We start from the raw sequence: 72,089 nt of genomic DNA, 5'->3' as shown, positions 1-72,089 counted from the left end.
ATATGTGACTCTAAATCTCAACCAACTAATAGTATCAACAACTAACACAACTGGTAGTATGATATGAAGAATCCCTTGAGACTGTAAATCCTTGATCTCCATTAGGTCAACCGTGATCAGTGATTGACCCAACACATGCAATGGATGCTACAAACAAATAGGCATGTACTAACCAAAGAGTACTAATACATGTCATAATTAACTATCACGGGCAACAATACATACACTAACAGAAATGTATACTAACAATATGTAACCATACCTCCTATAGCGGAGATGTCCTGCTGCTGCTGGTCCCAAAACCGGAAAAGTCACATCAAGAGAAACCAAAACACGAAATCCAAAACACAATAAAATCAGACCCGATAAATTGGTATCGTAACCTCAAAATCCAAAACACATAGCAAGTATCGTATCGCTCTGATACCACTAAATTGTCACGCCCCAAAGGAGTTCCGTCTGGACAAAATCGTGAACCTCCCCTGTGACAATCAAGCATCACTACAAGCAAAATACATCAGCCACATGGACTGGAATATTTTTATACACAACCACGCAGGTATAATACCCACTCGGTGAATGAAACAATCACAACCACGAATATATAAAACAACTGCAGCTACTAAAAACCAACACAATGAAACGACGGGAAAGCCCAAGACAACACAATCAACACACTTAACTTGGCTTGCTATACAACAAATACAACACCTAAAACCATAAGATAGCCACACTGCTATACACAAATACAATGCCAAAATAAGAAAAGAATATACAAAGAAAACAATCACGATCTTCGGATGTGACGTAGGACCCGGCAGACAGGATACTCCGAGCAACATAAATATATACATGCGGTGGTGAGTATAGGTAACTCAATGGGTAATAGAAAAGATAGTGCATGGTCTATACATAAAACATGGAGATCACAAGTATACAGTCTCGGTAGGGAATAAAGAACATGATCATACTATCATAATCAATGCATCGAACTTACTCACGTAATAACCAGACACATAATCATAACTAACCTACAACTCGCAAACAGCACCGATATAATGGTAAATACATACCCAAGAAATCAACGCAAGGTACAAGATCGGTAAACTCAGTATCCGGTAATATACCGTGACACTCGCAATATAAATGTCTGCATATACATGTAAAATAAATGGCATGTATGCGACATGGCAACCAAATGCAACAACCATATCTCAATCAAGTGCAACAACGACAATCACATGCAACTAGTATCTACTAGGCATGTATGCAAATATACACCGCAATGCAAGAATAATAGCTGCGTATGCATGCTCCATGGTCACCCCGCCACCTCTCTAGACACCACGACCCTGTATGGCCGAGAGGCTCCAGCCCACTATATAGTGGTCGAGGCGGACAGTCCGCTAGTAGCTATCTAACTACATAGCATCGGGGTCCCTACTCTGGCGAGGCTCACTAAACCTGAGCGGGTGGCACGACAGGACTAGCTCCACTCCTAACTACCACTACCCATGAGTGGTCGAGTGGGCGGCTATAAACCAATGACGACTCTCTCACCACAAGGGAGACAATGGTCATCGATGCAATGAATGATGAACATGATATATATATATAAAATCATCATCCATGCAATAACTCCAAACCTCATAAATACCTCCAACATGAGTATAATCGTCATGATACCTCCACGTATCCCACCAAACATATGTACACACTACACATGTATAATCAACCAAAAATCTCCAATAATCCCACCGACACATGTACACAAAGTATAAGCACAATCAACATGTATCCTCCACTAAAACACAACAGACATGTGTATATACCCCAACCATACAATCAACACAACTCCTCCAAAAGTACATGACAAATACGTATGTACACCCCATGTAAATGCACGGTCAACAAGATGACTCCTATAACACATCTCCACCTATGTACAATCAACCTCATATGCCCAATCGGCATGGTAATACCAACAACCCGACAATCCCTACAAGTCATACTCTACACGTGTAATCACAACAGAGTAGATATCAAGAGTGGAGCTGTATATGAATTAAAATAGATCATCACAAGGGTCAAGCATAAGTATCATGCAGGAAAAACGACAATCGATCATGATATAAGATAAAGCAGCCTAATTCATCCAATAAGATCCATGCACTAAGTACAAGAAAATCTACATATAGGTCAAGGAAGAAATACCCGCCTTTATCTGTCGATCGTGTCAAATACTCCAACGTCGAGACGCTCGTCCCGATCCCAAGTCCTGCGATCACATAATATATTTAGCTAATTACACGAGTAGCAAATAGCTAAATAAAACTCCCCAATCTAATTAGGGAAACCCCAAATCGAACAAATTAACCTAACCCCCTTAATCCAATTAGGTTTAACTAAATCCATAATCCTTCAAATAATCCTCAATCTAACTCCTTCTAGATCCAAACATAATCCACAATCTATTAATCAATCCAACACTCACAAATCAACACATCTCGAATCCAACTCACTTAATTCATCATCAATCAAACACTAATCCAAACTTATCATAAATCCTTCTAAATCCACCAAATCAATCCAACACATCTTAATTTATTTCTTTAATCCATTAACCTATCATTCAATCCATTATAGCATCTCTATTAAACATCCAAAATCAATCTCACTTAATTTATCTACCACACCTAATCCAACCCAAAATTAAACAACAACTCACCTAAATTTATGAAAACTAAACCAGATGCATACACCCCAGCAAGAACACCTAATAAATCACTGATCCATAAATTCCAAACCCATAATGCATCTATCCTCCATCCACAATTAACACCTCAAAGTCCAGAATGAAATTCATCCAATGCAGCCAAACAATCACGGAATTTAATTCATCAATACATCATGTACTCAATTATTCCAACACATACCTCAATTAAGCTACTGTTGATGCTGGTTTGAGGGCTGCCGACACCAAGAACACCACAGCAAGAACAGAACAAAACCTCCTGATCGGATCAAGCAATGAATCAAGAAGAAGATCACAGATCCAAACACCAACTGAATTAATAACCTAACCTTACCTCATTCGGTTGTCTTCCAAGAATTCACCCAATCCGTGACCTAAATCAACCTCAAAGAAGAGGATCAAGATCTAATCTCGCGATGTCAGTAGGAAGAATCAAAGGGTAAGGCTTGAAGCTAGGGCACAAATCAGAGAAATAGAAGGAATAAGGTTCGGATTTCTCACCCTTGATGCCCTAATTACCCCCTTCACGCCGGCGTAGCTACAACGTCGGGACCGAGAGGGTGGCTGGAACCTTAGCAGTAAGGTAATCAAAATTCCAATGATGATGAGGGTGCCCGAGTAAGAGATTGTTGCTGGTTGCAAGCTCGTGGTCGGTCGGCATGATCGTGGCGACGCCGAGAAGAAGGGCGATCGATATCCGCGAGATCAAAAGGAAAGAGGGACAACAACCAGATAAGATCGGAGGGAGAACCGGCTGAGGCACGCTGGAGGAGAAGGCCGGTGCCGGCGGTGAGCTCGCGGTGGCCGGCGATCGGGCAAGGAGGAATCGCCGGAGAAGGGTCGGCAGATGAGTTGTCGGGGAAGGAAGGTAATTGGGTTAGGGTTCGGCGTTTGGGAAAAGAAAAAGGAGAGAAATATAAATTAAATCCAACATTTCCTCACTTAAACGAGGTATCCTAAATAAGCTTTATCCGAACCCATAAATTCGTCCCCGTAAAACCCGCCGTACGAGATCCGAAAAATTCTGAGAAAATTTCTAAAAATTCGGAAAAATCCAATAATATTTTTCGTTCAATAATATTTATTATTTAATTATCTTACATTCTCCCCCACTAATAAGAATTTGGTCCCCAAATTTACTGGTCAACTCAGGGACCCTCCTCCGAGGTAACTATCAATCAACATGCTCATATGTCACTCATCCAAGTATCATAAACAAATCTCCAACCCTAGTATCATAAACATATCTCTAAACATGATAATCCTCCTCCAAGTGACTAGCGACAACTCTGTGAGCTATGAACTCACCCTACTCCCGCTACTCCCACTCTGCAATCTAGCTAACTGTGGATAAATCAAACACTTCTAAAATCCAAAATCCACGATCAATAAATCCTCCAACACCTGTATAGAGCGCTCAACCTATCCATCAGTCTGAGATGAAAATCTATACTAAAGTGCAACTCCTAATCCCAAGTCTGCTGTAACCATAATCAAAACCATGACATGAAATCACTGATCTCCATCCAAAACAATACTCAGAGATACATCATCCAGTCTGGAAATCCCTCTAGAGTATAATCCTACCACTCAATCCAAAAGAATCTGTCCTACAAATCGATAGCTAGGGAGCATAGTCCTCAACAAATCAATGATTACCCAAACCATCATATCCTCTCCGAGTCTTGGGTAATCCCACAACAAAATCCATCATAACATACTCCCACTCCACTTCAGTATCCAAATCAACGGAGATAATCTTACTAATCACTACTGTTCAGCCTCCACTTGCTGACATAATAGACATCAAGCTACAAAATCCGCGATGTCTTTCTTCATATCGTTCCACCAATAAGAATACCCCAAGTCTCCATACATCAGGTGTCAACCGAATGTATCACAAATCTCGATCAATGTGTTTCCTGCAGTAACTCCTCCAGGATAAGAAGTGACTCGGAAACACACATAATCTCCGCTAATATCTAGACAGATCAAGGAAACTGCGAGTCTCCTGTATAGACTACGACTACTTCCAACTGATAACAGCCTCTATCTCTTGTGGATCCACCGATATCTCTCTACTAAAGATAATGCGTCCCAGAAACTCGTAAAAGACAATCACAATACATACTACTAACTTCACATATAGATGTTCCCGTCGAAACATCTCTAGAACTATGCGAAGCTAGTGTACATGATCCACCTTGGATCGAAAATAGATCACAACATCGTCAATGGAGACAATGAAAACTGATCTACACACCCTAGGAATACCAAACACATTGAGTCCATATAAACATCTAGGTCATGATATGCCTAATTAGTAACACCAATGACTCATAATACCCATACAACAGGCACACCCAACCGTAAGGTCCCCAACAACAAGTCTGTAATATAATCACTAACTACAAATCAACAAATCCACAAATATTACGGACATACCGCACTCCATGTCACTACCAATATCGAACACCAAATCATAGATCATCAAGTCAAATATCCGCTAATAGTTCATCAAAAGACAGCATATCACTACACATGATCTCACAACGTCCATCCATCACAAATCATACTCAATATCAATCAATCATACCAGATGATCTCCTAAACAAAGATGGAGAAAAAGGAAAGTATCCAACCTTCAACACTCACTACCAACAAACTAAATGTATCCAACAAGGTCTGTCAGATCTCATCATCTCATCCTTTCTGAAAATCGAATATCTACAGTAGAGGAATGTAAATCCAAAGTCAAAGTGTCCCAGAACCTACTGACTAAAAGTCTACCCATCAAGAGAGTATCTCCACCACCCTCATAATCATCCTATATATGTCCCTCGACAAATATCAATAAAAGGTCGAACCCTCCAATCTGAGATATAGCCTACAAGACCTGATAAAATGATCATGCGGTCAAGGTCTTGAGCCACCTAATAAAGACAATGTTAGTTGAGTCGTCTAACCATTGTCTTGTACCCCAACATACTGTGATTGCTCCACCTGAGGTTCAGCAACCTCCAGCATCGAGCAATGAACACAAAGATAGAGGAACGCTACAACTAAATAGCTGATCAAAATATCCGTCAATTGATGCTCTACTCCTCGACGATCATCATCTGAAATTATACCTAGTTACGGTCGGACTTCCTAGGTATTACTCAACTAACACCACTTCCTCCGCACCATTGCGGGGTATATATCACTAAGTACATCATGAATATCTAATCATATCCAATAGTTCCATGAGTCAGGATCTCCCATGGAACAACGTTAAGCGAGTCGACTGATCATCGCCTTATAATCCATCACGCTACCGAAGGAAAAGGAGAACTACTCTCTCTCCAAACACCTCAAGGAAATCACTAAGTGATGACCTGATCTCCAAAAACATTCTCTGCTTCTTCCTTCACGTGGTACCGGGTCACGTAAAGGTTAAGCAGCTAATTTCAACTCTCTCATGTCGGTACAAATCATATATCCAAATGTACTCTCCAACTCATACACCCTAGTAATGGATGTATCTCATAAGTGTTAAGCAGATAGCTTTACACTTTTCCACATTAGTGGAGGTATCATATCCGAATGTACCTTCTAAGTCATCCTATCAGGTACAAACAGTCCATGGTCAAAGTCCCCATGGAATAGGATACAACACCCTCTACAGGCTGACCAAGCCGACAATGGTATACGGCTAACTCAGTCCTCCCCATGATACCACTAAATTGTCACGTACTCAAGTGAGTCTCCCAATTATCTAACCCAACACAAGTAACCCCAAAGATCAGAATCTCTAAAAATAGAGTATACTCTAATGATCGAACTGCTAAATAAATCGATCGTCAACTAACTGATCTAATAAAGGTAAATCAATCCTCGTCAAAAGCAACTAAGGTAAAATCGATCCACCACTACCCAAGTCAACGAGGGTAATCTACTAACCTAACCAACAGGAGTAAATCAATACTCTACTAATCAAAACAACAGGCGTACAAAACCAACTAAGGTAAGTCAAACCACCACAACACAAGTCGATCAAGTAAGTCAAACCTAAACCGATCTAACCAACCGGAGTAATACAAACTGAGTCAACATATGTATACAGATATCATTCACTACCCAGCTAATAATAATAGACACTGATATGTGACTCTAAATCTCAACCAACTAATAGTATCAACAACTAACACAACTGGTAGTATGATATGAAGAATCCCTTGAGACTGTAAATCCTTGATCTCCATTAGGTCAACCGTGATCAGTGATTGACCCAACACATGCAATGGATGCTACAAACAAATAGGCATGTACTAACCAAAGAGTACTAATACATGTCATAATTAACTATCACGGGCAACAATACATACACTAACAGAAATGTATACTAACAATATGTAACCATACCTCCTATAGCCCGGGATGTCTGCTGCCTGGTCCCAAAACCGGAAAAGTCACATCAAGAGAAACCAAAACACGAACCAAAACACGAACAGTGTATGATACGCCGATACCAAAATTGGTATCAAATAAACGAAAAATCCAAAACATAGCAAGTATCAAACTCGCTCGATACACTTAAATTGTCACGCCCAAAGGAGTTCTCGGACAAAATCCTAGGACTCCAGTGACAATCGAAGCATCACTACAAGCAAAATACATCAGCCACATGCATTGAATATTTTATACACAACCACTAGTATAATAAACACACACTACGGAATGAAACAATCACAACCACGCAGTTATATATAAACTAAAAACCAACATAGCGGAAAAACGAAACGGAAAGCCCAAGACAACACAATCAACACATCAGCAGCAGGCTGAGCTTACAACAAATACAACACCCAAAACCATAAGATAGCCACACGGCTATACACAAATACAATGCCAAAAATAAGAAAAGAATATACAAAAGAAAACAATCACGATCTTCGGATGTGACGTAGGACCCGCAGACAGGATACTCCGAGCGACACCAACCATCTACAATATATACATGCGGTGGTGAGCATAGGTAACTCAATGGGTAATAGAAAAGATAGTGCATGGTCTATACATAAAACATGGAGATCACAAGTATACAGTCTCAGTAGGGAATAAAGAACATGATCATACTATCATAATCAATGCATCTAAACATATCTGACATAATCATAACTAACCTACAAACTGCACAAACCGCTGCTGACATAATGGTAAATACATACCCAATCTGAAATCAACGCAAGGTACAAAGATCGGTAAACTCACTGGATCTGCAACAGATATACCCGTGACACCTGTGCAATATAAGTACGACTGCATATACATGTAAAATAAATGACATGTATGCAGTATGGCAACCAAATGCAACAACCATATCTCAATCAAGTGCAACAACGACAATCACATGCAACTAGTATCTACTAGGCATGTATGCAAATGCAGATGCACCGCGCATCAAATGCAAGAATAATAACTGCGTATGCATGCTCCATGGTCACCCCCGCCACCTCTCTAGACACCACGACCCCTGTATGGCCGAGAGGCTTGGGTCTGTGACGACTGTACTACCCTCCAGCCCACTATATAGTGGTCGAGGCGGACAGTCCGCTAGTAGCTATCTAACTACATAGCATCAGGGTCCCTGACTGCTCACAACGCCGGATCTCACTAAACCTCGTGACCGGGTGGCACGACAGGACTAGCAGCAACTGCTCCAACTACCACTACCCATGAGTGGCCGAGTGGGCGGTGCTAAACCAAACCAACTGACGACTCTCTCACCACAAGGGAGACAATGGTCATCAGATGCAATGAATGATGAACATGATATATATATATATAAAATCATCATCCATGCAATAACTCCAAACCTCATAAATACCTCCAACATGAGTATAATCGTCATGATACCTCCACGTATCCCACCAAACATATGTACACACTACACATGTATAATCAACCAAAAATCTCCAATAATCCCACCAGACACATGTACACAAAAGTATAAGCACAATCAACATGTATCCTCCACTAAAAACACAACAGACATGTGTATATACCCCAACCATACAATCAACACAACTCCTCCAAAAGTACATGACAAATACGTATGTACACCCCCATGTAAATGCACGGTCAACAAGATGACTCCTATAACACATCTCCACCTATGTACAGTCAACCTCATATGCCCAATCAGCATGGTAATACCAACAACCCGACAATCCCTACAAGTCATACTCTACACGTGTAATCACAACAGAGTAGATATCAAGAGTGGAGACTGTATATGAATTAAAATAGATCATCACAAGGGTCAAGCATAAGTATCATGCAGGAAAAACAGCAACCGATCATGATATAAGATAAAGCAGCCTAATTCATCCAATAAGATCCATGCACTAAGTACAAGAAAATCTACATATAGGTCAAGGAAGAAATACCCGCCTTTATCTGTCGATCGTGTCAAATACTCCAACGTCGAGACGCTCGTCCCGATCCCAAGTCCTGCGATCACATAATATATTTAGCTAATTACACGAGTAGCAAATAGCTAAATAAAACTCCCCAATCTAATTAGGGAAACCCCAAATCGAACAAATTAACCTAACCCCCTTAATCCAATTAGGTTTAACTAAATCCATAATCCTTCAAATAATCCTCAATCTAACTCCTTCTAGATCCAAACATAATCCACAATCTATTAATCAATCCAACACTCACAAATCAACACATCTCGAATCCAACTCACTTAATTCATCATCAATCAAACACTAATCCAAACTTATCATAAATCCTTCTAAATCCACCAAATCAATCCAACACATCTTAATTTATTTCTTTAATCCATTAACCTATCATTCAATCCATTATAGCATCTCTATTAAACATCCAAAATCAATCTCACTTAATTTATCTACCACACCTAATCCAACCCAAAATTAAACAACAACTCACCTAAATTTATGAAAACTAAACCAGATGCATACACCCCAGCAAGAACACCTAATAAATCACTGATCCATAAATTCCAAACCCATAATGCATCTATCCTCCATCCACAATTAACACCTCAAAGTCCAGAATGAAATTCATCCAATGCAGCCAAACAATCACGGAATTTAATTCATCAATACATCATGTACTCAATTATTCCAACACATACCTCAATTAAGCTACTGTTGATGCTGGTTTGAGGGCTGCCGACACCAAGAACACCACAGCAAGAACAGAACAAAACCTCCTGATCGGATCAAGCAATGAATCAAGAAGAAGATCACAGATCCAAACACCAACTGAATTAATAACCTAACCTTACCTCATTCGGTTGTCTTCCAAGAATTCACCCAATCCGTGACCTAAATCAACCTCAAAGAAGAGGATCAAGATCTAATCTCGCGATGTCAGTAGGAAGAATCAAAGGGTAAGGCTTGAAGCTAGGGCACAAATCAGAGAAATAGAAGGAATAAGGTTCGGATTTCTCACCCTTGATGCCCTAATTACCCCCTTCACGCCGGCGTAGCTACAACGTCGGGACCGAGAGGGTGGCTGGAACCTTAGCAGTAAGGTAATCAAAATTCCAATGATGATGAGGGTGCCCGAGTAAGAGATTGTTGCTGGTTGCAAGCTCGTGGTCGGTCGGCATGATCGTGGCGACGCCGAGAAGAAGGGCGATCGATATCCGCGAGATCAAAAGGAAAGAGGGACAACAACCAGATAAGATCGGAGGGAGAACCGGCTGAGGCACGCTGGAGGAGAAGGCCGGTGCCGGCGGTGAGCTCGCGGTGGCCGGCGATCGGGCAAGGAGGAATCGCCGGAGAAGGGTCGGCAGATGAGTTGTCGGGGAAGGAAGGTAATTGGGTTAGGGTTCGGCGTTTGGGAAAAGAAAAAGGAGAGAAATATAAATTAAATCCAACATTTCCTCACTTAAACGAGGTATCCTAAATAAGCTTTATCCGAACCCATAAATTCGTCCCCGTAAAACCCGCCGTACGAGATCCGAAAAATTCCCAGAAAATTTCTAAAAATTCTGGAAAAATCCAATAATATTTTTCGTCCAATAATATTTATTATTTAATTTTTCGGTATCTTACATTCTCCCCCACTAATAAGAATTTGGTCCCCAAATTTACTGGTCAACTCAGGGACCCTCCTCCGAGGTAACTATCAATCAACATGCTCATATGTCACTCATCCAAGTATCATAAACAAATCTCCAACCCTAGTATCATAAACATATCTCTAAACATGATAATCCTCCTCCAAGTGACTAGCGACAACTCTGTGAGCTATGAACTCACCCTACTCCCGCTACTCCCACTCTGCAATCTAGCTAACTGTGGATAAATCAAACACTTCTAAAATCCAAAATCCACGATCAATAAATCCTCCAACACCTGTATAGAGCGCTCAACCTATCCATCAGTCTGAGATGAAAATCTATACTAAAGTGCAACTCCTAATCCCAAGTCTGCTGTAACCATAATCAAAACCATGACATGAAATCACTGATCTCCATCCAAAACAATACTCAGAGATACATCATCCAGTCTGGAAATCCCTCTAGAGTATAATCCTACCACTCAATCCAAAAGAATCTGTCCTACAAATCGATAGCTAGGGAGCATAGTCCTCAACAAATCAATGATTACCCAAACCATCATATCCTCTCCGAGTCTTGGGTAATCCCACAACAAAATCCATCATAACATACTCCCACTCCACTTCAGTATCCAAATCAACGGAGATAATCTTACTAATCACTACTGTTCAGCCTCCACTTGCTGACATAATAGACATCAAGCTACAAAATCCGCGATGTCTTTCTTCATATCGTTCCACCAATAAGAATACCCCAAGTCTCCATACATCAGGTGTCAACCGAATGTATCACAAATCTCGATCAATGTGTTTCCTGCAGTAACTCCTCCAGGATAAGAAGTGACTCGGAAACACACATAATCTCCGCTAATATCTAGACAGATCAAGGAAACTGCGAGTCTCCTGTATAGACTACGACTACTTCCAACCGATAACAGCCTCTATCTCTTGTGGATCCACCGATATCTCTCTACTAAAGATAATGCGTCCCGAAACTCGTAAAAGACAATTATAATACGTACTACTAAACCTCACATATAGATTTTCCCGTCAAAACATCTCTAGAACTATGCGAAACTAGTGTACATGATCCACCTTGGATCGAAAATAGATCACAACATCGTCAATGGAGACAATGAAAACTGATCTAAACACCCTAATAATACCAAATACATCGAGTCCATATAAACATCTAGGTCATGATATGCCTAATTAGTAACACCAATGACTCATAATACCCATACAACAGGCACACCCAACCGTAAGGTCCCCAACAACAAGTCTGTAATATAATCACTAACTACAAATCAACAAATCCACAAATATTACGGACATACCGCACTCCATGTCACTACCAATATCGAACACCAAATCATAGATCATCAAGTCAAATATCCGCTAATAGTTCATCAAAAGACAGCATATCACTACACATGATCTCACAACGTCCATCCATCACAAATCATACTCAATATCAATCAATCATACCAGATGATCTCCTAAACAAAGATGGAGAAAAAGGAAAGTATCCAACCTTCAACACTCACTACCAACAAACTAAATGTATCCAACAAGGTCTGTCAGATCTCATCATCTCATCCTTTCTGAAAATCGAATATCTACAGTAGAGGAATGTAAATCCAAAGTCAAAGTGTCCCAGAACCTACTGACTAAAAGTCTACCCATCAAGAGAGTATCTCCACCACCCTCATAATCATCCTATATATGTCCCTCGACAAATATCAATAAAAGGTCGAACCCTCCAATCTGAGATATAGCCTACAAGACCTGATAAAATGATCATGCGGTCAAGGTCTTGAGCCACCTAATAAAGACAATGTTAGTTGAGTCGTCTAACCATTGTCTTGTACCCCAACATACTGTGATTGCTCCACCTGAGGTTCAGCAACCTCCAGCATCGAGCAATGAACACAAAGATAGAGGAACGCTACAACTAAATAGCTGATCAAAATATCCGTCAATTGATGCTCTACTCTCGACGATCATCATCTGAAATTATACCTAGTTACGGTCGGACTTCCTAGGTATTACTCAACTAACACCACTTCCTCCGCACCATTGCGGGGTATATATCACTAAGTACATCATGAATATCTAATCATATCCAATAGTTCCATGAGTCAGGATCTCCCATGGAACAACGTTAAGCGAGTCGACTGATCATCGCCTTATAATCCATCACGCTACCGAAGGAAAAGGAGAACTACTCTCTCTCCAAACACCTCAAGGAAATCACTAAGTGATGACCTGATCTCCAAAAACATTCTCTGCTTCTTCCTTCACGTGGTACCGGGTCACGTAAAGGTTAAGCAGCTAATTTCAACTCTCTCATGTCGGTACAAATCATATATCCAAATGTACTCTCCAACTCATACACCCTAGTAATGGATGTATCTCATAAGTGTTAAGCAGATAGCTTTACACTTTTCCACATTAGTGGAGGTATCATATCCGAATGTACCTTCTAAGTCATCCTATCAGGTACAAACAGTCCATGGTCAAAGTCCCCATGGAATAGGATACAACACCCTCTACAGGCTGACCAAGCCGACAATGGTATACGGCTAACTCAGTCCTCCCCATGATACCACTAAATTGTCACGTACTCAAGTGAGTCTCCCAATTATCTAACCCAACACAAGTAACCCCAAAGATCAGAATCTCTAAAAATAGAGTATACTCTAATGATCGAACTGCTAAATAAATCGATCGTCAACTAACTGATCTAATAAAGGTAAATCAATCCTCGTCAAAAGCAACTAAGGTAAAATCGATCCACCACTACCCAAGTCAACGAGGGTAATCTACTAACCTAACCAACAGGAGTAAATCAATACTCTACTAATCAAAACAACAGGCGTACAAAACCAACTAAGGTAAGTCAAACCACCACAACACAAGTCGATCAAGTAAGTCAAACCTAAACCGATCTAACCAACCGGAGTAATACAAACTGAGTCAACATATGTATACAGATATCATTCACTACCCAGCTAATAATAATAGACACTGATATGTGACTCTAAATCTCAACCAACTAATAGTATCAACAACTAACACAACTGGTAGTATGATATGAAGAATCCCTTGAGACTGTAAATCCTTGATCTCCATTAGGTCAACCGTGATCAGTGATTGACCCAACACATGCAATGGATGCTACAAACAAATAGGCATGTACTAACCAAAGAGTACTAATACATGTCATAATTAACTATCACGGGCAACAATACATACACTAACAGAAATGTATACTAACAATATGTAACCATACCTCCTATAGCCCGGGAGATGTCCTGCTGCTGCCTGGTCCCAAAACCAGAAAAGTCACATCAAGAGAAACCAAAACACGAAATCCGAAAACACGAATAACAGGCATCGTACCTGCTTTGATACCAAAAATTGGTATCAAATAAATCCCGAAAAAATCCAAAACACATAGCAAGTATCGTAAACCTCGCTCTGATACCACTAAATTGTCACGCCCCCAAAGGAGTTCCTGTCAGACAAAAATCCCAACCTCCCTATGCACAATCGAAGCATCACTACAAGCAAAATACATCAGCCACATGCAGTGGAATATTTTTATACACAACCACGCAGTATAATATATGGCTGGAATGAAACAATCACAACCACGATGTATATATAAAACACACTACTGTGTACTAAAAACCAACACATGGGAAAAAGCAAAACGAAAGCCCAAGACAACACAATCAACACGCAGGGCTTAGGCTTATACAAATACAACACCCAAAACCATAAGATAGCCACACGGCTATACACAAATACAATGCCAAAAATAAGAAAAGAATATACAAAGAAAACAATCACGATCTTCGGATGTGACGTAGGACCCGGCAGACAGGATACTCCGAGCGACACTCCAACCATCTACCTGAAAACATAAATATATACATGCGGTGGTGAGTATAGGTAACTCAGCGGGTAATAGAAAAGATAGTGCATGGTCTATACATAAAACATGGAGATCACAAGTATACAGTCTCAGTAGGGAATAAAGAACATGATCATACTATCATAATCAATGCATCTGAACTTACCTGACGTAATAACCAGACATAATCATAACTAACCTACAAACTGCACAAACCGCTGCTGACATAATGGTAAATACATACCCAATCTGAAATCAACGCAAGGTACAAAGATCGGTAAACTCACTGGATCTGCAACAGATATACCCGTGACACCTGTGCAATATAAGTACGACTGCATATACATGTAAAATAAATGACATGTATGCAGCATGGCAACCAAATGCAACAACCATATCTCAATCAAGTGCAACAACGACAATCACATGCAACTAGTATCTACTAGGCATGTATGCAAATGCAGATGCACCGCGCATCAAATGCAAGAATAATAACTGCGTATGCATGCTCCATGGTCACCCCTACCCACTCTCTAGACACCACGACCCCTGTCTCGGCTTGGGTCTGTGACGATCTGTACTACCCTCCAGCCCACTATATAGTGGTCGAGGCGGACAGTCCGCTAGTAGCTATCTAACTACATAGCATCGTGGTCTGACCTGCGATCTCACTAAACCTCGTGACCGGGTGGCACGACAGGACTAGCAGCAACTGCTCCAACTACCACTACCCATGAGTGGCCGAGTGGGCGGTGCTAAACCAAACCAACTGACGACTCTCTCACCACAAGGGAGACAATGGTCATCAGATGCAATGAATGATGAACATGATATATATATATATAAAATCATCATCCATGCAATAACTCCAAACCTCATAAATACCTCCAACATGAGTATAATCGTCATGATACCTCCACGTATCCCACCAAACATATGTACACACTACACATGTATAATCAACCAAAAATCTCCAATAATCCCACCAGACACATGTACACAAAAGTATAAGCACAATCAACATGTATCCTCCACTAAAAACACAACAGACATGTGTATATACCCCAACCATACAATCAACACAACTCCTCCAAAAGTACATGACAAATACGTATGTACACCCCATGTAAATGCACGGTCAACAAGATGACTCCTATAACACATCTCCACCTATGTACAGTCAACCTCATATGCCCAATCAGCATGGTAATACCAACAACCCGACAATCCCTACAAGTCATACTCTACACGTGTAATCACAACAGAGTAGATATCAAGAGTGGAGACTGTATATGAATTAAAATAGATCATCACAAGGGTCAAGCATAAGTATCATGCAGGAAAAACAGCAACCGATCATGATATAAGATAAAGCAGCCTAATTCATCCAATAAGATCCATGCACTAAGTACAAGAAAATCTACATATAGGTCAAGGAAGAAATACCCGCCTTTATCTGTCGATCGTGTCAAATACTCCAACGTCGAGACGCTCGTCCCGATCCCAAGTCCTGCGATCACATAATATATTTAGCTAATTACACGAGTAGCAAATAGCTAAATAAAACTCCCCAATCTAATTAGGGAAACCCCAAATCGAACAAATTAACCTAACCCCCTTAATCCAATTAGGTTTAACTAAATCCATAATCCTTCAAATAATCCTCAATCTAACTCCTTCTAGATCCAAACATAATCCACAATCTATTAATCAATCCAACACTCACAAATCAACACATCTCGAATCCAACTCACTTAATTCATCATCAATCAAACACTAATCCAAACTTATCATAAATCCTTCTAAATCCACCAAATCAATCCAACACATCTTAATTTATTTCTTTAATCCATTAACCTATCATTCAATCCATTATAGCATCTCTATTAAACATCCAAAATCAATCTCACTTAATTTATCTACCACACCTAATCCAACCCAAAATTAAACAACAACTCACCTAAATTTATGAAAACTAAACCAGATGCATACACCCCAGCAAGAACACCTAATAAATCACTGATCCATAAATTCCAAACCCATAATGCATCTATCCTCCATCCACAATTAACACCTCAAAGTCCAGAATGAAATTCATCCAATGCAGCCAAACAATCACGGAATTTAATTCATCAATACATCATGTACTCAATTATTCCAACACATACCTCAATTAAGCTACTGTTGATGCTGGTTTGAGGGCTGCCGACACCAAGAACACCACAGCAAGAACAGAACAAAACCTCCTGATCGGATCAAGCAATGAATCAAGAAGAAGATCACAGATCCAAACACCAACTGAATTAATAACCTAACCTTACCTCATTCGGTTGTCTTCCAAGAATTCACCCAATCCGTGACCTAAATCAACCTCAAAGAAGAGGATCAAGATCTAATCTCGCGATGTCAGTAGGAAGAATCAAAGGGTAAGGCTTGAAGCTAGGGCACAAATCAGAGAAATAGAAGGAATAAGGTTCGGATTTCTCACCCTTGATGCCCTAATTACCCCCTTCACGCCGGCGTAGCTACAACGTCGGGACCGAGAGGGTGGCTGGAACCTTAGCAGTAAGGTAATCAAAATTCCAATGATGATGAGGGTGCCCGAGTAAGAGATTGTTGCTGGTTGCAAGCTCGTGGTCGGTCGGCATGATCGTGGCGACGCCGAGAAGAAGGGCGATCGATATCCGCGAGATCAAAAGGAAAGAGGGACAACAACCAGATAAGATCGGAGGGAGAACCGGCTGAGGCACGCTGGAGGAGAAGGCCGGTGCCGGCGGTGAGCTCGCGGTGGCCGGCGATCGGGCAAGGAGGAATCGCCGGAGAAGGGTCGGCAGATGAGTTGTCGGGGAAGGAAGGTAATTGGGTTAGGGTTCGGCGTTTGGGAAAAGAAAAAGGAGAGAAATATAAATTAAATCCAACATTTCCTCACTTAAACGAGGTATCCTAAATAAGCTTTATCCGAACCCATAAATTCGTCCCCGTAAAACCCGCCGTACGAGATCCGAAAAATTCCCAGAAAATTTCTAAAAATTCTGGAAAAATCCAATAATATTTTTCGTCCAATAATATTTATTATTTAATTTTTCGGTATCTTACATTCTCCCCCACTAATAAGAATTTGGTCCCCAAATTTACTGGTCAACTCAGGGACCCTCCTCCGAGGTAACTATCAATCAACATGCTCATATGTCACTCATCCAAGTATCATAAACAAATCTCCAACCCTAGTATCATAAACATATCTCTAAACATGATAATCCTCCTCCAAGTGACTAGCGACAACTCTGTGAGCTATGAACTCACCCTACTCCCGCTACTCCCACTCTGCAATCTAGCTAACTGTGGATAAATCAAACACTTCTAAAATCCAAAATCCACGATCAATAAATCCTCCAACACCTGTATAGAGCGCTCAACCTATCCATCAGTCTGAGATGAAAATCTATACTAAAGTGCAACTCCTAATCCCAAGTCTGCTGTAACCATAATCAAAACCATGACATGAAATCACTGATCTCCATCCAAAACAATACTCAGAGATACATCATCCAGTCTGGAAATCCCTCTAGAGTATAATCCTACCACTCAATCCAAAAGAATCTGTCCTACAAATCGATAGCTAGGGAGCATAGTCCTCAACAAATCAATGATTACCCAAACCATCATATCCTCTCCGAGTCTTGGGTAATCCCACAACAAAATCCATCATAACATACTCCCACTCCACTTCAGTATCCAAATCAACGGAGATAATCTTACTAATCACTACTGTTCAGCCTCCACTTGCTGACATAATAGACATCAAGCTACAAAATCCGCGATGTCTTTCTTCATATCGTTCCACCAATAAGAATACCCCAAGTCTCCATACATCAGGTGTCAACCGAATGTATCACAAATCTCGATCAATGTGTTTCCTGCAGTAACTCCTCCAGGATAAGAAGTGACTCGGAAACACACATAATCTCCGCTAATATCTAGACAGATCAAGGAAACTGCGAGTCTCCTGTATAGACTACGACTACTTCCAACTGATAACAGCCTCTATCTCTTGTGGATCCACCGATATCTCTCTACTAAAGATAATGCGTCCCAGAAACTCGTAAAAGACAATCACAATACGAACTACTAACTTCACATATAGATGTTCCCGTCGAAACATCTCTAGAACTATGCGAAGCTAGTGTACATGATCCACCTTGGATCGAAAATAGATCACAACATCGTCAATGGAGACAATGAAAACTGATCTACACACCCTAGGAATACCAAACACATTGAGTCCATATAAACATCTAGGTCATGATATGCCTAATTAGTAACACCAATGACTCATAATACCCATACAACAGGCACACCCAACCGTAAGGTCCCCAACAACAAGTCTGTAATATAATCACTAACTACAAATCAACAAATCCACAAATATTACGGACATACCGCACTCCATGTCACTACCAATATCGAACACCAAATCATAGATCATCAAGTCAAATATCCGCTAATAGTTCATCAAAAGACAGCATATCACTACACATGATCTCACAACGTCCATCCATCACAAATCATACTCAATATCAATCAATCATACCAGATGATCTCCTAAACAAAGATGGAGAAAAAGGAAAGTATCCAACCTTCAACACTCACTACCAACAAACTAAATGTATCCAACAAGGTCTGTCAGATCTCATCATCTCATCCTTTCTGAAAATCGAATATCTACAGTAGAGGAATGTAAATCCAAAGTCAAAGTGTCCCAGAACCTACTGACTAAAAGTCTACCCATCAAGAGAGTATCTCCACCACCCTCATAATCATCCTATATATGTCCCTCGACAAATATCAATAAAAGGTCGAACCCTCCAATCTGAGATATAGCCTACAAGACCTGATAAAATGATCATGCGGTCAAGGTCTTGAGCCACCTAATAAAGACAATGTTAGTTGAGTCGTCTAACCATTGTCTTGTACCCCAACATACTGTGATTGCTCCACCTGAGGTTCAGCAACCTCCAGCATCGAGCAATGAACACAAAGATAGAGGAACGCTACAACTAAATAGCTGATCAAAATATCCGTCAATTGATGCTCTACTCCTCGACGATCATCATCTGAAATTATACCTAGTTACGGTCGGACTTCCTAGGTATTACTCAACTAACACCACTTCCTCCGCACCATTGCGGGGTATATATCACTAAGTACATCATGAATATCTAATCATATCCAATAGTTCCATGAGTCAGGATCTCCCATGGAACAACGTTAAGCGAGTCGACTGATCATCGCCTTATAATCCATCACGCTACCGAAGGAAAAGGAGAACTACTCTCTCTCTCCAAACACCTCAAGGAAATCACTAAGTGATGACCTGATCTCCAAAAACATTCTCTGCTTCTTCCTTCACGTGGTACCGGGTCACGTAAAGGTTAAGCAGCTAATTTCAACTCTCTCATGTCGGTACAAATCATATATCCAAATGTACTCTCCAACTCATACACCCTAGTAATGGATGTATCTCATAAGTGTTAAGCAGATAGCTTTACACTTTTCCACATTAGTGGAGGTATCATATCCGAATGTACCTTCTAAGTCATCCTATCAGGTACAAACAGTCCATGGTCAAAGTCCCCATGGAATAGGATACAACACCCTCTACAGGCTGACCAAGCCGACAATGGTATACGGCTAACTCAGTCCTCCCCATGATACCACTAAATTGTCACGTACTCAAGTGAGTCTCCCAATTATCTAACCCAACACAAGTAACCCCAAAGATCAGAATCTCTAAAAATAGAGTATACTCTAATGATCGAACTGCTAAATAAATCGATCGTCAACTAACTGATCTAATAAAGGTAAATCAATCCTCGTCAAAAGCAACTAAGGTAAAATCGATCCACCACTACCCAAGTCAACGAGGGTAATCTACTAACCTAACCAACAGGAGTAAATCAATACTCTACTAATCAAAACAACAGGCGTACAAAACCAACTAAGGTAAGTCAAACCACCACAACACAAGTCGATCAAGTAAGTCAAACCTAAACCGATCTAACCAACCGGAGTAATACAAACTGAGTCAACATATGTATACAGATATCATTCACTACCCAGCTAATAATAATAGACACTGATATGTGACTCTAAATCTCAACCAACTAATAGTATCAACAACTAACACAACTGGTAGTATGATATGAAGAATCCCTTGAGACTGTAAATCCTTGATCTCCATTAGGTCAACCGTGATCAGTGATTGACCCAACACATGCAATGGATGCTACAAACAAATAGGCATGTACTAACCAAAGAGTACTAATACATGTCATAATTAACTATCACGGGCAACAATACATACACTAACAGAAATGTATACTAACAATATGTAACCATACCTCCTATAGCCCGGGAGATGTCCTGCTGCTGCCTGGTCCCAAAACCAGAAAAGTCACATCAAGAGAAACCAAAACACGAAATCCGAAAACACGAATAACAGCATCGTACCTGCTTTGATACCAAAAATTGGTATAAAACACAAAAATCCAAAACAAATATCGTAAACCTCGCTCGATACCACTAAATTGTCACGCCCCAAAGGAGTTCCTGTCGGACAAAAATCCGGCAGGTGACAATCGAAGCATCACTACAAGCAAAATACATCAGCCACATGCCGTGGAATATTTTTATACACAACCACAGGTATAATAACAGCCCACTCGGCTGAATGAAACAATCACAACCACGAGTATATATAAAATACATAACACAGCGGAAAAACGAAAACGGAAAGCCCAAGACAACACAATCAACACACTGGGCTAGGCTTATACAACAAATACAACACCCAAAACCATAAGATAGCCACACGGCTATACACAAATACAATGCCAAAATAAGAAAAGAATATACAAAGAAAACAATCACGATCTTCGGATGTGACGTAGGACCCGGCAGACAGGATACTCCGAGCGACACCAACCATCTACGAAAACATAAATATATACATGCGGTGGTGAGTATAGGTAACTCAGTGGGTAATAGAAAAGATAGTGCATGGTCTATACATAAAACATGGAGATCACAAGTATACGGTCTCGGTAGGGAATAAAGAACATGATCATACTATCATAATCAATGCATCCGAACTTACCGACGTAATAACCGACATAATCATAACTAACCTACAAACTGCACAAACCACTGGACATAATGGTAAATACATACCCAATCTGAAATCAACGCAAGGTACAAAGATCGGTAAACTCACTGGATCCGCAACGGATATACCCGTGACACTGTGCGTAATATAAGTATCGCATATACATGTAAAATAAATGACATGTATGCATCACCAAATGCAACAACCATATCTCAATCAAGTGCAACAACGACAATCACATGCAACTAGTATCTACTAGGCATGTATGCAAATGAGATGCACCGCGCATCAAATGCAAGAATAATAATTGCGTATGCATGCTCCATGGTCACCCCGCCACCTCTCTAGACACCACGACCCTATGGCCGAGAGGCTTGGGTCCATGACGACTGTACTCCAGCCCACTATATAGTGGTCGAGGCGGACAGTCCGCTAGTAGCTATCTAACTACATAGCATCGGGGTCCCTGACACACCGGATCTCACTAAACCTCGTGACCGGGTGGCACGACAGGACTAGCGGCAACTACTCCAGCTACCACTACCCATGAGTGGCCGAGTGTGCGGCGCTAAACCAAACCAACTGACGACTCTCTCACCACAAGGGAGACAATGGTCATCAGATGCAATGAATGATGAACATGATATATATATATAAAATCATCATCCATGCAATAACTCCAAACCTCATAAATACCTCCAACATGAGTATAATCGTCATGATACCTCCACGTATCCCACCAAACATATGTACACACTACACATGTATAATCAACCAAAAATCTCCAATAATCCCACCAGACACATGTACACAAAAGTATAAGCACAATCAACATGTATCCTCCACTAAAAACACAACAGACATGTGTATATACCCCAACCATACAATCAACACAACTCCTCCAAAAGTACATGACAAATACGTATGTACACCCCCATGTAAATGCACGGTCAACAAGATGACTCCTATAACACATCTCCACCTATGTACAGTCAACCTCATATGCCCAATCAGCATGGTAATACCAACAACCCGACAATCCCTACAAGTCATACTCTACACGTGTAATCACAACAGAGTAGATATCAAGAGTGGAGACTGTATATGAATTAAAATAGATCATCACAAGGGTCAAGCATAAGTATCATGCAGGAAAAATAGCAACCGATCATGATATAAGATAAAGCAGCCTAATTCATCCAATAAGATCCATGCACTAAGTACAAGAAAATCTACATATAGGTCAAGGAAGAAATACCCGCCTTTATCTGTCGATCGTGTCAAATACTCCAACGTCGAGACGCTCGTCCCGATCCCAAGTCCTGCGATCACATAATATATTTAGCTAATTACACGAGTAGCAAATAGCTAAATAAAACTCCCCAATCTAATTAGGGAAACCCCAAATCGAACAAATTAACCTAACCCCCTTAATCCAATTAGGTTTAACTAAATCCATAATCCTTCAAATAATCCTCAATCTAACTCCTTCTAGATCCAAACATAATCCACAATCTATTAATCAATCCAACACTCACAAATCAACACATCTCGAATCCAACTCACTTAATTCATCATCAATCAAACACTAATCCAAACTTATCATAAATCCTTCTAAATCCACCAAATCAATCCAACACATCTTAATTTATTTCTTTAATCCATTAACCTATCATTCAATCCATTATAGCATCTCTATTAAACATCCAAAATCAATCTCACTTAATTTATCTACCACACCTAATCCAACCCAAAATTAAACAACAACTCACCTAAATTTATGAAAACTAAACCAGATGCATACACCCCAGCAAGAACACCTAATAAATCACTGATCCATAAATTCCAAACCCATAATGCATCTATCCTCCATCCACAATTAACACCTCAAAGTCCAGAATGAAATTCATCCAATGCAGCCAAACAATCACGGAATTTAATTCATCAATACATCATGTACTCAATTATTCCAACACATACCTCAATTAAGCTACTGTTGATGCTGGTTTGAGGGCTGCCGACACCAAGAACACCACAGCAAGAACAGAACAAAACCTCCTGATCGGATCAAGCAATGAATCAAGAAGAAGATCACAGATCCAAACACCAACTGAATTAATAACCTAACCTTACCTCATTCGGTTGTCTTCCAAGAATTCACCCAATCCGTGACCTAAATCAACCTCAAAGAAGAGGATCAAGATCTAATCTCGCGATGTCAGTAGGAAGAATCAAAGGGTAAGGCTTGAAGCTAGGGCACAAATCAGAGAAATAGAAGGAATAAGGTTCGGATTTCTCACCCTTGATGCCCTAATTACCCCCTTCACGCCGGCGTAGCTACAACGTCGGGACCGAGAGGGTGGCTGGAACCTTAGCAGTAAGGTAATCAAAATTCCAATGATGATGAGGGTGCCCGAGTAAGAGATTGTTGCTGGTTGCAAGCTCGTGGTCGGTCGGCATGATCGTGGCGACGCCGAGAAGAAGGGCGATCGATATCCGCGAGATCAAAAGGAAAGAGGGACAACAACCAGATAAGATCGGAGGGAGAACCGGCTGAGGCACGCTGGAGGAGAAGGCCGGTGCCGGCGGTGAGCTCGCGGTGGCCGGCGATCGGGCAAGGAGGAATCGCCGGAGAAGGGTCGGCAGATGAGTTGTCGGGGAAGGAAGGTAATTGGGTTAGGGTTCGGCGTTTGGGAAAAGAAAAAGGAGAGAAATATAAATTAAATCCAACATTTCCTCACTTAAACAAGGTATCCTAAATAAGCTTTATCCGAACCCATAAATTCGTCCCCGTAAAACCCGCCGTACGAGATCCGAAAAATTCCCAGAAAATTTCTAAAAATTCTGGAAAAATCCAATAATATTTTTCGTCCAATAATATTTATTATTTAATTTTTCGGTATCTTACAGTACGGGCCTTCGAGTAGGAGTCGTCACAGGCTCCGAACGAAGTGAATCCACTGTGTTCAATTTTCTTATTCCGCTGCGTTTATACTCGTTGTTTTTCGAATCGATATTCACCCCCCCTCTATCGACGTTTCACGATCCAACACAAACTCCCAATTTGGCATTTCTTTTGCTTTTCTCAAGTGTGTCAATTTAAATTAGATTCAACTTCTCAAATTTTGACACATTTTACTCTTTCAAGGAGTAACACTAATAATCATTTTCATTTTCAAAGGTTAACAATAACCTTGAAAATACTCTCAAGTGTCAACTTTAACAAGGTTGGGTTAACTACCCTTCCAATTTGAGTTGACACTCTCTAAACCCATCTAGGGTGTAGAGAATATGCTCCTAAGAACCCAAAACCTATTGGTGCTCCTTGGATGCTCTAGGTACTCCCTAGGAATGACTTCCCTAGTTACCTTCCTAAGAACCTTTCTAGGCTTCTTAGAAGTCTTGGTCACTTCTACTAAGTCACTTCTAGGGATAACTTCCCTTGTAACATTCTTTGTGACTTTATTTGCCCTTTTTGGGGCCTTAGTCACCTTTACTAAGTCAACTTTAGGGATGACCTCGCTTATGACCTTCTTTGTGACATTATTAGACTTCTTAGAAGTCTTTGTCACATTTGTCTTTGCAAAAGTACTCTTAGGGGCAACCTCCCTTGTACTTTTAGCTTGACCACTAGTCCTAGGTTTGATTTCATAGCTATATGGAACCCTATGAAAGGAAATCACATACTTCTTGGCTTTGGGTTTGTATCCCAAACCTCTATAGTCATTGGATGACTCTTGTCTAGTTCTCCCTAGGTGATGCTCATTTTGAACCCTAAGCATGTTTTCCATTCTTGCTAAGGTCCTTTCTAAACTATCAAGTCTTGTCGTCAAGACTTGGTTTTCACTCCATAAATCCTTAGATTTTGATTTTTCATTGAATCCTTGAGCATTTCTATTTTTAGGCATGTATCTAAAATCCTTAGAGTTATTGCCTAAATTGTTATCTACCTTCCTAACCTTAGGTATGGTAGTTCTAGCATGAGGAGGAATATATTTTCCCTTAACACTATCATGCTTCCTATTTTCATGATAATTAGCATTAAAGTGATAAGAGTTATTTCTAACATGCATTTTATCATGTGTCAAAGGAATAGGTTCATTAAATGATACCTTGGTTTTTACCTTGGAAGCTCTCCCTAGACTTGTGCTTCCTCCTTTGACCTTGACCGACTTCTTTCCCTTTGGACATTGACTTCAATAATGTCCATTTTGATTACACAAGAAACACATGATGTGTTCCTTGCTCTTCTTTGTTGTGGGGATTGTCTCCTTGGACTTCTCCTTGCCCTTGGGTACTACTTGGCTCTTCTTTTTGGCCAACTTGGGACACTTGCTCTTGTAGTGCCCGTGCTCCCTACACTCAAAACATACAATATGATTTTTATTCTTAATTGAACTAATTATACCTTCATGTGTAGGGGTGATGCTTGATTCTCCATTTGATATAGCTTGCATTGTGGAGGTTGCATCATCTTCCTCTTCTTCTCCTCTTGAGGGTGTGGGTGCTTCCACCTCTTCAACTCTTGAGGATGTGGATACTTCCACCTCTTCCTCTCTTGAAGATGTAGAAGATCTCTCATCTTCTTCCTTCTCCTCCTCTTCCTTATTCTCCTCGAATGTTGGCCTCGTGTCAACATCGGATTGATCCTTCTCTTCTTGGACCAATGCGCCCTTCTCCTTGGGCTCCTTCACTCCTTGGAGTTGTGTAGGGTTCTCATGATGAACAATGATCTTTTTCCAAAGATCACATGCACTTGTGTATTCACCTACACTCAAAAGGATATTAGAAGGTAATAGATTTAACAATATTTTTGTTACCTCCTTATCGGTCTCCGATTGCTCTCATTGCTCTTCGGTCCAATGCCGAGGTCGAAGGAGTTTACCCTTCTTGTCTATAGGAGCTTCAAATGGATCACTCAATACAACCCATTTGTTCCAATCCATTTGGAACCATGTCTCTAGCCGATTCCTCCAAAAGGTGAAGTCTTCCTTGTCATATGGCGGAGGAATCCGGATGTCCCATCCAAGTGGACCTCCCATGTCCATCTTCTTCCTCTAGCTTCTTGCTCTCTTGGCGGTTAGTCCTCAGAAGAGCGGTCTCGCTCTGATACCAATTGTTGGGACCTTTGTGCCTGCTAGAGGGGGGTGAATAGCGTCTCGTCGCGCACTTGTGCTTGCTTCGTCTTGATATGCAGTGAAAAATAAAAGAAACAACACACACAATGCTAACACCTAGGGTTTACTTGGTATCCACCTCAAGATGAGGTGACTAATCCAAGGATCCACACACGACACGCTATCTCCACTATGAAAACCTCCTTCTCGGTCATAGCCAAAGGCGGATAAGCCTTGTACAAACTCACACACAACAATACAACTCACACAAGAAGAAAATACAAAGATACAAGTGAAACACACACTTCTTCTTGCTTACTTGTTGCTTGTTGTTGCCTCTTGAACCTTGAGAGAACACTCCCAAGAGCTTTCAAGAACTAGCGGTGAAGATCGGAGAAGCTCGCTGTGAATCGCAGCAAAATCGCAGGAAGAAAGCTCACAAAGAACTAGCGAAGAAAACGCTCCGCCCAGGCTATATACAGTGCTCCCAATCGATTGAGATCAACCCCAATCGATTGTCACGTCACATCCGCACAATCCTAGCTGTCCATCACCAGCATCCTGCCCAACGATCACTTCCCAATCGATCGACCGATCGATTGAGACTTCCTGAATCGATCGGCCGATCGATTCAGGACCATTCTGTGTTCTCGTGATCGCTCGAGAACTCCTGCTGCCCAATCGATCGGCCTATCGTTTGGCAACTCCCAATCGATTGCCTGATTGATTAAGAAAGCCGCTGTGCTCACGATTTCACCTCCCAATCGATCGACCGATCGATTGGGCCTTCCTACCATCGCAACACACTCCAATCAATCCACTGATCGATTGGGCCCGGCTCAATTGATCGCCCGATCGATTGACCAGCCTGAACTTGACTCAAACTCAAGTCCACACTCCCAAACCCAACTCCCGGTCAACCGTGACTTGTTGGGTCTCCATGCCTAGCATATGGCCTCACCCGACCAACCTCGAATTAGCCTTCTAGCCTCCTCCATCAGCCTTGCGTCCCTCGGATATCTCCCATCCTTCACGCCTTGCCTTCAGGAGCTTCCTTCGGCCTTATCCTAGTTATCGAGTTCTCCTTGCCAAGTCACACTAGGACTTACCTTGCCAAGACCACATGTTTGGACTTACAACCTTTACCAAGATCACACTTGGACTTTCCGTTGCCTGGTTCCTCACCAGGACTTTCCAATTGTCTGGCTCCTCACCAGGACTTCCTCCTTTGCTAAGATCACACTTGGACTTCCAGTTGCCTGGCTCCTCACTAGGACTTCCCAATTGCCTGGCTCCTCACCAGGACTTTCTCCTTTGCCAAGATCACACTTAGACTTTCCAATTGCATGATCTCACTTATCAGGACTTTCACCACCAAGTCTGGTTAACACTGACCTACTTGGATTTTCACTCTTGCCAACCTTCTTGTTGGACTTACCTTTTTCAGATGCCTAAACTCCAGTTAGGACTTTTCCATTGCCTAAACTCCAGTTAAGAATTACCCGGTCAAGTCTCTGGTCAACACTGACCCACTTGACTTGTCTTCTCATCGACTTGGTCAATACCTCGACCATCTCCACAATCGGACAATTGCTCCAGCAATCTCCATATATTATCAAACTCCTTATATTGTCAAATATCAAAACTCAAATCCCGACTTAAGCTTGACTCAACTAAAGCTTAGTCAAACTGGTCAAACTTGACCTAGGGAAATTTCCCCAACACCGAGGTATGCAACCGGTCGGCTCCCACGAAGATTCGCTCGGCCTGAGCGAGGAGGCACCCATGGTGGTGGGCGAAGGCGAGGCTAGTCATGCGCCGAGCGGAGGAGCCACCCCTGGCTTACAGCCTTCGGCAGAGCAGCACCCCATTATTCCCGTCGAGGAGCCATCGGGCTCGACCTCGTCTGACGTGCCATTGACTCGGTGCAAGAGGCGAAGGGTCGAGCCGTCTGCTATGTCGACGGTGTAGTCGGCCAAGCAGGTCGGTACTTCGACTCCGGCTCCGCTTCCAGAAACAGCGGAGGCTTCATCATCCGATCGGACGCCCTCCTTGGTCGAGCTACCGCAGGGGACCGTCACTGCATCACTCGTGGCCTTCATGTCGCTGCCACCGAAGCCCCTGAAGGTTAAGCGGTCTAGCATTTTACCGGCTTCCGGTCAGGAGGCCTCAGCTCACTCAGCCCCGAGCGGCCGACGATCTATCACGATGATCCTCCATTTGCCAACGAAAGATTATAGCGAGCCGAGCGCTGAGTCCCAGACCCCTGAGCACCAGATCATCATCCGGGGAGCGCTCGCCGAAGTCTGGGAGGATGCCCAAGCCCGTACGGTGATACTACCTCCAAGCGCCCTCGCCAACAGTCACACTCAAATGGCCACCGACGTAAGTATCTTAATGTAAATCCCTGGCTTACCTCCATTTTGGCGCTAACCTTTTCTCGTTTATCCACAGTACTGGGTGGAGAGCATGGCCATGTGCAACAGGCTCGCATTCTTGGAGGATGAGTTCAAGAAGCTCCAAGTCTTGAGCGGCCCATCCTCCACCACTCAGAAGAAGACAGACGTCGAGGTAGCCAGGCTCGGGGTCGCTCTAGAGAAGAGCGAGAAGCTGCTCGAGGTCGAACGGGCCAAGAGCGTCGGCCAAGCCACCATGCTAGAGCGACTTAACAAACAAGTCGCCACTTTTAACAACAAGATTGAGTCGGCGAACGCGAGGAAGAACCGGACCATCACCGATTTGGACGAGAAGAATAAGGAGGCCTGGGCCCTCGCCCAGAAGCTGAAGTAGGCTAAAGACTTCCTTGTCACCGAGCGGGACAGCCACTCAGCCGAAGAGAAGTCCCTCCACGATCAAATTTCCACTGCCAAGGATGAGCTGGAGGGCTCCCGGGTGGCATTGAAGATTTATCAAGATGCCGAAGGGAGTAGGTTTGAGGCCATGAAGCAAGCCTACATCCGTTTGGACGCATTCTGCGATAAAGTCATCGACCAGGCCTTCAACTATTTGACTTGGTAATCAAAGGGACGATCGATCAGCTTCACGAGGGAGGACACCTGCCGGTCACTTTGACCAGCAGGGTCATCAGCCGGGACAAGCTCACCGCCTCTCTGCTGGACGACGTCCTAGAATATCTTGAGTGAGGCTGAGAGCTTTATCTTTGTAATCTCCCCCTTGTAAATTTTAAAGTATCAATGCATGCTTGACCGTTCGGCGGGGCTATTTCTTATTGTATTTGCTTTTTGGTTTTCCTTTAATCGTATTGTAGCCCCATAACTCCTCTGATCGGGCATGGTTTGCATGCGCATCTGCTCGATTCGCTCTACTTTCGAAGTATTTTGTTCCATTCTCCCGAACGGGCCATTCATCTACAAATTTAGGGGATTTTGGGCAACCCTTATTCGCAGTCAGCCGTTCGATAGCTCGCGTAGACTCAGGTCTATCATCGCCACTTGACTATTTGACGAAGCCCCGGGTTTAGCGTCGCCGCTTGACGATTCGAAGCAGTCCCGCGTTTAACATCGCCACTCAACAATTTGGTGAAGAGTTGAGTTTAAGGTCGTCACTCAACTATTGTTGGAGACAAGGTTTTAACGTCGTCGCTCGATGATTTGTCTAAGACTTGGGTTTAAGGTCGTCGCTCGACCGCTGATGGAGACAAGAGTTTAACGTCGCCGCTCGATGACTGATGGAGACAAGAGTTTAACGTCGTCGCTCAACGGTTTGACGAAGACTTGGGTTTAAGGTTGTCACTCGACTGTTGATGGAGACAAGAGTTTAACGTCGCCGCTCAACGGTTTATCAAAGACTTGGGTTTAAAGTCGCCGCTCGACCGCTGATGGAGACAAGAGTTTAACGTCGCCACTCGACGGTTGATGGAGACAAGAGTTTAACGTCGCCGCTTGACGGTTTGACGAAGACTTGGGTTTAAGGTCATCGCTTGACCATTGATGGAGACAAGAGTTTAATATTGCCGCTCGATGATTTGTTGTAGACCCGTGTTTAACATCATCGCTCGACAATTTGGTATAAATTCGTACACCTGGGTTTAAGGTCGCCGCTCGACCACTAGGGGAGATGCACTTAAAGAGGTCTTTGCGCCTTTTTTTTTATTCAAACTTGGCCCTGCATTCGACAAACATATAACAGCTACGAAGTACAGGATTCACTTGCGCACCTCTCATCCAACCCTATAGGGTTGAAGATGGTTCGCACTTCATGGCCTCTCGAGTTGCCTCCCCTCTTCGTCCTCCAAATAGTAGGCGTCTGAACGGAGCTTCTGCACGACCTTGAACGGTCTCGCCCATGGTGCCTCGAGCTTGGCGACATCGCCGACCGGCTTTACTTTCTTCCAGATGAGGTCGCCGACCTAGAAGGACCTCGGGATCACTCACTGATTGTAATTCTGCTTCATGCGCTGCCTGTAGGCCATTAGCCGAACAATGACTTTTTCCCTTGCTTCATCCACCAAGTCAAGCTCCATCAGCCTTCGTTCGACGTTCCCATCGTCATAGCGCTGCACTCGATCAGACTCTACTCCGACTTCCATGGGGACAACCACTTCGTTGTCGTACACTAACTAGAATGGGGTTACATCGGTCCTCTCTTTCAGAGTTGTGTTAGGGCTCACAACACACTAAGGATCTCGTCGACCCAGCTGCCTCCCATGTGGTCAAGCCGAGTGCGCAAGACTCTGAGGATCTCCTGATTGACGACTTCTTCTTGCATGTTGCTTTGAGGGTAGGCTATTGAAGTGAAGGATTATTGGATGTCGTAACCTTCACACCATTTTCTGAGCTCCTGACTGACGAACTGCCTTCCATTATCGGACACAAGCTGGGGCGAAATTCTGTGCCGGTAGATAATGTTTGCCAAATAAATTTGGTGACCATCTGCTCGATGATTCTTGCAAGCGACTCAGCCTCTACCCATTTTGAGAAGTAGTCCACCGCTACTAGTAGAAACTTTCGCTGACCAATTGCCATAGGGAAAGGCCCGACGATGTCCATGCCCCATTGGTCGAACAGACACGCTACCATGGACACTTTCATTTCCTCGGTCGGTCGGTGTGATACGCTGTGATACTTCTGGTAGGACAAGCAAGTCGCTACCGTCCGAGCGGCATCTTCCTGGAGGGTTGGCCAGAAATATCCGGCCAGAAGTATTTTTCAGGATAATGTGCGGTCGGCCAGATGACCTCCACAAGAGCCTTGGTGCACTTCCTTCAGGATGTACTTGACATCTTCTGGTCCGACACACTTGAGGAGGGGCCGGGAGAAGGCCCTCTTGTAGAGTTGGTCGCCTATCAGTGTGAACTGCCTAACCCTCTTCTTTATCAAACGAGCTTCTTCCGAATCGGCCAGTGTGGTTCCTGAACGTAAGAACTCCGTCAGGGCTGCCCTCCAGTCGTTCGGGAAGGTGATTCCCTCCATACGGTCGATGTGGGCCACCAATGAGACTTGATCGATCAGCTGACCTATGACGATCGGGGTTAACGAACTGGCTAGCTAGCTTCGCTAATTCATCCGCCTCCTGGTTCTCTGATCGGGATATCTTCTGGATAACGACCTCCTGGAAGTTGGCTCTTAGTTTCTCAAAAGCCTCTACATAGAGCCTCAGCCGTGTGTTTCTTATTTTGAAGGACCCGGATAATTGCTGGGCGGTGAGCTGGGAGTCCGAGTAGATGAGGACCTTAACGGCTCCCACATGCCGAGCTGCCTGCAGGCCGGCTATCAGCGCCTCATACTCCGCTTCGTTATTAGTGGCTTTGTAATCCAGCCAGACGGATAGCTGCATCCAGTCTTCCTGAGGTGAGATAAGCAATATGTCGATCCTGCTGCCAAGCCGAGTGGACGAGCCATCCACATATATCCTCCAAGTTCCCGCCGACTCGTCACTCTGCACTTCTGTGACGAAATCTGCAAGGGCCTGGGCCTTGATCGCCGACCGGGGTTGATACTGAATGTCGAACTCACTGAACTCTGTCATCCACTTAATCAGTCGTCCAGACATTTCTAGATTGAGGAGGACTCTTCCCAAAACGTTGTTGGTCATCACTATTATTGAGTGCGCTAGGAAGTATGAGTGAAACCTTCACGCAGTGAGTACTAATGCATAAGCCAATTTTTCGAGACCAGTATACCGGGACTCAACATCTTTTAATATGTGGCTCAAAAAATGGACAGGTTGCTGCTCCGGGCTGTTCTGCCTAACAAGAGCTGACTCGACCACATGCTCATTAGATGATAAGTAGATCCACAGCGGCTCACCTGTGATTGGCTTGGCTAACACAGGTAGTGAGTTCAGATACCCTCCAGCGCTTCGTTGCACTCAGCGTCCCATTGGAATTTTGTAGCTCTGCACAATATCTTGAAGAATGGCAGGCTCTGATCGAATGACTTGGATATGAACCAGGACAACGTTGTGATCCGACCAGTCAGCCTCTGAGCTTCCTTCAAATTCTGAGGCAGAGGCATGTTCTGCAAAGCTTGGACTTTGCTCGAATTGACTTCGATGCCCCACTCAGTGACGATATAACCCAAGAAGCGACCACTCTTTGCGCCAAACAGACACTTGCTCGGGTTCAGCTTTATCCCGTATGCCCTTAGCATCCGACAAGTTTCATCGATATTTGCACATATGTCAGCAGCTTAGAGGGATTTGATGAGTATGTCATCGACCTATACCTCCGTATTATGGTCGATCTACCGCCAGAACACTTTATTCAATAGCCTCTAGTAGGTGGCTCCGGTGTTCTTCAGTCCGAACGACATGACATTGTAGAAGTACGTTCCGTCGGTCATGATGAATCTGACCTTCTCTTAATCCCCGCGGGCGAGTGGCACTTGATGGTATCTTTTATATGCGTCGAGCATGCAGATCAGCTCGCATCCCGCCGTTATGTCCACCATTTGATCTATCCTGAGCGGCGGATAGAAGTCCTTTGGTCGATCACCGCTCGTCAGAGAACCATTTGATCTATCCTGAGCATCGAATTCCCCTTGTCGACAAAGGTCCAATGAATGGTGTAGTTGATGATCACCGCTCGGATGATCAAAGCATCATCGTGAGGGATTTTGACACCCTCCAAATCGCTGGGCCCGAAGCTGATCTAAGGCCCTTCAGCCTTCTCCTTGCTGCATCCTACGACATGGATCTCCAATTGCCGAGCGTATGATTTCCTGGCACGGCTGGAGTCGTCTCCGGTCGGGCCTCAGGCAATCATGCCTATCTCTCCCCGGGAAGTGTTGTTTCAGTTTTCCTCTTCCCGAGCAGACAACCTATTTCACTCGGTCAGGATCCTGGAGGGATCGATTTCCTTCTTCTGCTGATGGTGATGGCGCTTGGGCACCCTTCTTTCTTCTCGTCGCTCGGTCGAGCGGCGACGATCTCGTCGATCAGGAGATGGGGAGCGACGACGATATCCCCTAGGGGTCAGTCGGTTGATGATTGGCGTCAGTTCTCGGCAGTCCCGTGTGTTGTGCATCGCCGACTGATGGAATGAACAAAACATAGGCGTCCATACCTTGCCCTTTGACGCCTTAAGCCAGCCGGACGCCACATGCTGTACAGCATGTGCCCTGGTCTCCTAGTGTGGCCATACCCCTTCAGCCCTTGGCCCTTTAGGTGGCTAATGTCTGCTTAACAGTCAGCGCTCGGCCGGCGCTGAGTGCTCGGTCGATGCTTCCTTTCTTCTAGCCGCTTGGGTCTCCTCCATGTTGATGTATTCGTTGGCATTCTTCAGCATGTGGTCGAAGTCCGGGGGCGGCTTCCTGATGAGTGATCGAAAGAAGTCTCCTTTGGTGAGCCCCTGGGTAAAGGCATTCATCATGGTCTAGGACGAGACCGAGGGGATATCCATGGCTACTTGATTGAAGCACTAGATGTACGCTCGGAGCGCTTCCTTGGGCCCTTGTTTCAGGGCGAAAAGACTGACGCTCGTCTTCTAGTAGAGTCGGCTGCTAGCGAAGTGGTGCTGGAAGGTGGCTCGGAAGTCCTTGAAGCTTCGTATCAAGTTATCCGGCAGTCTTCTGAACCAGCGCTGCGCCGATCCGGAGAGAGTTGTGAGAAAGACTCTGCACTTTACTCCATCCGTGTACTGGTGCAGCGTAGCCTCATTGTCGAACCGATTCAGATGATTATCTGGGTCAGTCGACCCGTTGTACGTCCCAATTGCTAATGGGGTGTAGTGCCAAGGCAGAGAGTCTTGTAAAATCTTCTCTGAGAATTGTCTGTTGATCTGTTCTAGGGATGCGGTGCCTCGGGGCGCTTTTCCTTTCCGCATATCCCGAACGGGCACCTCGTCAGAAGAAGATCCCCGCTCCTGATGCGCTTGGGCTATCTCCGAGGGGGTTTAGAACAGAGCTCGTGGAAGGGGATCGACGTGGGTGGCACTTCCCCTTGGGTATCGGTCGGCCTTTGGTTCTGCCCCCATATAGAGAGTTGCTCCGCTCGGTTTTCTTGCCCCACTCGTTTATCGACCGCCAATATTGTAGGTTGCGACGTTGGCCGATCAGCTAGCGCTTGTTGTTGTTGTTGCTCCATCATTTTTACTGCCCATGCTTGCACGAGCATCTCCAGCTCCTCTTAAGTGAGCGTCACGATGGTTAGTCATCCAGGGACTTCTATCTTCTCGGCTCAGATTCATGTGATGTTCCTACAGACGGAGCCAAATATGATCCTGTCCGAAATTCGAAAAGACGGATGCTGGGGCGTGGCGCTCCTACTGACATTCGGTGGACTTTGCTTCTGCCTGCAACACAAGCAGCGTCAATGTCGAGCCAGTGAAGAGTTCCCCGGCGATGGCCCTTCGACGCTCAAGTCAATCTCCGGTGAAGCAAGAAGAAGCAAAGAGAACTGTAGCGCAACAGTAGAAATCACGAGAAAAGCATACCTCCATCGATGTCTGGACCCCCCCCCCTTTATATAAGGCTCCTGTAGCATGTCTGCACGCTTCTTAAAGCGGGCACGCTTTCCTCAAAAAGACACATCAGTAAAGTGTCCCTGACACAGTACCTTAACAGGCCGAGCATATCTCTGAAGTGACAGTGGAAGCTTCTGTCGTACGATCCTCTGTCTGACCATTCTGCCTGTCAGCGACACTAATTCCCAAAAGGATGTCGAAGGATATCCCGCTGTGTCTGTTACTTGGTTGAGAGGAATGACTGCTCGGACAGAATTCTGATATCCCTGCATTATCTACTGTTATGCTAAGTGGGATAACCTTTCGGCTGAAAGTCCACTGTCGCGCCGAGCGGAAAAGCCACTTGGCTGAAAAGTCCTCTGTCGCACCGAGCGGGAGACCCGCTCGGCTGAAAGAGAGAGTCGCTCGGCTGAAAGTCTTCTGTCCGTGTAGTCCGCCGTCGGGCCGAGCTGGATAGCCGCTCGGCGTGGAGTCCCCCATCTACATGCTCGGCAAGTATCTCACTGTCTGCGTGCCCAGCTGATGTCAGGTCTGCTGTTAGGTCGAGCGGGGAGCTGCTCGGCTCGACTTCTACACGTCCCTTGAGCGTCGGTTTGATTACTCCCTGTGCCTAGATGATGAGTCGGTGCTCAACCCCCCCGATTGGCTCATAAATCATCCGATCGACCAGCAATATCCATCTGTTGATCATCTTGACTCTAACCTCCATGTGACAATAGGGTGGGGCCCCGCTCAATCACCGCATCACTATTGAAATAGATCGAGCACAAAATTTCTTTTCAACGTGGAGTAAGTGATCGATTTACACAAACATGATCAGTAGATTGATCGACAAATTTGAAAGAAACATAACAACAAACAGTCGGTGAGCGTCTTCTTCGTTTCATGTCTATGTTTTGGGTTTCAGGGCAAGAACGTACTGGATCCTCCGCCGCCGTGTTCTACGGCGCCGGCGTCGGCGCCGGCGAGCAGCGCTCACAGGCGGGAGGGAGACAGCTCCCGGCGGCAGGAGGGGCAGGACGCGCTGGACCGAAGCCAAACGTCGACGCAGTCGCGGTGGAATCCGTGGCCGCACTGCGGCAGGAGGCGGACGATCTCGCCGTCGGCGAACTCCGCGAGGCATATGGCACAGTCGACCAGCCCGGCGCCGCCCCCCAGGGTGGAGACAGAGGAGTCGAAGGCGAGCGTGGGGAGTGCGAGGAGGGCCTTCTTCTTGGCGCCCTTGTTGGGAGGAGGGGTGGCGGCGGCGGCGGCGGCGGCGGCGGCGGCGGCGGCGGCGGCGGCGCCGGGAGCGGCTGCGCGGGGGCTGGAGCAGCGCGCGACGAGAGCGAGGGCGACGAAGCTGAGGGCGGCGCAGAGAAGGACCGCGAGGATGACGACGACGTCGGCGTCGAAGGGGATGGAGGCGCTCGATGGCTCAGCCGAGAAGAGGAGGAACCTCGCCGGAGACCGCATCGTGTCGTGGATCGTGACAAGTCTGCGGACGATGGCAACGGAAGCGCCGTTTTTATAGTGGCAAAATTATACTACCGTTTGCTGCGTTACTTCTCTACGAAAATCTCGGTTAACACGTGCTAAGCGCGTTGACTCCTCCACTTGAGGATCTTGACTCTGGTGCGGCTCATCTCTATCAAGTCAACTCTCCACTAAATATAGAACATGCAAATCCAAAACTAAAAGGTCCAGAGATATGACCAACTGGAGGACACTTTTAAGCTAGGTGGCATCCTCTCTTTTGCCACTTTCGTTCAGATTTAGTTTGTAAATAACAAAAAATAAAAAACTGTGATTTAATAAAGGCAACTAATTTCAGTTTAGTCGATTATAAATTTTAATCAGTTTATTATTTTATTATTTTGATGGAAAAAGAAAATTTTAATGGATTTGTTGAATTTTAAAAATCCTCGTAGTGGCCATCCTTTTCAATCATGAGGAAATGGTTGTGCCTAATTACCAGGACCAAACTGGATAAGGATTATGATGCACTTTAGTGGAAAAAGATTAGATATTTTTATCTAAAATTACTTTCAGTGTAGACCTGAATTAAAATAAAAATCTAGTTTTCTTTATTTCATACAAAAATTTTTGAAAATACTAAAAAGTTTTTTTTTTAAAAAAAAAATTATATCATTGAAATCATGATCATCTCTTAAATTTAACCATATTTTTTTTAAAATTTATAGAGTTTTAATAAAAAATTTAAATATTTAAAAGAAAAGAAAAGAATGAAGGTTAATAATCTTTAAAAAAAATTAATAAAAGTATTTAAAAAAATAATTTTTTTAATAACAATTATAAGACAAAAAATGAAATAAAATTAAAAAAGAAAATAACAAAAAAAACTAAAAATAAAATTATTTTGGTACTGTTTTGATCAAAGTATTACTATCTTTGTGTTGATTTCATTAAAATATCACCACCTTTTAGTGCTATTTTTGTTTAAATCATCACCGCTTTAGTTGATCCTTCCTCGGGACCCCGTATAATGAGAGCTTTGTGCATCGTGCTGCCCTTTTTATCACCACCTTAGTTAATTTCTTTAAAACATCATCACCTTAGTATTATTTTTGTTAAAGCATCATCGCCTTGGTGCTCAAAAGATAGAATACCTAGAGATTTGGTTAAATAGGTGTTAGTGCAGAATGTACTGATAATTGAATTAGTTTTTTGATATATGATAAAAAGTTTAAATTTAAAACTTATGTGTTTGATATGCTTCTTAAGTATACATACTCAAATACTTTGATGGATTTAGAGGACTAGACATCAGGCAGAAAGTCCAGATGGGTCGGGAGGACCAAACTGGCAAAAAGTCTAAATATGTTAGAAGGACCGGATATCTAGCAAGAGGACTCGGTGAGTCAGTGTAGACCACACAATGAGGTAAGGAAATACCTGGTAAGTCAGGGATCAGACGTCAAGCATGAAAGTCTAATATATGATAAGTGAGGTAAGCTCTTGGAGTGAGTGTAGTGAGCTCGGGTCCCAGCAAGGACAAACCCTAGGTGTTAATCTAACTAAAGAAATCAAGAGATTTCTAACTTGAGATCAAGGTCGTCCTAACTATTGGTTTCATGCATATATCTATTCTAACCTTGTTTTGAAGGGTAAATGCTATATTTGTTCTAATCTTATTTTACAGGATAAAGTGCTCTAACTTTGTTTTACAGATATTCCATCGACAGAAAGTAAGGTTCAATCGACGGATCCATAAATTGTTCTGTCGATGGAACAGAGTGTTCAGTCGATGGATTAGGCTCCTCCAACAGATCAGATTAGAGCATACAAAGAAGGCAAGGTTCAATTGACAGATAAGGTGGTTTAGTCAATGAAACTATTTGATTTTCAAGATCTGATGGACTGAATCACAACAAACAAGGAAGGGCATAGGTTCTATCGACGGATCAGGTGAATCAGTCGATGGAACAACTTGATTCCGAGATCTAGCGGATTGGATCACAACAAATTAGCGATTCGTTGATGGATAGATCATTCAGTAGACGGAACAAATCAGTCAACGGAACATCTTATTCGTCGACTGAACGAGGGCTATAAAAGAAGGGCTCAAGATTCAAGCTTATGATCACTTCTCTATTCAAGTCATTTGTAACTGTGCTTCATTCTAGAAATCTCGTCGACAACCTACGTCTCTTGTTACTCAATAGTTATCGGTATAATTGTATTTAAAATCTATTATACTTGTACTTTCATTCATATAGAGGATTGCCCAATAAAAATAGTTGAGGATCACGGGCCTTGGAGTAGGAGTCGCTACAGACTCTGAATCAAGTAAAAAATTGACTTGTCTTTTGTCTATTTTTCTTTCTTCATTTCTGCTACATACTTTATTTTTAACTAAAGAAAAGAAAGATTTTAAAAGCAACGAGATTTACCCCCCCCCCCCCCCCCCCCTCCCTCCCCTTCTCTCTCTCTCCCTCAACGATCCTCAAATTGGTTCTTTTCCACTCTCCTGAGACTTTGAGTTTAACTCTTAATTCATAACCTCTATTAATTTAAAAAAAAATATTTTATAAAATTCAAATTTCTTTACTTTTGGCAAGTGTCATATCTGAATTTTAACACATTTGATTTACTCTAGGACAATACCAATAACTTTATTGTACTCTCTTAATCTTGTCTATACTAAAATTTCATAATTTTTAAAATATCCAAGTCATCAATGAGTTTTGACCAAAACTCATTGATAGACTTAGATAAATTAATTTTAGTCAAAACTTTATCCAATAGGTTCCTTTCACTCTCTTGAATTTGTCCATGCTCAAAAACTTTTGATCGACCCCTATTAGTTTAGATAATGTGCTAACCTACTTCTTAGCCTTCTACATAAAGTTATGGATACATGTCAATTGCCATGCAAGCTAAATTTTAAAAATAGATCATGGTTAGGAAGGCCTTGAATCTAAGACTTTAAGGAACGGTGAGACTGAGGAGCATTGTAAAAACCTACAAGACTTGGATTGAGTCTCATCAGAGCTAACTATGCCATCAATGGATTTTGCTTAAAACTTATTAATGGACCTAGAGGATTTGAAATTTTGAAACCTAAACATAGGGTGGAAGAGGAGTGTAGATAATATAGATATGATGTGGAATCCTAGTTCTGAGTCTCCTACATGAAGTTATAGGCCCCTGTCAATTGACATGCTTATTGAATTTTTGAAAAATTTAATGTGCATGAGTAGGAAGACCTTGAATCTGAGACTTTAGGGTGTGGTGAGACTGATGAGCATTGTAAAATCTACAAAACTTGGATTGGGTCCCATTAGAGCTGGGTAAGACCATCAATGGATTTTGACTGAAACTCATTTATAGACCTTCAGTATTTGAAATTTTGAAACCTAAACATAAAATGGAAGAGGGGATTATTGGGACCGATTATGTAGCTAGAGGGGGGGGAGTGAATAGCTCGACGCGATCCTCGTGCTTTTCGTTGCTTGTTTCTTCAATGATATGCAGCGGAAATACAAAGAAACAACACACACAATGCTAACTCGAGGATTTACTTGGTATCCACCTCACAAGAGGTGACTAATCCAAGGATCCACACACTCACGCACCCTCCACTAATAAAACACTCCTTTATGGTAACTACCAAAGGCGGAGAAGCATTTACAAACTCTCAATACAACAAGAAAGCAAGGGAAGACAAATACAAGAAATATCTTATAAGATATGCAGTAAAAACCCTAACCCTAGCTTCTTCTTCTTGTTGTAGTCACGCCTCTTGACTTGGATGTCTCTCCAAGATCCTTTAAGAACTGGCGATGAGAGTGGAAAACGCTATGGAGAAGCTGCTGTGTAGATGGGAGCTAAACAGTGTGAGGGTTGGCGAAGAAAGAGCTCGACAACGACTTTAATCGACGCCAACGGTTGGATCCCGATCGATCGGATTGCTCCCAATCGATCGGGGAGGCTTTGGATCGATCGGCTGATCGATCCAGAGCGCCTCTGTGCTCTCGGGAATTGCCTGGATCAATCGGCTGATCGATCCAGATCCCATCGCGCAAAATCGCGTCTCCCAATCGATCCACTAATCAATTGGGGACTCTGGATCGATTGACTAATTGATCCAGAGTTCTTCTGTTTGCGTGACACTTCTCCCCAATCGATCCACTGATCGATTGGGAGAAAGCTTGTCACGAAGACTCGCCCAATAGATCGACCAATCGATTGGGCATGAGCCAATCGATCGGTTGATCGATCCAGCCCATGAAAGACTTGCCAAATAAAGTCCAAACGCCCCTCAAACCAACATCCGGTCAACCATGCCCTGTTGGTACATCATGCCTAGCATCTGGTCACCCTTGACTTGCTAGGACTCCTTTACCAAGTGTCCAGTCAATCCCTTTGACCCACTTGAACTTCCACCAGATGTCTGGTCAACCTTGACCCATCTGGATTTCCTCGTGCCAAGTATCCGGTCAATCCCTTTGACCTACTTGGACTTCCCAACACCAGATGTCCGATCATCCTTGATCCATCTGGATTTTCCTTGCCTGGCTTCACTCACCAGGACTTCCCTTCTACCTAGCTTCACTCACTAGGTCTTTCACCTGGCTTTACTCACCAGGATTTCTCTTCTGCCTAGCTTCACTCACTAGGACTTTCACCTGGCTTCACTCACCAGGATTTCTCTTCTGCCTAACTTCACTCATTAGGACTTCCACCTGGCTTCACTCACCAGGATTTCTCAGTCAAGTATCCAGTCAATCTTGACCTACTTGACTATCCTTCACACATGAACAATTGCACTTGCAATCTTCATGTATTGACTACATATATTGTTTTGAAATGGATTTAAGTTGGATCGACGCCTAATGTTCCCTTCCCGAGAACGCGTCCTCACAGTCACTCCCCTCTAGTGACTTATCTTAACTTACCTGCCAGACGTTCGGTCAGCCCTTCGACCCGTCTGGACTTCGTGCTAGCTATCAGATCAGCCCATCGACCTAGCTAGACTTCGTGTCAGACATTCGGTCAGCCCGTCGGCCTGTCTAGGCTTCGTGCCAGCTATCAAGTCGACCCATTGACCTAACTGGACTTCTCCTGCACGCTTCATCAAAGTGTTTAGATCAATATAAAACTAACTTAACCTACTTTGTCATTCATCAAAACTTGAGTTAGACCATTAGTTCTAACCGCACCAACAATCTCTCCTTTTTTGATGCAATGACAACCTGGGTTAAGTTAGTGAAAAAGATGCAAGTAAAATAAGCATTTTATAAGGTTTTTAAGTTAGCCTTGTTTTTATATTTGATATTTCATTGTTTTAACTAACTTAAACCACATAACCCTTCCCCTTTGACATTCATAAAAAATAACACAGAAAAATAAGTGATTTTGGGAAGTAAAAGAAATTCATCAAAGAATTAAAGTCAGATTGACTTGGAGGATTCTAAAGTAGAAAATGTAGAACATTTTACTTTAAACTTTAGCTTTTCCAAAAAAAAAAAAAAATAGCTAAGTTTAAGAAATCGTTAACTTAGAATAACTTTGTAATTTTTAGGGTAATTTTCAAGGATAAACTTTTGCAAAATTAACCTAATTTTCAATATAAGCTTTGCAAGTTTAAAACATAATTTTCAAAAATAAGTTTTATAATGGCTAATTTTCAAATATACCCTTTTTATAAATTCAAGTTTTAACTTAGTGGATAAAATTGACTTTCAAGGTTAAGTTTGTAAAATTTAATTTTCAAAATTAAGTAAACTTTATTTTCAAAACTAATTTTGGAAAATCTAATTTTCAAAACTAAGGAAAATCCAATTTCTAAAAGTTTGTAAAATCCAATTTTCAAATCCTAATTTTAAAAACCAAGTTAAACTTCAATTTTCAAAGCTAATAAGATTCAATTTTAAAAGATTTACATTTTTTTTTGGAAAATATTTTTCAAAAACTAATTTTGAAATAAGTATTAAAAATAATTAATTCTCCCCCTGAACCTGACATAACAAAGACTGTCTAACCAATTAGTTACTTACTATCTATCAACGGATAGCAGCTTTCACTTGGTTTGTCAAGTTAAGTCAACTATAATCAGTTAGTATTTGGCTAAACTGAATAACTTAACCTGATTGATATGTGTTTTGTATTTAATGCTCAAACTTATATCGATGCACTGAAATATGCATCTTAAGTTAGGTAATCTGTCTATGCATCTCATCCCTTTCTATGTTCGACAATCACAAACAAGGTAGTCCTAGTTAGGAGTGATCGCGGATCGGGTTGGTTCGGTTATTAGGGTAAAAATTATCTGACCCTACTAGATCAGATAATACAATATCAAGACCTACATTCGGTCCTATATCCGACGGTTATTATGTATCAGATATCCGACGGGTTGTCAGTTATTTGGATATCCAACCCTATATCCAATGAAATATAAAATATAAATATAAAACAATAAAAAAAATTTTTAAAATGATAATAGACATTATTCATTACACGTTGTAGCAGCTAATCGCCAGTAGCTGCTACAACGTGCAGCAGCTTATCAGCAGTAACTACTATAACGTGTAGCAACTTATCGACAGTAGTTGCTACAAGTAGGGGTGATCGTGGATCGGGTTGGTTCGGTTATTGGGATAAAAAATTATTCGGCCCTACAAGATCAGATAATTCAATATCAGGACCCTACATCCAACCCTATATGTTGGGTTTTTCGGGCCGCGAAAACCGCTTTTTCTCATCGCAGAAACCCCGAAACCCCAAGCCACCGGATCCGTGCGAAGTAAAATAAAACAAAAATACGGGTACGAGTTTCTTACATCTAGATCTACACTAGGAGAAGGAAGTTAACCTTAATGCGATGCCCTTCGCAATCCCGCTCGTCCAACGGTTCGACGGATCTCAAGATCGTCAAACGTACGATCCTCTAGAAGTATCCACACGAACAAACTAGGTGGAGAGGCCAAACAAAAAGGTGTGCTAGCACCTACGGAGTGTTCAGCCAAGGAGGAGGAGAGGGAGAAGAGAATGAGAGCAAGGAAGAAGATGAGTTGAATGAGCCTTGAATGAAAAATGAATTTTCATTCATCACAAAAGTGGCCGGCCACATATTGTAACCTCCTCTCATTTAATGTGGCCATTAAAATGAGGAGGAGATTTGTAACCTCCATGAGGTGGCACACACATGTTCTAAACATGATGATGTGTAACACTATTATTGGCCACTTAATGTCAACTCACAAATGATGTGGCATAAAGTCAAGTCAAACTTGACTTTTCCTCTTCCTCTCAAGTCAAGTCAAACTTGACATTATAACTCTCATGGTTGATCTAATCCAACCATTTGATTCAAGCCAATTTAATATAATGAATCTAATTCATTTAATTAAATTGATTCAATGAGTCATAATCTAAATTAGACTCATTGAACATATGAATCAACTTGAGTCCAACTCAATTAGTACAATTAGGATTACTCTTAATCCAATTTGATTCATCACATGAATCTAACCCTCTTGGTTCATCATATGAACCTAATCTCCATCTAATTGTCCTTTATGTGTGACCCTATAGGTTCTTATAACGTTGGCAATGCTCCTAAACCCATTTAGAAGCATAAGTAATGAGCGGTATCTAGCAACACATCATTACTACCCAAGTTATAAGAATGTTGAGATCCAACATCACCTTGTGACTACTAATTGTGACTCCTCACAATATATGACAAGTGTCATTCTATCCTAAACATCTAGATTGATCAATGTGAGGCATAGACCGTGTCATCCTATAATCAATCTAAATCTTGAACTCCAAGTAGACTCACTCAATCAAATGAACTCAATATCTCATATTGACTCATTTGGGCATGGCCATGCACTTCGTGGTCTCACTCTATCAAGAATATCGATGTCGCTCCCGTCATATAGGAGGGATAAATCTCATTTACATCACTCGCATCCCTCTGCATAATTCGTTACATACCCAGTAATCACCTTTATAGTCCACCCAGTTACGGGTGACGTTTGACGAAGCCAAAGTACGTAACTCCTTATGTAGGGATCCATGGTGACTTCAGGTCCAAGGACTAGTAGTCATACTAATAGCCACATGAGAAAGTATATGACACTCTTATAACGATCCATGATACTTCCTCATGGCGGGTCATTCAGTACACATTCTCCAATGCATACCCATGTGTTAACTTGATGTCTATATATCCATGACTTGTGAGATCTAGACATCGAGTTGACCTACATGCTAATCTCGTTGCATTAACATTGTCCCTGAATGTTAATACTCGACTAGGAATGATTAAGAGTAGTGTTCCCTATATCATCTCACTATCGGTTCAATTAATCGATTGATATAGGTAAGAACCCTCTACTCAAGGACGCTATTATACTTAGTTTATTTGGCACCAATACAAGTAAGCATAATAACCAAAACAAATGCCTTTATTAATATACAAGAATATGATACAATGAGTCCATACAACAATCATCAAATGATTGGCTCTAGGTCTCTAACTAACAATCTCCCACTAGCACTAGTACCAATCAATGTAGGCTCTAAGTCCCAATGACCTAGTGTGACCATCATGCTTCCTCTGTGCCAAAGCCTTGGTCAAGGGATCTGCGATGTTAGCCTCTATAGGTACTCTACAAATCTTCACATCTCCTCTCTCGATAATCTCTCGAATGAGATGCAAGCGCCGCAGTATGTGTTTGGTCCGCTGGTGTGAGCGAGGTTCCTTAGCCTGTGCTATAACTCCATTGTTGTCACAATAGAGCTCAATAGCGTCAGCGATACTAGGAACCACCCTAAGCTCAGTGATGAAGTTGCGGATCCAAATTGCCTCCTTTGCTGCCTCTGATGCAGCAATGTACTCGGCCTCTATTGTAGAATCAGCGACTGTGTCCTGCTTCGAACTCTTCTAGCTCACAGCACCACCATTTATGCAAAACACGAACCTTGACTGTGATCAATAATCATCCTGGTCGGTCTGGAAGCTAGCATCACTGTAACCCTTTACAGCTAGCTCGTCATCGCCTCCATATATCAAGAAATATTCTTTAGTTCTTCTTAAGTACTTAAGAATATTCTTGACCGCTATCCAGTGACTTTCACCTGGATCTGACTGGTATCTGCTCGTCATGCTCAAAGCATACGAGACGTCAGGACGAGTACATAGCATGGCGTACATGATAGATCCTATGGCTGAGGCATAAGGGAGCTGATCCATGCGGTCTCTCTCTTCTCTAGAAGAGGGACATTGAGTCTTCGAAAGACTCACGCCATGTGACATTGGCAGAAATCCCTTCTTGGAGTTCTGCATGGCAAATCGAATGAGTACCTTGTCAATGTATGTACTCTGACTTAGGCCAAGCAATCTCTTAGATCTATCTCTATAGATCTATATCCCTAGAATGCGGGATGCTTCACCTAAGTCCTTCATTGAGAAACAACTCCCTAGCCAGGTCTTGACAGACTGAAGCAAAGGGATGTCTTTCCCAATGAGTAGTATGTCATCCACATACAATATGAGGAAAACAACTATGCCCCCTACAACCTTCTTGTAGACACAAGGTTCATCTTCATTCTTGATGAAACCAAACTATTTGATTGCATCATCGAATCGAAGATTCCAACTCCGAGAAGTTTGCTTTAGTCCATAAATGGACCTATGCAGCTTGCATACTCTGCTAGTATCCTCAGGTTGTGTCATGTACACATCCTCGAGCAGGTTTCCATTCAGAAATGCAGTTTTGACATCCATCTACCATATCTCATAGTCATGGTATGCTGCAATAGCAAGCATGATCCGAATGGACTTAAACATCGCTACTGGAGAAAATGTTTCATCATAGTAAATACCATGAATTTGCTTGAAACCTTTAGCTACCAAGCGACCCTTATAGATAAGTCCATCCATGTCAGTCTTTATCTTAAAGACCCATTTACACCCAATGGGTTGTACCCCTTCAGGTGGATCAACCAAAGTCCATACTTGGTTGGTGTACATGGATTCCATTTCGGATCTCATGGCCTCTAGCCATTTCTTGGAATCTGGTGTCATTACAGCTTCCTGATAGGTGGTAGGCTCATCCTTTATGAGTACAATGTCATCATGGTCAAACAAGAGAAATGAGTATCTCTCAGGCTGACGACGTACCCTATCAGACCTGTGAAGAGGTATGTCTACTTGAACTGGTTGTTGTTCCTCAACTCCTTGTGGAATAACATCATCCACAACACTTTGTGGTTCCAGTTCAACTTCCATCGAGGCTTCAGTGCTATTGTTCGCATCTTGAACTTCTTCAAGATCGAACGTGCTCCCACTAGTCTTTCTAGAAACAAAGTCCCTTTCTAAAAAGACTCCAGTCTTTGCCACAACTACCTTGTGCTGACTGGGAATGTAGAAGTAATATCCCTTAGTTTCCTTGGGATATCCAATGAAATAACATTTTTTAGATTTGGGTCCTAATTTGTCTGAGACTTGACGTCTAACGTAAGCCTCACAACCCCAAATCCTCATGAAAGACACCTGGGCATCTCTCCCAGTCTATATCCTATATGGTGTCTTTATCACGGCCTTGGATGATACTCGGTTGAGTATAAAAGCTTCCGTATCTAGAGCATAGCCCTAAAGAAATGTAGAAAGATCTGTATGACTCATCATAGACCGTACCATATCTAATAGAGTATGGTTCCTCCTTTCGGATACACCATTCCACCGTGGTGTTCCAGGAGGAGTGAGTTGGGATAGAATCCTACACTCAGCTAGATAGTCACAAAACTCATAGCTAAGGTATTCTCCACCTCGATCTGATCGAATATCTTAATACTCTTGTCAAGCTGGTTCTGTACTTCATTCTTGAATTCTTTGAACTTTTCAAAGGATTCTGACTTATGTGTCATCAAGTACACATAACCATATCTACTGAAGTCATCAGTAAATGTAATGAAGTACCTATAACTGCCTCTAGCAGCGACATTAAAAGGACCACATACATCACTATGTATAAGTCCTAACAAATCAGTCGCTCTTTCACTGTGCCCACTAAAGGGAGTCTTGGTCATCTTGCCTAGTAGGCATGACTCACACGTCTCATAAGATTCAAAATCAAATGAGTCCAGCAAACCATCCTTATGGAGCTGGGATATGCGCTTGTCATTTATATGACCTAAGCGATAGTGCCAGAGATAGGTTTGGTTCATGTCATTTGACTTGAACCTCTTGGTATTTATATTATAGATAGGGCTTTCAAGGTCTAGAATGTAGAGTCTGTTCATCAGAGGTGCACTACAATAGAACATATCTTTTAAATAAACAGAACAACATTTGTCTTTTATTATAAAAGAGAAACCTTTCTTGTCCAAACAAGAAACTGAAATTATGTTCTTAGTTAAAGCAGGCACATAACAACATTCATCTAATTCTAATACAAGCCCAGAGGGCAGAGATAGATGATAAGTCCCTACAGCAACAGTAGCAACCCGTGCTCCATTGCCTACGCATAGGTCCACCTCGCCCTTTGCCAATGCCTTGCTATTTCTCAGCGCCTGCACATTAGTACAAATGTGAGAAGCACATCCGGTATCTAATACTCATGATGAAGAAATAGATAGATTGACTTCTATAACATACATACCTGAAGTGGAAGTCTCACTTCGCTTCTTCTTAAGATCTTCCAGGTACACCTTGCAGTTCCTCTTCCAATGTCCGGTCTGACCGCAGTGGAAGCAGGTAGCATCCTTGGCGACCCCTTCTTTAGGCTTCAGTGCCTTGCCTTTGCTCTTGGCTTGGGACTTTCCCTTGCCTTTGGGCTTGCCCTTTCCCTTATGTTTCTGAACCATTAGAACAGAGTTGGGCTTAACCTTCTTAAGGTTGAGCTCAACAGTTCTTAACATGCTAAACAGCTTGGGCAGTGACTTGTCAATTTCATTCATGTTCTAGTTTAGAATGAATTGACTATAGCTATCCGGCAAGGATTGCAAGATCAGGTCAGTGGCCAGCTCTTGGCCAAGCGGGAACCCCAACCTTTGTAGGTTTTCTATGTACCCAATCATTTTGAGTATATATGGGCCTACGGGAGCCCCATCTGACATCTTACACTGAAATAGTGCCCTTGAGATCTCAAATCTCTCGTGCCTCGCTTGTCCTTGATACAGTTGACGAAGATGTTCAACCATATCGTAAGCGCCCATCAACTCGTGTTGCTTCTGAAGCTCAGAGTTCATGGTCGCGAGCATTAGACAGGACACATCTAATGCGTCATCTTGATGCTTCTTGTAAGCATCTTTGTCTGCTCGCGTGGCATTAGCAGGAGGAGCCTCCGGAATAGGCTGCTCCAGAATGTACAGTTTACGTTCTTGGGTGAGAACTATTCTCAAGTTCCTGTACCAGTCCAGGAAATTTGCTCCGTTGAGCTTGTCCTTCTCAAGGACAGAACACAGGGAGAAAGAGTTCGTATTCGATGTCATGGTAATCTACAACAAAAATTAAAGCAGAAAGTAAATATCATATTCTTTTAATCATTTAATTAGGTCTTTAACTAAATAATGCTCCCACTGAATTCTATAATTCATGTGGGACAAGATCCACATCATACTAACCCTTGAGTTAGATTTGGCTAATACGCCCAAGACTTAGTATGATCGGTAGGTAACAATTTACCAATTACATCTCTATGCAACTCTTGTTTATAGGATCAAGATCCGTATTTATATTAAAACTCGAGTTAGCTTTGGCTAATACGCCCAAGAATTAATATAAATGTGATTTTGACCTATCTACCAACCATTGGAAAATGCCTATAGTTAAACTTGATCCAATTGAGTTAACTAGTTACTCAATCTAATTGAGTTATACTCACCCATGCGTTGATAAGCAGGACCAAGATTGTCCCTCTGTACCCTACCAAGATAATATGTGTTGCTCTGCTTTGGCAGATTCAACAACACATGTGATCGAGGTAGTGATAGGTATCACGGTACGGTAGGCATTTGAGTTGACGCGATTGAGATCTAATCTAATCGAGAGGGTGCATCTTGTACACGATTTAGATCTAATCTAATCGTTAGACACTAATTAATTACTAATTATGCATCACATACACACAAGTAATTAATTAAATTATTTGTGATTAGTCATGGCCCTACTACGATCTTCTCAAGCCAATGAGAAGATCGGATGGTCAACCTAAGGTCAACAGCTTCTCAAGCTCCTCCCTTTGACCACCTTGTGTTGCTCGCGCCTTCCTCGTAACTCCGTCTCGAGTGGACCTTCCACCGCTCCAATTTTGTACATTACAATTTTTGAAACTCAAGTTACATTCGAGTCTAAACTAATTTACAACAAGAATATAAAATAGAGAAAGGCACGACACGCAGGTCGCGAATCAAATATACAACACGCACATCACATGACGACACGTAGGCCGTATTATGAATTACAACACATTTCTAATCAAATTGGGTCTTTTTGGGCCATGACTATCACAAAATGATAAATAATTCTAAATTATGTATTTTCTATAATTTTCTGTAATTTTTACAATAATTTTTACAATTTTTATGAGTAAAATTCCCGACGGTTCCGTTTAGCGGGTTTTCGGGCGTAATCGCGGAACAAATCCCCTTGCGGGGCCAGGGGCAGCACCCCTACCCGCGATCTAACCATCGCAAGTGTTCCTTAGCGATCCTACAGTGCCTTAGCCCGCTGTCCCAAAAAGATTTGGGGCGAAACTGTAACGACCACCCTTCTTACTACTCTCTAAAAGGGTAACCGCTACTTATCTATTGGCTCTACTTAACTCGAAACTCCTTACTCTAATATTTGTAATACTTAAAATTTCTAGGAAATAAAATCCAATCATGCAATCATGTGATAGCTGAACATACAGGACCATGGTTCTGTATAAGGAAACATAACATGCATTTCTAATTTAAAACATGTTGCATTACTAAACAACCAAAACAACGGAAACAGTTCTAGTTGCGAACACATGCTACGGTTCTGAATTTTGAACAGCTGGAGCATATTTACTAACAAGGCATACTACTGTCTCATCATAGAGATTCTTCTACAAAAATCTAATTCCAACATATCCAGGAAATGTTCCAGCAATATTAAATGAATTAATTCAAGCAGTACTATACAAGAATTAGAGCAACATCAAAAGGAATTAACTTCGGCAATTAACAAAGAAAACAGTTTCAACTATACCAAACCAGAATAATTCGGCAACATTAAAACAACATCAAGATACTCGAAATAATTCCAGGAAAGCAACATAAACTTTAGCATGTTACTAGTACACGGTAGTAGTGGTAAAGAACTAGATATCCAGCATACTACAATGTTTCCAGCAACAACTAAAGGGAGAAGGAATTGATCCAGCAACATTAAGAATCAAACCATTTAAACTCTCTAACAATTTAAAAAAAAAAAGAAATCTAACTAAATTCTTAGCAAATCCCCAGATCTCTCCATAGTCCAAGGATCTCACGCCCCTCATGCATCTCCTTGTCGCCTTCCTTCGTATACTTTAGCTTTCCCTTTATCTGCAGTAGGAGGAATGCAAACTATAAGCAGGTTGCTTAGTAAGTACTAATCTATCTCACAAAACTCAAGTATGTATATGCTCAAAATCCGGAAAATAGGATAAGAAACTACCCATGCTCATTTAAGAAACTTTCATGCTTAAAACAAAGCTGTGAAATTCTGAAACTGAATTGCTAGTTGAAATGCAAAGGAAACTAAGCAACTGAAATGCAAAGATACCCAATACTGGGACGCTAGATAAGGTAGCAAAACAGGCTAACTCCGAATCCTTATAATAAGGTTGTTCATGCTAACCAAGGAAACAAGGAATTCAGAACTGAAATGCTAGAAATTAGGGTTGATCGGCTTATTGAGTTAGCACAGGAAAGTCTAAACAGTAAGCTCAAGGATGGCTGTTCGTGCCCATTTCATAGTAAAAAAAACTATAATTGAAATTTGCTAACTTGTTGAAATCTAACTAAATTAGCTAACTTGCTGAAATTGAAACAAGAAGGACTAAACTTGCAGAATTTAAAACTCATATAAAGTTCATTTCATTTGTTCCAAAACTTATATTCTTATACTTCAAAATAATAATAAACTTCTCTTGGGCCCAGGCTTAGTACGAAATGTGCGCTCCCTAATAGGGACTGAGGTAGCAAGCCACCAGTCCTACAAGGGCAAAGACCTTGGTCTTACCAGGGCCGAGACCTTGGAAATGGTCACCTGGATTTGTTTAACGACAACCTTGGAAGTCGGGTACTAGCCTCTTAAATTGAAAATAAAATACTTGTTATTCTTTTGTACTCTTAAAATAAAATGCCTCGACATTTCTTCAAGCACTTGACGTGCTGCGGATCCTCAATTCTAGAATTGGGACCCTAATAAGACCTTGGTCTGCATTTACTTATAACTACTCTTAAGCCTCTAACGAATTTAATGGAATACTGTATGCATCGAAATTCTAGAGCTTCGCGGAACAAATACAATTGTTAATGCTTGCCGTGAAAGGAAAACGATTGCACTATATAAGCATGCTGTGAAGTAAAGGAAAACAATTCATTGTCCCGGAACTACTCTTTAATCTCTAACCAGTTTTAACATAAACTAAATCTTTCCACAACCATACAAATTTTAGGGTTTATATGGCAACATTATTCGGTACAGCATGTTTTGAAAATTAGAGAAGCAAATGAAAACCGAAACTACTCTTAAAATCTAGCCGAATTTAACAGAATATCTATCCCTTCACATACATCCCGATTCTAGGGCTTCATGGTAATACCTATACACTTCAACATGCTACAGAAGTACAGAAGGGATTGAAATTCATAGTAACATCCTTCTGTATAGTCAACCCCCAAAGCAAAGCAAGGGGAAAGAAAAAAAAACAAATCCCTAGTAATAATATTTGTACCACGGGTTCCAGAAGCAAAGAAGGAACTAAAGATCGAAACTACTCCTACCGCAGGTGAGTAGTACTTACATCGTTGTTCTTAGACTTACAACCGAGCAAGAAAGGTTTCTAGGGTTTGCGGAGAAGCTTGAGTTTCCCCGGCCTCTTCCTCGTGCCTACGGGCCCTCCTGCCGAGGTGGTCTCAATTTGGTGAAGATCCGTCGGAAGGAGACCTTCGCCGGCCATCGGAGGGAGGAATCCTAGCTGCGACTGTGATTTCTCCCGAGAAGGAGTCACGGACGCCGCGTGAGGAGGAAGAAGAGAAGGGTTTTCGGGTTCGGTAAAAAGAAAATCTAAGTTCTCTTTTAAAACTAGGGTTTTTTATTATCTAACTACTGCTTAAATGTATTTCGTTCCATATTCATTCACAAAACATTTACGGAACAGTTGGCTAGCTGGATTCGATCAAGGTTGGGTTCGGCCGGAGGTCTCGGGTTCGAATCTCGGCTTGGACAGTTTTTGTCGAAACTTCTTTCGTTCAGAAACATTACTAAACGACCTCAGAAAATTCCATAAAAATACTCTAAAAATTCCTAAAAATATCTAGAATATTTTAAAAGTATTCTTAAGTATTTTTAAAGACATTTAGAACTTGAAATAGGGAAAATTGGGTCGTTACAATCCCCATACCTTATAAAAAATTCATCCTCGAACTTAGAATAGTTCTGGATATTTCTGTCTCATACTATCCTCACACTCCCAAGTGACTTCCTCGTGCTTTTGATTCTGCCAGATGACCTTCACTAGTGGCACTTCTTTATTCCTTAGTCTCTTAACTGCTCTGTCCACTATCTGTGTAGGTCTGCTCTCATAGCTAAGATCCTCCTGGATCTGCACTGACTGAGGCTGAATCACTTGGCTAGGGTCGTGGAGACACTTCTTTAGCATGGAGACATGAAATACGTTATGTATTGCTGACATGTCTTGTGGTAAGTCCAGCTTGTATGCTACTTTCCCAATCCTTTTTGTGATCAGGTAGGGTCCTACATAGCGGGGACTTAATTTGCCCTTCTTGACAAATCTCATCACTCCCTTCATAGGAGCAACTTTGAGAAAAACTGAATCCCCTACTTAGAATTCGAGTGGCTTACGATATGTGTCAGCATAACTCTTCTGTCTACTCTGGGCAGTCTCAATCCTTTGTCTGATCTTCTGGATAGCTTGAGTGGTCTCATCTATCATCTCAGTCTGAATGCCCAGTTCCACTTCCATTTCTTTTCTTTCACCTGCTTCTTGCCAGTAAATGGGTGATCTGCACTTCTTGCCATACAACGCTTCATACGGTGCCATCTTGATGGTGGCCTGATAGCTGTTGTTGTAGGTAAATTCAGCTAAGCATAGATACTTGCACCAACTTCCCTTGAAATCTAGCGCACAAGCTCTAAGCATATCTTCTAAAATCTGATTTACTCACTCTGTCTGTCCATCAGTCTGAGGATGGAAGGCTGTGCTGAACTTGAGTTTGGTGCCTAGTGTATTCTGAACACACTCCCAAAAGTGAGAGGTGAAGCACCCATCTCTATCAGAAACAATAGATTTAGGAACTTCATGAAGTCTGATCACTTCCTTGACGTACAGTTGTGCCAACTGCTCTATAGAGTGGGACATTTTAATGGCTAGAAAGTGAGCAGACTTAGTCAATCTGTCCACTACTACCCATATTGCATCATATCCATTTGTAGTTCTTGGAAGACCTGTTATGAAGTCCATAGATATGTCTTCCCACTTCCACTCTGGTATTGGAAGAGGTTGTAACATTCCTCCCAGTTTCTGGTGTTCTGCTTTGACTCTCTGGCATGTCAGGCAGGTACTGACATATTTAGCAACGTCTCTTTTGAGTCCAGACCACCAGAACCTCTGTTTCACGTCTTGGTACATCTTGGTGAAACCAAGATGCATGGAGTAAGGGGTACTATGGGCTTCTTCTAAAATTTTCTTTCTCAACTCTTCATCATTGGGAACACAAAGGTGACTCCCCTAATAAAAAATTCCACTGTCTGATACTCAAAACTCCGAATTGTCTTCTTCTTGTATCCCTTGCTTGATTTTCTGGATATCTGGATCTTCACTTTGCTTTCTCTGTATATCCTCAAGTAGGGTTGACTCTAAGGTCAATGCAGAGAGTTGCCCACAAATAATTTCCATTCCAAAATCTGACAACTCCTTCTGCAGTGGCAGGACTAATGATGACAAAGACATCAGGGATACACTGGATTTCCGGCTTAGTGCATCTGCCACTTTGTTAGCTTTGCCTGGGTGGTAGAGGATTTCACAGTCATAGTCTTTGACCAACTCTAGCCACCTGCGTTGTCTCATGTTTAAGTCCTTCTGGGTGAAGAAGTACTTAAGACTCTGATGGTCTATGAAGATTCTGCACTGAATGCCATACAAATAATGTCGCCAAAATTTTAGTGCAAAGACCACAGCTGCCAGCTCAAGATCATGAGTGGGGTAGTTCTTTTCATAATCTTTGAGTTGTCAGGAAGCATAAGCTATCACTTTTCCTTCCTGCATGAGTACAGCTCCTAAGCCCATCTTGGAAGCATCACTGTAGATGTCAAAACTCTTGTCACTTTCTGGAACAGTCAGAATGGGAGCACTGGTCAGTTTCTTCTCCAATGCTTGGAAACTTTGCTCACATTTGTCTGACTATTCAAACTTCTTGTTCTTCCTAGTGAGGGCTGTCAGTGGAGAGGCTATCCTGGAAAAGTCCTCCACAAATTTTCTGTAGTACCCAGCTAAACCAAGGAATCTTCTGATCTCCCTGCGTTCTTGGGTCTACTCCAGTTGTTGACCGCTTCTATTTTGGCTGGATCCACTTGGATACCTTCTTTAGAAATTATGTGACCTAGAAACGCCACATGATCTAACCAGAACTCATACTTTGAGAATTTAGCATACAGCTGCTTTTGCTGAAGGGTCTGCAATACTATCCTCAAGTGCGTGTCATGCTCCTCTGGGATTCTGGAATAGACTAGAATATCATCGATGATGACAAACTTGTCAAGGTATTCTCTAAACACTCTGTTCATCAAGTCCATGGAGACTGCAGGTGCATTAGTCACACCAAAAGGCATGACTACGAACTCATAGTGTCCGTATCTGGTCCTGAAAGATGTTCTGGGTATATCACTTTCCTTCACTTTCAACTGATGGTACCCAGAGCGCAGGTCTATCTTGGAGAACACTGTTGCCCCTTTCAATTGATCAAATAAGTCATCAATTCTGGGTAGTGGGTACTTGTTCTTGATTGTCACTTGATTCAGAGCCCTATAATCTATGCACATCTGCATAGATCCATCCTTCTTCTTGACAAACAATACAGGAGCTCCCCATGGTGAATGACTAGGGCGGATGAAGCCTTTGTCAAGTAGCTCCCGAAGTTGTTCTTGTAACTCTTTCAGCTTTGCTGGAGACATGTGATATGGAGCTTTTGAAATTGGACCGGTACCAGGAACCAATTCAATCTCAAACTCCACTTCTCGGTTGGGAGGTAGTCCAACTAGCTCTTCTGGAAATACCTCTGGATACTCGTAGACTATCCGAACTTCTTCTTGTTGGGTCTTTCTTGTTCTTCTGTATTCACAATGAATGCAAGAAAACCAGCACACCCTTTAGCTAACATCTGGTGAGCTGTGAGAGAAGAGAGGAATTTCTGGGTCTTCCTCTTTGGTACTCCCATGAACTCAAAGGATGGTTCACCTTCTGGACTAAAGATCACTTTCCTTCTGCGGCAGTCCACTGAAGCACTGTACTTGCTGAGGAAATCCATACCCAAAATGATATCGAAATCCTACATGGCGAGGACTACCAGATTAACATATAGCTCTCGGTCTGTAATTCTGACTAGTACAAACCGAAGCCACTGGTTAGATTCCATGACTTCCCCAGAAGGTAGGGTTGTCAGAAACTTGGAGTTCATGCTCTCTGTAGGCACCTGTAATTTACTAGCAAAGGGTACTGATACAAAAGAATGGGTTGCTCCAGTATCAAATAGTGCAGTAGCTAAATGCTGAAAAATAACTACTTGACCTGTTACAACCATGGAGGCACTAGCAGCTTCCTCTTTAGTGAGGGAGAATACTCTGGCACTGGCTGGAACTGGTGGGGCTTCCAACTTTCCTTGACTAAGCTGAGCTCCTTCCAGAGTTACAGGCATATAATGTAGCTGAGGCTTGCCCCCATATTGTATTGGCTGTGGCTGAGGTGCTTTGAGCTTGTTAGGGCATTCTTTAGCCATGTGTCCTTCCTGCCCACATGAATAGCATCCCGTCTTACCCAAAAGACAGGCTCCTGGATGTGTTCTTCCACATTTAGGACAGAGAGGGAACTTGGTCTGCTTGTTTGCTGGTCCTCCCTTCTGGTTACCTCCTGAGTTCCACTGCTTTCTCTTGTAACCCTTCCCTTCCAGTTCTGTTTACTTGACTGGGATTTCTGGCTCCCGACTGTCTTGTCTTCGATCTTGACTGGCTTGTGTTGCGCTCGTTGTGCTTTGATGCTGTTCAGGTAGTGCTCAGCAACTAATGCCCTACTGATCAACTCTTCACCAGTCTAGGGCCGGTGAGCTCCACTGCTCACATTCAGTGTTATCTGTGGTCATTCTGAGCATCAGTCTGACTCGCTCCTTCTCTGTACTTACCAGCTCTGACAGAGACGAGCTAGTCTGTTGAACTTCTTGGCTGCTTCTTCCACTGATAAGTCACCTTGTTTGAACTCTATAAATTCCTCATAGTGCTTGTTGGTGATCTGTAGGTGGAAGAACTCTTCACAAAACTCTAACTGAAAATTAGCCCAGCTCATTTGATTGGCTACCCTCTTAGTCTTTATCCTCTCCCACCACATACGAGCATCTCCTGACAAGCAGAAAGAGGCGCACTTGACCTTCTCGACTTCTGGCCAGTCAAGAAGCTCCATTGTGCTCTCTAGTGTTTTGAACCAAGCCTAGGCATCCCAGGGCTCAGTCGTGCCTGAGAAGCTCTCTGGTTTCAATTTCAGCCACTATATGAGGTAAGCTTCTTGTCTTTGAGGTACTGTGATGACTCTCTGGGCAGCTGGTAGAACCTCAGTTACCAATGGATTCTCCGCAGTGACAGCTGGGGGAGGGGGAGGAACTGATTGCTGATTTTCCATTAGATTGGCAATTACTTGCTGCTGCTCTGTTACTTGTTTTTGGAGTTGGGCAACAACTTCAGAGAGATTGGGTTCAGTTGAGCCTGGGCCTTCGTTCTCTTGATCCTGGTCCTCAGTACGAGTGGTACGGGGACACCGTCTTCTTGCCATCTAATTATGCAAAGAAAAAGGCTTGATATCTTCTCTATTCTTTCTAAACAAACATATGTATGAATAAAGAAAAAAAAAACAAAACTTCTATCTTACTAAAGCGCATATCCACAATTACTCTCTACTGCAAATAATAAAGAAAATATAAAAGGAAAACTTAAATGCTTTCTTACTTGAAGACGGCAAGGCTGATGCTGATGTGTGTGTGATGCTGGAGAATGGGAACTGCACTGATATCAACTGTAACGACCACCCTTCTTACTACTCTCTAAAAGGGTAATCATTACTTATCTATTGGCTTTACTTAACTCGGAACTCCTTACTCTAATATTTGTAATACTTAAAATTTCTAGGAAATAAAATCCAATCATGCAATCATGTGATAGCTGAACAAACAGGACCATGGTTCTGTAAACATTCTCACCAAACATAAGGAAACATAACATGCATTTCTAATTTAAAACATGTTGCATTACTAAACAACCAAAACAACGGAAACAGTTCTAGTTGCAAACACATGCTACGGTTCTGAATTTTGAACAGCTGAAGCATATTTACTAACAAGGCATACTACTATTTCATCATGGAGATTCTTCTACAAAAATCTAATTCCAACATATCCAGGAAATGTTCCAGCAACATTAAATGAATTAATTCTAGCAGTACTATACAAGAATTAGAGCAGCATCAAAAGGAATTAACTTCGACAATTAACAAAGAAAACAGTTTCAACTATACCAAACCAAAATAATTCGGCAACATTAAAACAACATCAAGATACTCGAAATAATTCCAGGAAAGCAACATAAACTCTAGCATGTTACTAGTACACGGTAGTAGTGGTAAAGAACTAGATATCCAGTATACTACAATGTTTCCAGCAACAACTGAAGGGAGAAGGAATTGATCCAGCAACATTAAGAATCAAACCATTTAAACTCTCTAACCATTTAAAAAAAAAAAGAAATCTAACTAAATTCTTAGCAAATCCCCAGATCTCTCTATAGTCCAGGCATCACACGCCCCTCACGCATCTCCTTGTCACCTTCCTTCGTATACTTTAGCTTTCCCTTTATCTGCAGTATGAGGAATGCAAACTATAAGCGAGTTGCTTAGTAAGTACTAATCTATCTCACAAAACTCAAGTATGCATATGCTCAAAATCCAGAAAACAGGATAAGAAACTACCCATGCTCATTTAAGAAACTTTCATGCTTAAAACAAAGCTATGAAATTCTGAAACTGAATTGCTAGTTGAAATGCAAAGGAAACTAAGCAACTAAAATGCAAAGATACCCAATACTGGGACGCTAGATAAGGTAGCAAAACAGGCTAACTCCGAATCCTTATAATAAGGCTGTTCATGCTAACCAAGGAAACAAGGAATTCAGAACTGAAATGCTGGAAATTAGGGCTGACCGGCTTATTGAGTTAGCACAGGAAAGTCTAAACAGTAAGCTCAAGGAGGGTTGTTCATGCCCATTTCATAGTAAAAAAAACTATAATTGAAATTTGCTAACTTGCTGAAATCTAACTAAATTAGCTAACTTGCTGAAATTGAAACAAGAAGGACTAAACTTGCAGAATTTGAAACTCATATAAAGTTCATTTCATTTGTTCTAAAACTTATACTCTTATACTTCAAAATAATAATAAACTTCTCTTGGGCTCAGGCTTAGTACCAAATGCGCGCTCCCTAATAGGGACTGAGGTAGTGAGCCACCAGTCCTACGAGGGCAAAGACCTTGGTCTTACCAGGGCCGAGACCTTGGAAACGGTCACCTGGATTTGTTTAACGACAACATTGAAAGTCGGGTACTAGCCTCTTAAATTAAAAATAAAATACTTGTTATTCTTTTGTACTCTTAAAATAAAATTCCTCGGCATTTCTTCAAGCACTTGATGTGCTGCGGATCCTCAATTCTAGAATTGGGACCCAAATAAGACCTTGGTCTGCATTTGCTTATAACTACTCTTAAGCCTCTAACGAATTTAATGGAATACTGTATGCATGGAAATTCTAGAGCTTCGCGGAACAAATACAATTGTTAATGCTCGCCGTGAAAGGAAAACGATTGCACTATATAAGCATGCTGTGAAGTAAAGGAAAACAATTCATTGTCCCGGAACTACTCTTTAATCTCTAACCAGTTTTAACATAAACTAAATCTTTCCACAACCATACAAATTTTAGGGTTTATATGACAACATTATTCGGTACAACATGTTCTGAAAATTAGAGAAGCAAATGAAAATCGAAACTACTCTTAAAATCTAGCCGGATTTAACAGAATATTTATCCCTTCACATACATCCCGATTCTAGGGCTTCATGGCAATACCTATACACTTCAACATGCTACAGAAGTACAGAAGGGATTGAAATCCATAGTAACATCCTTCTGTACCGTCAACCCCCAAAGCAAAGCAAGGGGAAAGAAAAAAAAAACAAATCCCTAGTAATAATATTTGTACCACGGGTTCCAGAAGCAAAGAAGGAACTAAAGATCGAAACTACTCCTACTGCAAGTGAGTAGTACTTACATCGTTGTTCTTAGACTTACAACCGAGCAAGAAAGGTTTCTAGGGTTTGCGGAGAAGCTTGGGTTTCCCCGGCCTCTTCCTCGTGCCTACAAGCCCTCCTACCGAGGTGGTCTCAATTTGGTGAAGATCCGCCGGAAGGAGACCTTCACCGACCACCGGAGGGAGGAATCCTAGCTGCGACTACGATTTCGCCTGAGAAGGAGTCACGGACGTCGCGTGAGGAGGAAGAAGAGAAGGATTTTCGGGTTCGGTAAAATGAAAACATAAGTTCTCTTTTAAAACTAGGGTTTTTATTATCTAACTACTGCTTAAATGTATTTTGTTCCATATTCATTCACAAAATGTTTGTGGAATATTGGCTAGCTGGATTCGATCAAGGTTGGGTTCGGCCGGAGGTCTCGGGTTCGAATCTCGGCTTGGACATTTTTTGTCGAAACTTCTTTCGTTCAGAAACATTACTAAACGACCTTAGAAAATTCCATAAAAATACTCTAAAAATTCCTAAAAATCTCTAGAATATTTTAAAAGTATTTTTAAAGACATTTAGAAGTTGAAATAGGGAAAATTGGGTCGTTACAGAAACCTTGTCGTTTCGGAAAAATCTTCTCGGTAGTCGACGCCTACAAGTGTCGAAACACTTGTGCTTCGCTTCTACGAGAAAAATACCCATAAAAAATATAAAAATATGAAATTTAGAGAATATTACAGAACTTCTATTTTTCATAAAAATGCAAAATAAACTCGTACAAGACTTCGTACGTGGCTCTGATACCACTGTTGGGTTTTTCGAGCCGCAAAAATCACTTTTTTACGTCGCGAAAACCTCGAAACCCCAAGCCACCGGATCCGTGCGAAATAAAATAAAACAAAAATATGAGTACGAGTTTCTTACATCTAGATCTACACTAGGAGAAGGAAGTTACCCTTGATGCGATGCCCTTCGCAATCCCGCTCGTCGAACGGTTCGCCGGATCTCAAGATCGTCAAGTGTACGATCCTATAGAAGTATCCACACGAACAAACTAGGTGGAGAGGCCAAACAAAAAGGTGTGCTAGCACCTATGGAGTGTTCGGCCAAGGAGGAGGTGAGGGAGAAGAGAATGAGAGCAAGGAAGAAGATGAGTTGAATGAGCCTTGAATGAAAAATGAATTTTTCATTCATCACAAAAGTGGTCGGCCACATATTGTAACCTCCTCTCATTTAATGTGGCCATTAAAATGAGGAGGAGATTTGTAACCTCCATGAGGTGGCACACACATGTTCTAAACATGATGATGTGTAACACCATTATTGGCCACTTAATGTCAACTCACAAATGATGTGGCATAAAGTCAAGTCAAACTTGACTTTTCCTCTTCCTCTCAAGTCAAGTCAAACTTGACATTATAACTCCCATGGTTGATCTAATCCAACCATTTGATTCAATCCAATTTAATATAATGAATCTAATTCATTTAATTAAATTGATTCAATGAGTCATAATCTAAATTAGACTCATTGAACACATGAATCAACTTGAGTCCAACTCAATTAGTACAATTAGGATTACTCTTAATCCAATTTGATTCATCACATGAATCTAACCCTCTTGGTTCATCATATGAACCTAATCTCCATCTAATTGTCCTTTGTGTGTGAACCTATAGGTTCTTATAACGTTGGCAATGCTCCTAAACCCATTTAGAAGCATAAGTAATGAGCGGTATCTAGCAACACATCATTACTACCCAAGTTATAAGAATGTTGAGATCCAACATCACCTTGTGACTACTAATTATGACTCCTCACAATATATGACAAGTGTCATTCTATCCTAAACATCTAGATTGATCAATGTGAGGCATAGACCGTGTCATCCTCTAATCAATCTAAATCTTGAACTCCAAGTAGACTCACTCAATCAAATGAACTCAATATCTCATATTGACTCATTTGGGTATGGCCATGCACTTCGTGATCTCACTCTATCAAGAATATCAATGTCGCTCCCGTCATATAGGAGGGATAGATCCCATCTACATCACTCACATCCCTCTGCATAATTCGTTACATACCCAGTAATCGCCTTTATAGTCCACCCAGTTACAGGTGACGTTTGACGAAGTCAAAGTACGTAACTCCTTATGTAGAGATCCATAGTGACTTCAGGTCCAAGGACTAGTAGTCATACTAATAGCCACATGAGAAAGTATATGACACTCATATAACGATCCATGATACTTTCTCATGGCGGGTCATTCAGTATACATTCTCCAATGCATACCCATGTGTCAACTTGATATCTCTATATCCATAACTTGTGAGATCAAGTCATCGAGTTGATCTATATGCTAGTCTCGTCGCATTAACATTGTCCCTGAATGTTAATACTCGACTAGGAATGATTAAGAGTAGTGTTCCCTATATCATCTCACTATCGGTTCAACTAACCGATTGATATAGGTAAGAACCCTCTACTCAAGGATGCTATTATACTTAGTTTATTTGGCACCAATAGAAGTAAGCATAATAATAAAAAAAAATGCTTTTATTAATATACAAGAATATGATACAATGAGTCCATACAACAATCATCAAATGATTATTGTATCCGACAAATTTTTTTCGGTTCGGTTCGGGTCGGTATAAGCGGGTTGGTTGGTTTGACGGATTGACTACTCACCCCTAGTCCTAGTGTGTTGGTAAGACGCTCAAATTCTAATCCTATAGGAACATGCTTTCTAAGGAATTGACCTAGTCTAAGGCTAAAATTGATTATTGAAATTCTAAAAATGGGACATTTTGAAAGTTTTTATCCTAGAATTTAAAAACACTATTTTTGAAAAAAGTTTTTGTAATTGAAGAATCCTAGTCTATTAAATACATTCCTAATTTTTGACGTAGATTGCTAAACTCACTTTTTGGGAGGAGTTTGGTAAATATGTCAACTAAATTGGACTTGGACTCAATGTAATTAAGTTCAATATCTCCTTTAGTGGCATGATCCCTGATAAAGTGGTGTCTAATTTCAATGTGTTTGGTTCTTGAATGATGCACAGGATTTTTTGTTAAGTTAATTAAACTAATATTATTAATTAATACTTTTACATTTGTAAAGTTTAAATTAAAATTTTTCAAGGTGTGCATCATCCATAATAGTTGTGCGACACATTCTCCTATTGCTATATACTCTGACTCAGTTGTAGATAGAGCAACACAATATTGCTTCCTACTAAACCAGCTGACAAGTAATGGGCCTAGTAGTTGACATCCACCACTTGTGCTTTTGCAATCTAGTTTACATCCAGTGTAATCTGAGTCAGAATAACCTATTAACTCAAAATTGTTAGTTCTAGAATACCAAATTTCTATATTTGATGTTCCTTTAAGGTATGTAAAGATTCTTTTGACTTGAGTCAAATGAGATTCTTTAGCACAAGTTTGTTATCTAGCACATATACTAACTGCAAATAAAATATCGGGTCGACTTATAGTTAAGTATAGTAGGCTACATATGACACTCCTATAGTATTTTAAGTCAACTGATTTTCCATTGGGTTCGTCATTTAGAATTGTGTTAACTAACATAGGTGTTTTTATTTCTTTAGTGTTTTCCATCCCGAATTTTAAGTAATTTTTTGGTGTATTTTTGTTGATAAATATAATTTTCCTCATTTTTTGTTTGATTTGTAATCTTAAAAAGTAGGTTAATTTTCCAACTAGACTTATTTTAAACTCTTGTTCCATTAGATTAGTAAATTCCTCTAAAATTTCTGAGTTAGTTGAACCAAAAATTATATCATCTACATAGATTTGGGCTATGAAGATATCTTCTTTTATTAATTTAATGAATAGGGTTGGTCAATTTGACCTTGGTTGAACCCTTTGGATATTAGGTAAGAGGTTAACCTTTCATACCATGTCCTGGGTGCTTGCTTAAGCCCGTATAAAGCCTTTGTTTAGTTTAAAAACATAGTCGGGGCGTTCTAGACTTTCAAATTTAGGTGGTTGTCCTACATAGACTTCTTCTTTTATTAGTCCATTTAGAAAGGCGGATTTGACATCCATTTGATACAGTCTGAACCCTTTATGGACTGCATAACTGAGTAACATTCTAATGGACTCTAATCTTACTACTGGGGCATAAGTTTCATCATAGTCAAGTCCCTCTACTTGACTAAACCCTTTAGCGACTAGTCTAGCTTTGTTTCTAGTAATTTCCCTAGTTTTGCTTAACTTATTTCTAAACACCCATTTTGTTTCTATTATCTTTTTATTTTTAGGTGGTGGCACTAAATCCCAAACTTCATTTCTTTCAAATTGAGCTAGTTTCTCTTGCATAGCTATGACTCAGTCTGGATCAAGTAACGATTCAGCTACAGTTTTGGGTTCAATTTTTGAAATCAGAGAGATTTGACTTATATATGTTTCTAAAAGATGACCTAATATAAACCCTTAAATCTGGATCACTAATTATTTGGTCAATTGGATGATTTGGGTTGACTCTTATAGTTCTAGGCAGTTGATTCTTTGAGGTTCTTCTTCTTCTTCTTCATTGGTTCTTTCTTGATTATTGTTGCCTTGAATAAATTCAATTGGATGAATTTGGATTTGTTCTAGGTTTTGTTTGGATTCCTCAAATTTTACGTTTGTGGTTTCTTCAATTCTTAGCGTAACCTTATTGTATATTCTATAACCCCTACTATTTAGTGAATATCCTACAAAGATTCCATTTTCTATTTTAAAAGTGAATTTTCCTAAATGTTCTCTTATATTTAGTATAAAGGCCGGACACCCAAAAACTTTAAAGTATTTTATATTGGATTGTTTCTTGTAATATATTTCGAAGAAGGTTTTGTTATGTGTTTTATTTAGCATTGTTCTATTTTGCACATAACAGGTTGTACTAACAGCTTCTGCCCAAAAGTACTTAGGTAGATTATATTCATTTAGCATTGTCTTAGAGACCTCAAGAAGTGTTTCATTTTTTCTTTCTACAATTCCATTTTATTGAGGTGTTTTAGGACATGAAAATTCGTGATGATATCTGCTTTCAAGATAAAATTTATTAAAGTTATGATTTTTAAATTCACCTCCATTGTCACTTCTAATTCTTTTAATTTTAAGGTTTTTTCATTTTCAACTTGCTTGTAAAAGTTTGTAAAGACTTCAAAAGCTTCATCCTTATTTTTAAAAAATTTTACCCAGGTGAACCTAGAATAATCGTCTATTATTACTAGATAATACAAACTTCCATTTATGGATTTGCTCCCATGGGAGTCAAATAAATCTAAATGTAGAAGTTCTAGTATTGAGTTGGTTTGAGATTGATTAGTTGATTTGTGAGTAGATTTTGTTTGTTTTCCTTATTAACAAGCATTACATAGTGTTGAGTCTAAGTTAGGTAATTTTGGTAATCTTCTAACTAATCATTTAATTTGCTTATATTTCTAAAATTTGTGTGTGACATTCTTCTATGTCATAACCAAGTTTCTTCTTTTTGTGTTAAATAACACTTAATTGAAGAAGTGGTTAGGTTAATTGCATAGATGTTATCTTTTCTAAACCCTTTTAGACTTATTGTAGGGTTGTCTAAGTGCTTGATTAAGCATTTCGAAGATACAAACATAATAACCTTATACCTAGTGTCACACAATTGACTAATACTAAGAAGATTATATTTGAAGTTTTCAACAAGTAATACATTTGTAATAATAAAATCAATTTTAAGTTCAATATTACCTATGTCAATTACCTTGAGTTTACCGTTGTTTCTAAAGGCAACTGTTCCTAAGTTTTTGTAAGTAAGTTGAGTGAATTTGGTGTAATCTCCAGTCATATGCTTGGAGCAACTATTGTCCAAGATCCACTTAATTTCCTACAATAGGTAGAAGGTAGGGTTTGTCTGAGTTCAATTCTAACTTTACTTAGCATGATTCTTTAGTTGCTTAGTTAAAAACATTTTAAAGTTAAGAAGATTTTAACATAAATTTTTAAGTTAAAAGGATTTTTAGATTAAAAAGATTTTTTAAAATAAATTTTAAGTTAAAAAGATTTTTAAATTAAATTTTAAGTTAAAAATATTTTTAAAATAAATTTTAAGTTAAAAAGGATTTTCAAAATAAATTTTAAGTTAAAAAGATTTTTTAAAATAAATTTTAAGTTAAAAAGGATTTTTAAAATAAATTTTAAGTTAAAAAGATTTTTTAAATAAATTTTAAGTTAAAAAGATTTTTTAAAATAAATTTTAAGTTAAAAAGATTTTTTTAAATAAATTTTAAGTTAACAAGATTTTTTTTAAAAAATTAATTTTAAGTTATAAAGGTTTTTTTAAAAAAAAATTAAGTTAAAAAGATTTTTTAAAATAAAGTTTAAGTTAAAAGGATTTTTAAATTTAAAAATATTTTTTAAAAAATAAATTTTAAGTTAAAAAGATTTTTTAAAATAAATTTTAAGTTAAAAAGGAAATATAAAATATTTTATTTTATTTTAATTTAATTTACTTTAATTTAAATTTAATTAAATTTTTATTTTTATTTTTATTTTTATTTTTATTTTTATTTTATTTTTATTTTAATTCTTTAGTCATCTCACCCGATATAAATTTTCAATCAGAAAATCCTATAATTTTGTGAGATGCATTAGATTCAATTTTAGAATTTGGTTTAACTTTGTGTTAGATTTAGGTTTAGCTTTGGGCTCAACAAATAGACATTCTTTGGATAAACTTCTGGACTATGGTGAGTCACTTGGACATCATTAGAGTAACCATGCCTTCGAGGTTTTCCAAATAGTCCTATCCACTGAACTTAATACAAAACCTTGGTTTAACTTGTTAGGATCCGTAAAGGGTAGCTTCGGTTAGTTCCACTAAGTCAAATGCACTAGGTCAAAGCCATATCTTCCTAGGCATGCATAGACAAAGCTTCCCTAACGTACTATCATCCAAGACTTTACTAGTACCGTTGGTCAAGTTAAACTATTATCCCTTTGAACTAGTCCTAATTACCCTGCCGGGTAGGTTGGTTTTAGTTACCCCGTCGGGTAGGTTAATTTTGGAGGTGTCAGCTATTCTGGAGCCTCCCCTGAATTATTGGCCTATATTTTTTAAGTTTTAGTTCTAGGTTTATGTCTGTTATTTTTATAATTATATTTAACTTGATGATAATCTGATTTTTGATGGGTTCTAAAATTTTTCGATTTTGATTTTGTTGATCTAGGATTGTGTTTTGATTTTTGATTTGGTTTATCAGATTTTATTTAATATATTCTATCTTTAAGTATGTAATATTGGTTAATTCCTACTTGTGTAGTTCAACACGCTTTCGGAACCCAAGTTTTATTTTGTTGTTTATGTTGGGTTATTAATGATTTAAATGTTTTATTTGAACTTGACTTGTAGCCAAGTCAGGTTTTATTGTAGACTGCTTTTTGACTGTTTAAAATAAGATCTAAATTTTTAAATCTTGTTGTAAATTTTTCTAACATACTTTTTAATTTATTATTTTATGTTTTTAGTGTTAAATTTTCCTCCTTAAGTGTTAGGTCTTGAGTTGGATTAAAATTTATGATTTATTCCTTGAGGCTTTGGTTTTCCTCAAGGAACAATTTATTTTCATTTTCTTTTACTGTTAATTTTTTATTTAAACAAGCAATAATTTTAAACAATTTTCTTATTCAAATTAAAATTTACCTCTTCAAGACCTTCGAAAACAAGTACGAACTCGTGGCTTGATTCAGGTTCGGACCCGTCTTCCGATTCGTCCTCCGATTCTTCTTCGTGGGCCATCAACGCGAGGTGACTCTGGTGCTTATGATCTTCGACCTCCGATTTTTCTAAGGATGAGTCGTCCCAGGTCGCTTTGAGAGCCTTCTTTTTGGATGTCTTCAACTTGTTGCTCTTCAATCTTGGACACTCGTTCTTGTAGTGGCCTTTCTTGTTGCACCCGAAGCAAGTCACATTCCTTGGTTCAGATGGGGAGTTGATCGCCTACATGTCCTTTTTGTTGAAGCTCTTCTTCCTCCTGGTGAACATCTTCCTTACCAGGTTCACCAGGTACTCTTCGTCTTCAGAATCTTGGTCGGACTCATCTTCAGGGTCAAGCTTGGTCTTTTTCCTTTCCTTGGAGGGACTTCCAAACAAAGCAATACCTTTCTCAGTTCCGGCATTAGTTTGCTCGTGTAATTCAAGTTCGTAGAATAGTTCGTCTAGTTTCAATTTAGATAAATTTTTTGAAATTTTGTAGGCATCCACGATAGATGCCCACAATGTATTACGCAGAAAAGCATTTAAAGCGTACCTTATTAAGTCTCTATTTTTTATTTGGTGGCCTATCGCGTGGAGTCCGTTGAGGATGTCTTTGATCCTCGCATGAAGTTGACTCGCTGTTTCTCCTTCCTGCATTTTAATATTAGATAATTTGTTTAACAAAAGGTCGCACTTAGTTACCTTTGCGTCGCTTGTTCCTTCGTGTAGTTCGATCAACTTGTCCCATAACTCTTTCGCATTTTGGTGCGGTCCTACTCGGTTCAGCTCTTCCTTTGTCAGCCCGCATTGCAGCATGTTGAGAGCTTTGTAGTCCGTCAAGGATTTCTTTCTCATATCCGGAGTCCACTGTTCCGGGTGTAGTGGATTCCCGGAGTTGTCGACCGGCACCTTGTATCATCTGGTGACGTTGAACCACTGGTCAAAGTCAGTCTTCAGGTAGACCTCCATTCGCTTCTTCCAGTAAGAGAAGTCGTCCCTGTTGAATAGGGGAGACGTACTGTGCTGAAGCCTTCGACTTGAGACATTTTTACCCTGCACACAAATAAACAAAGAGACGAGAAATCCCAATACTTGGTCTTGGATTAGCAGTGCGGAATAAAATTAAAGAAAAACTGAATTGGTGTTGCACCAATTCAGCTTAATTACTATGAAAAAAATTTCCAAAAAAGCAACGATACCAGTTTGGATTTATAGCGTAAAACTGAAAATCGAAAAAAAGATAAAAGTAAATTTCACCCCCTGTCTGATTGGTGGTTGCACCAAATCAGAGCGGTACCTGCTCTGATACCATTTGTTGGATCATGCAAGTCGATAGAGGGGGAGGTGAATATCGATTTTAAAAATTTGAAAAGAAGATCGAGTACGTAGTAGAAAAATCGAATTTGGAACAATGCTAACACAAGTAATTTTTTATTTGGTTCGGAGCCTTGTTCAACTCCTACTCCAAGGCTCATACTTGTTGAGTGCTTTCGTTGGGCAATCCACTAGTAATTCGAAATATTACAAATGAAATTACAATTGCTTTAAAAGAAAAATACCAACAACAATAATGAATAAAAAAGAAGCGCGTTGTCGAAGGAGCTTCGCAGCGTCACAGGAGCACAGCACGACAGAGCAAGTGTTGGAAGATCTTATTGTTAGTTGTTCTTTACTCTAGGGTGCATCCTCCTTATATAGGAGGCTCCGGCCACCCAGATCCCTTCCAGGCGCCTGGAGTGTGACGTACCCCGTCCAACCAGAGTGCTCCACGTGGCGACGTCGTTTTGGGATAAACTTTGCATTTCGGGTGCCCGAACCTTTATTTTTTCAGCAACTTGTAAAAAACATTAGTCCGAGGAAAAATACAAAACTACCCTACAAAACAAAGTGTTAGCACAGTTAAGTTATAAGAGTAATAAAAGTAGTAATTAGATTCCGACTTCTCGAGACCGAAATTTAGTCACGATCTCAACTCAGATTTCCGAAATGTATCTAAGTTGGATCGACGCCTAATGTTTCCTTCCCGGGAATGCGTCCTCACAGTCACTCCCCTCCAGTGACTTACCTTAACTTACCTGCCAGATGTCCGGTCAGCCCTTCGACCCGTTTGGACTTTATGCCAGCTATCATGTCAGCCCATCGACCTAGTTGGACTTCGTGCCAGACATTCGGTTAGCCCGTCGACTTGTCTGAGCTTCGTGCCAGCTATCAGGTCGACCCGTTGACCTAGCTGGACTTCGTGCTAGACATTCAGTCAACCCGTCGACCAGTCTGGGCTTCGTGCCAACTATCAGGTCGACCCGTTGACCTAGCTGGACTTCTCCTGCACACTTCGTCAAAGTGTTTAGATCAATATGAAAATAACTTAACCTATTTTGTCATTTATCAAAACTTGAGTTAGACCGTTAGTACTAACCGCACCAACACAAACATAGCCCCACATTGAAAACAAATGAGAAAGATTATGAGTTTATAAGAAAAAGATATCTCTATTGGCATGAGGCCTTTTGGATAGAGCCGAAGAGCAAAATCATGAGGGCTCAAACCCAAAGTGGACAATATCATACCATTATGGAAATATCTAAATTCTTTTCGATCCTACAATTGGTATCAAAGAGATGTTCCTTTTCACCAAACTAATCGTCGGAAGAAGCACAAGCCAAGATCCAAGATCGAACCATATGAGTGAAACCTTGAACGAAGTAGGGGAGGTCCTGAGTAGCTCGAGAGTGACCCAATGCTTGAGGGGGACCCTGTGGTTCTTTGTTTGAGGGGGGGAATTGTTGGGATTGCAAGGTTACAAATATAGTCCTACATTGAAAACACATGGGAAGATCATGAGTTTATAAGAAAAATATATCTCCATTGGTATGAGGCCTTTTGGGTAGAGCCCAAGAGCAAAACTATGAGAGCTTATACCCAAAGTGGACAATATCATATTATTGTGGAGATATCTAAATTCTTTTCGATCCTACAAATATCAACACTACCATATTAGAGAAATCACAACACAATGTACTGATTTCGAAGGATCATGTCTAGTGTGGTGTAGTTTTATAAAGATTAACACTACTGTGTTAGAAAAATCACAACATAGT

General features: G+C 41.0%; 1 protein-coding gene across 1 annotated transcript; it reads right to left on the bottom strand.

Annotated features, from left to right (window-relative positions):
* Positions 1-36,945: 36,945 nt before the first annotated feature.
* Positions 36,946-37,467, bottom strand: LOC121979666 (probable E3 ubiquitin-protein ligase ATL44). The gene has a single exon (XM_042531657.1). The coding sequence runs from the start codon at positions 37,423-37,425 to the stop codon at positions 36,946-36,948; it is 480 nt and encodes a 159-aa protein (XP_042387591.1). The 5' UTR covers positions 37,426-37,467.
* Positions 37,468-72,089: the final 34,622 nt, after the last annotated feature.

The sequence above is a fragment of the Zingiber officinale genome, chromosome 5A (assembly GCF_018446385.1).
Source record: "Zingiber officinale cultivar Zhangliang chromosome 5A, Zo_v1.1, whole genome shotgun sequence".
In the NCBI taxonomy this organism is placed as follows: Eukaryota; Viridiplantae; Streptophyta; class Magnoliopsida; order Zingiberales; family Zingiberaceae; genus Zingiber; species Zingiber officinale.
This window is presented reverse-complemented; position numbering and strand designations above follow the sequence as displayed.

Excerpts from the sequence above, each read along its gene's own strand:
- LOC121979666 (XM_042531657.1), bottom strand. The coding sequence starts at position 37,425 with ATGCGGTCTCCGGCGAGGTTCCTCCTCTTCTCGGCTGAGCCATCGAGC.